The sequence below is a fragment of the Amaranthus tricolor genome, chromosome 13, assembly GCF_026212465.1.
Source record: "Amaranthus tricolor cultivar Red isolate AtriRed21 chromosome 13, ASM2621246v1, whole genome shotgun sequence".
NCBI classification, from domain to species: domain Eukaryota; kingdom Viridiplantae; phylum Streptophyta; class Magnoliopsida; order Caryophyllales; family Amaranthaceae; genus Amaranthus; species Amaranthus tricolor.
Window position 1 is genome coordinate 10,583,966 of NC_080059.1, and position 72,089 is coordinate 10,656,054.

Consider the following 72,089-nt stretch of genomic DNA (forward strand, 5'->3'; position numbering starts at 1 on the left):
TAAAGGGAAAGGGGGACAAACAAATATCTCGTCCATATGAAATGTCTAAAATACCCTTGGTCAAAGGGTCAAAACACATTATCAACATTCAAGTCAACATAGTTAATGTCAAGGTCATAAGTTCACCTCAATCTATTAACCCAGTAGTAACGTCCCACTTCCCTCTACTCATGTCACCTCCTGTGATCACCATCCACCATACATTGTAACCGCTGCCTACTATGTCACTTCTGTGGCCATGTTCTTCATTAGGCAGCCCCATTAAGATAACCAACCAAAAGTTGTAACTCCTATAGCAGAATCATTATAGAAACTTCCTTAATCTACTAAAATCGGGCTACACAATTTTTTTACTCTCATATCGAAACTCTGCTTAATTACTTGCACTTATCCCTTGCATTTACCTTTTCCAATCTGATTTAAGTATCAGAGAGGCTTTTCGGGACATCAACCCCCAACTTAGTCTTTCTTTATGGTTGCAGGTACACCATAGTAGCCGTTAGATCTTCTCACATCCTTTAATTCTTACTTAAATGTCCCCTTCACAAATTCGACTGTTTCCTAGCAGAAACAATGTGCATTTCGAGTTATAAATACTCAAGAATCAAGATGAGAGTAATCTTTGGGCAAAATGGGTTAGAGACGGTCATGTTGGAGAAGACAAAGAAACCTTCATGCCCATGCATAAATTTTAAGAATTGGACATGAAGCTTTAACATTGATACAATTTAGTCTGTCCAATGATCAATGAACTAATGATATTTGTTAAATAATTATTGGCATTGTTTTGTTTTGCCAGTAGTCAAGTAGTATAAGTTATTGATGTATTGCAAATCACTATGCTAGCTTATGATCAATGAACTAATGATATTTGTTTACTTTTTTCCAATAATTCACTCAAAATACGAAATACCAAAATGTTAAAATACACAAACAGATTAATATGAGAAATTGCATAGAACATGTATTAGAATCATTACTCTCTAACAATATCACCTTTTCAGTTTTAACATACTAATATTTTGTATGTGAGTTTTTCTAATTTTTAGGTGTAAGAGTATATAACATATTTTAAAGCTTTAATTGTCAGATTAAACTTTTGATTGAGTTGGTTTTTAACATGATATCAAACAAGGGAATCAACAATAAGACTTGATGAACAAGGATTTAGGTATATTGGAAACAAAACTCACATTTTAGGACACTATTTCAGCAAACTAAACTTTGACATCACAAACATTAATTGGAAAAATTGAAATGAATAAGATAAATTATCAAAAAAATACACAAAATAAGATAAGTTTCAACTTATTTTCAAAAATAAGTGTGTAATTCTCAAACCCGTGGTTTGGGGCTGTTCGCAGTTACTAACTGCGAACAGGTCAAAAAAACAAGCAGTTGTTCGTAGTAACTGTGAACAGGTGTTGACTTTTGTTTGATGAACAGCTAGTTTGCTTTTTTTGACCAGATAATTTTCCTAATTATTGAGTTGTTTTTATTTGATGTATTTGCATTAAAGACATTATCATAAGTTATTACAAGTCAATGTATGTTTCAGGCGGGATAATTCATAGCCAAAAGTCTGAGCATTTGTAAGTCAAAGTTTGGAGGCTATGATAAACTAAATAAACATATATATATATATATATATATATATATATATATATATATATATATATATATATATATATATATATATATATATATATATATATATATATATATATATATACATATATATATATATATACACATATATATATATATATATACATATATATATATATACATACATATATATATATATACATATATATATATACATATATATATATATACATATATATATATATACATATATATATATATATATATACATATATATATATATATATATATATATATATATATATAGTCAATCCAAATACACAAAAACCTAACGCTAACGCTCATCACCCTCATCTACCCTATCCAACTGAGTTGGTCTTCTACGCCTCCTACGGTAGTAAGAGACATTTATGTGTCACTCTGGCAGAGAAGGGGACTGGTACTGTGATGGCTGGGATGGTCCAGCCTGCGAGGTCCCCGCAACGTCAACGGGGTATGAAAGGTCTATTTCCTCCAAATGATAGTCAAAAGCAAGAGATGAGACGTGCGCATCGGTGGTAGCCGGTGATGACTCTGTAGCAACTTCCGGTATGAAGTGCTGGAACTGCGTGCCGCCGAGCATGCCTTGCGCAATCTCCCTCACCGGCTCCTCGTGGCTATACCGCATCACGATTGCCGCACCTTGTGCCTGCAATTAATATTTAGTTAATGTAATATTATATTATGTAATCGGCAATTTAAGCATTTAAATGAAAATGAAGACTTACAAATTGGGTCATCGTAGGCGCAGCAGGAACATAATGTGACGCTATGATGATGCCACGTGGTCTCATCCATCGGCAGTGATGGAGAGGAACCACGGTATGTAGTCAGGTGTAGTAGGTGCGCCATGAACATTGATCGGTGCACCTTGGGCCAACAGCTCAAGTCTATGATCCCAACGAGCGATGTGGCGCCAGTTGATCTCCGTCCAGTTCGCCGTACCCTGATTCTTGCGTGAAATCAGGTGCAACTCGGGTTCATTGTCGCAAGGCGGTGGAATGCTCTGTATCAACCCATATTGACACAGTACGCGCTCCGCTAGATGTACTTCGACAATGTCAAAGCATATGAGTGGCACAGAAGCCCTTCATGCACCTGACTGAATCCCCGAGTGCTTGGGCACAACTACTTAGGCTTCGGCAGGGTACGGGTCCCACAAAAACTATAATATATGTTATGAAAATGTAAATGATGTGTTAATTAAATTGCAATTATGTTAATGAGTACTGAAATATGTACTTGGTTGGGTCGCAGCAGGTCTAACTGATATCGGTAGAATCCTAGACAGGTCTCGGTGTGTTTGCGCGTTCGGCGTGCGAAATTCCACCGTGATGCATGTGCAACATCTGGTGGAGGTTGTTGTGGAGGAGCAACTTCACCACGACCAACGCTTCTGTAAAGTTACCCGACAAGAATATGCTCCCACGCCCACAACTAATGATTGCTAATATAATTAGTATGTAATTCACCAAATGTGGATTAGAATTAAATGTTATTTTTATTACCTGTAATATGACTAATAATCCTACAATCTCTTTGACGTTCTTGTGGGCAACACTACATAGCCTCTTGTACAAGTATCCTAGGGCTGTAATAATGGCACAATCAACTCTACCAGTGTTGTGATAATAGCACGGTCAACTCTACCGTACGCAACGAGGTCAAAGTCATACAACCTCGTGCACTCAAGGTACGGGATGATCCTCTCATCGATCACCCACGGAATGAAATGCCTAGTCCCTAACGTGTTTGTATCAGACACCTATGAAAATAGACATTTAAATAAGTTACTTGTATGTTATCATTAATAAAATGAAAATCATTAGTTACTAAGCGACTTCTTAACTTGTTTTGCAGAAAATTGCCTCTCGTTTTACAGTCCTGATTGCCTTTAAGCAATTCAGTATCTTAACTTGTGGACTTTGCTCAACAATTCTAGCAAACAACTTCTTCAGCTGAACATTACCCATAGCACGATTAAAGTTGCTAAGCAAGTGACATAAGCAAAACCTATGATTGCCACTCCGATTTTTCCATAGTTGCTAAAATACCCGCGTGTATATCAGAAATAATGCCTAAACCCATTCTATGTGTGACATGCTTACAAATACAAGCCATGAACCATGACCATGCACCTATACACTCCTTCTCTACCAAGACAAACGCTAATGGAAAGATTCCCTTATCACCATCTTGGGCAATGGCAGTCAATAAGGTATGACGATACTTACCATACAAATGTGTGTCATCAATGGTGATAAGAGGTTTACAATGATTGAAGCCTTCAATGCAAGGTTTAAAGGGCCAAAAGACACGTTGGAAGGTCTTAATATTAGGTCACACATATACACACTTGTCATTATTTTCCTTAAAAAACCACTCAACTACTAAGCCCGAGTTGGAATGTTGCAAAGCTTTTAAAAAGCGTGGAAGGATTGAGTAAGAACCTTCCCAAGTTCCATATATGGACAACAAGGCTTGTTGCTTAGCACACCACGCTCGCTTATAATTCACTTCTACATCAAAACGATCTTTAATCATCTGCCGTACGACAGATACCTTAATGGATGGGACTTTAGAAACACAATTTCTAATGACATTGTTAATGACACAAGATGTCAAGTGAATGTGTCCAACCGAGACAGTATCACTACCCAAAACACAAGACCCATGCTTACCCTTATACGTAACAATATGCCATGAAGATAAATATGAATTGAGCGTAGCCCTAAGTCTCAACGAACAACCCCTTACACATCAAGGTAAGGACAGTTTGGTTTGAGGTCTTCGTTCTATACTCCACATTTTTACGAATATGATACACTCTAATAGCTTCCAACAACGCTTCCTTACTATCAAACATCATACCCTTATTGAAAGAGTATATACTCGAAAAAAAAAAATAAAAGTTTACCTTTGTGCAAGTTAGAGTATCCCATACTAAATTTGAAGTGCTAAATTGAAAGAGGAATGTAAGAATTGACAGATTGAAGCTAGTCTAGTAGTGGTTTTGTAAGGGGAATTCCGAGTAGTTTAAGATAGGGTTTTGAAATTGGGGAAAATGGGAACGAAGGGAGCTGCTGCTGCGTTTTTGTGGTGCATTCTGTCCGCAGTTAGTAACTGCAAACAAGGTCAAACAAAAGTCAACACTTTTTCGCAGTTATTAACTGCGAACAGCCCCAAACCATAAGTTTGGAAATTACACGCTTATTTTTAAAAAATTAGTTGAAACTTATCTTATTTCGTGCATTTTTTTGATAATTTATCTTATTCATTTCAATTTTTCCATTAATTGTAGAAAGGACATAAAATCATAAATCACAATATTTCCATCCTAAATTACAGTATTCTAGAATCATAGTCCATATTACTTGTTCGGAGGCTTAGAAGCCCGAAAACAGTGTAGGAATCCCTTTGTGTAACTTAGACAACGAACCTAGAGCCATTGTGTCATGTTCTTGGATGTTTTTATGTTTAGGTTTAATTGAGAGTTTTATGGTTGTAAGTTCGCGGTCATTGCAAGATATTACGAACATGAAAACTACGACTCTATTTCAAGATAGCTTATTTCTTGCTATTAAAATGGAGAAAATGAAAGTAACCTCCCACTAAACTTAGTCATTTCTCTTGCTTGAATGTTTGCCAATGAACTGCCTATCTTCCGCATATCTCCAAATTTAGTTGTTTGCTTGCTACTTCTTATTTTTGCTTGATGCAACCAATCAGATGAACTTAACATGACCTAAGAGTTCACCCCATCTAATTTTTGAGCGTTTTAAATTTACTTTGAGCATATACCTTTCGCTCCTCAACGTGATATAATAGTGATAAAGTTGGAACTAATTTTTATATATACTATATATGTTCTCGTGAGTTTGTCATCATTTCTATTTTAATTACACCCTTTTACTTTTTAATAATTCTATTTTGAACAATATTCTTATTATAACAACCCAGTTTACCGTTGACTTGGTACGATAGGTTATCACGGAGTTTACTTATCCAAAAAACTCAAATTTCAAACCATAACTCGTAGGAAGGGTCACGAGGTCCAAAACATAACTGTAACATTTAATCTTAAATCCAAAAATCTAAACCAAGGTCCCAAAATAATCATAAATTAACCATAGGAACCCAAATAGTTAACATAACCATCTACGACGTAATTACAAAAACCCAATACAGACTCTACAACCTCTATACATACTCAAATACAACATGTCTTTCAAGAATACTCTAATCACCTCTGTTATCCCCATTATTCCCGATTGGTACCGATCTGTAAACAATCTAAAAAATGAAAACAATAGGGAGTCAAATGAAACTGAATGAGCAAAAGCAATCCAAAACAAAACAACATGAAATCAAAATATAAGATTTTTAAAAGCAACATCAGTTTTCTAAATCTTTGTGCGCACAGGGAGTTTAGTTTGAGAGGTGCCCCATAACTCTAAGGCTATGTCGCTCTCAAGTGAAGCTAGTCAATATCTGAATGACAATTCGCCTCAAAAACAGAGAGTAGGAGACAATATCCTACCACTCCATCAATAACCAGCTCGTAAGCTCGATCAATTTACCCATATATAACAATATCAACTTAGACAGTCACAACAATATTTAGCTCAACAATTTTCAATTTCAAAAAAGCTATAATAAAATTATTTTCAAAAAATATAGTCTGACGAGATCCTTGACTGCTACAACTCACTTCAACATACACACTCGATTACCAATCATGAATGTCACTAGGTTGATAAAGTTAGCCATCAACTGATGATGCCTCCTGATTTCTTAAAATGAATTACAAATTAACAAACTAAGATGAAACCCAATGGCGTCTTCCCACCAAAGTCCAACCTCAAATCTAAACTAACCCCACATATAATTATTCAAGTGAAAGTTGAGGATGATGATGAATAAAAGTGTCAAAGATGGTGATGCAACGAAAGGCTCAACAACATTCAAATTACCATTTTGTTTTGAATTTGGAATGTGGATAACATAGGTTTTGACTATATAACACTTAGCAGATGCATCAATTTACTCAAGAATCAGATTTTTGATGGCGATGATGAATTCAAATGCTAGTGATAATTGATGATGACAGAGATGATTAAAATATGGTGATGAATGACGAACGATCCAGGTAATGACAATTGATAGCTATGAAAATGATGCTCAAAGGTGGTGAGATTTTTAATTGAAATAACAAATCATGGAATAAGGGAGATATAGATCAAACAAAAGATTAAGAATATCACAAAAGAAAGATTATGTGTTAAGGATTTTGTACCTCCAACAACCCAAAAGAACTGGCGGCCAAAGCAATGAAATGAATAGGAAACCATGAGCTTTGGTGCTTCACCTTAACTCGGAATAATTTGGGTCACGAGCAGCAGAATTTGAAGAGGAGAGTGAGGGCTGTAGAACCGAAACCCAGAGGAGAAGAGAACAAGGTGGCCGTGATGTGTTTGTTCCCGGAAAAGGACAAGGAATCGAAGGTTGTGGCTGCTGCCCCTTCCTCGGCGGGTTCAAGGGAACGATGAGGGTTTGTTCAAGAAATCAGACATACTAAAGAAGAGCCATGTTTGTTATTCCTTCGAATACTCAAGAAAGGATCGAAACTTAAGACCAACAATGGGGAATAGGCTGTTGGTTATTTAAAGGAATGGGGAGGATGGTCGTTGGGTTTAAAAGAGACATCAGGAAAGCAAGGAAGGAGGAAAGAAAATGAGGTTTGTTTGAGAAGACGGTGAATAGTTGTATTTTAAGGGCACAAATCTGATTTTGTCAATTATATTAAAAAAATTTTTGGGATGATGAAAAAAAACTAAAATAAAATTATACTCCTAGTTGGGAAAAGAAAAAAAATACTCCCTCCGTTCTTTTTTGATCTTCCATATTACTATAACGGGTAGTTTCAAAATTTCTCCACTTTAGAATACTTTTTATTTTTAAAAAGTTTTTATCCCACTTTTACCCCTTAAAACCCCTTTTTTTTAATGTACCCCTTTTCTTTTATTTATGATTATTTTCTCTCTCATACTTTCAATACAATTATTACTTCACACTACTATTTAATTAAAATAATACCCACTACAACCTTCCAATACAATCATTACCCAAAGTGAAAGATCAAAAAAATACGGAGGGAGTACTACACAACTAAAGGAGGTATATATTTTAGAGGCTCAAATCTCAATTATTTATTTCGTTATCTTAGCTTTTAATTATCTATTTCACTTAAAATATTTATTTTAAATCATAATCACAATTTTATTTTAATATTTATTTAAAATTTTCAATTCTAAAAAAAAAAATCTCAAATGTTACACTTATCACTTACTTTAATTCGTATCTATATATCTTTTCTTAATTTCTCTTACAATCGTATTAACAATTTAATTGTACTCATTATCTTCATAATCTTTGTGCAATTGTGGGGATGGTTACAAGGGTAAAGAGGGAGTATAGTAGTATAACAATATAAATAAAATCTTGTGTAAGACGGTCTTTTGTTAAACGATATCTATACATAAGCTAAAGAACTCAACTAATACAATAATCAATATATAGATTTCTTATTTTGAGGTCGTATTATTAAGAGACTTTCTCTCACACGATAGCTCAAATAATATACTTTCTTCGTTTTACTATACTTACTACATTTGACTTTTTACGCAATTAAATGTGTAATTTTAATCATTTATATATTGAATTATACTATCTAAAAATTTCTAAAAACTCTCTCTTCGGTCTCCAACCGATTACTTTGCATCTTTCATCACTATTACGTATTTACGTGGGCCTCACTTGAGGACTTCCTAATATTCTAATATTCAAATTTAAAAAATTATAAAAAATGCAATTAAGTATGTGAAAAAAAGATGATTTAAATAAGATTTCACTTGATTATATTTTTTTTATATATTATCCGCAATATATAAAATAAACTTAAACAATAAATAATAATATCAAAAATCGTTACTCCCTCCGTTCTTTTTTTATCTTCCACAAAACTATAACGGGTAGTTTCAAAAGTTCTTTCATTTTAGAATACTTTCTATTTTTAGAAAGTTTTTATCTCACTTTTACCCCTTAAAACTCCTCATTTTCTTTTAATGTACCCTTTTTCTTTTATTTATAATTATTTTCTCTCTTATACTTCTAATGCAATCATTACTTCACACTACTATTTAATTAAAATAATACTCACTACAACCTCATACTTTCAATACAATCATTACTTCACACTACTATTTAATTAAAATAATATCCACTACAATCCAAAAATTTAATCTTCTTAATATGTGTTAAAAACCCAAAATGGAATATCAAAAAAGAACTGAGGAAGTATGTAGTAAGTATTTCAAAATAGATTGAAGACTTCGTAATATTGTAATTCTAATTTCCAACAACTCTCGTCTCCAGTCTCGATCCGATTACTTTGCATCTTTCATCCTATTACGTGGCTAGTGGAATCTTTGAATCACTTGGCTACTTTTTAATTCAAAACTAAAACGAGGATTAACGCAATTCCCTTGTTGTAAACAAACTCCATTGTAGACACCTTAAACCTTACTCACACAGAAATGGCGATGAGTGCTGGTGCCGCTGGGTTTTCACAAGGAAACCATAACGTATTCGTTTATGGCAGTCTTTTATCTGATGAAGTCGTTCATGTTTTACTCAATCGAGTTCCTGCTTCGTCTCCTGCTATCCTTCCTCACTAGTTCGTTTCTCCTCTCTCTACCCCTTTATTCTATTATTCCATTTTTTTTATTTCTTAAATTGCTTTTATTCTTTTTTTTGTGCAATCATTTGTTTCTCGTTTTAATTTTGATGATCTCAACATCAAATTGATGTATTTGCTATATCTGTTTCTCTGATCAGATGAATGTTTCTTAATTGTGAACAACCCACTTCGGGTTTTCTGGGGATTCTAGCATTTTTTAAGTAGTTGTTATACACGTTTTGTTTTGTTTTGTTTTGTTTTGTTTTGTTTTTCTATCTAATGTTTGATTTAGAATAACTATTTGGCAGAATTGAGTATTACAATAATGTTTATTACAATTGTGTTACAAGGTGATAATCTACACTATTTGTAATTTCTTTGTTGATGGCCTTGGACTCTTCTAATCACCAAAGAAACAATGAAGATGTGATTGTGACAATGAATTCTAGTCACTCGGAAACTTATATTTGTAGAAGGCGTTAATGAACTTTTCTATTGTGATACTTCTCTAGATTGATGATGAAATTCACAATGAGATACAATCTACACAATAATTTTTTAGCACAAAGGAGATTGCTATAGTAATGACAAGTATTGTAATGGATAATAACTTTGATGATATTGAAAGCTAATTAGAGGAGTTCTTAAGAAGAAATCAGAAAAGATTAGAGAATGGGATGGAATCTTCCTAGCATACTCTCTCTATTTATAGACAGGAGTATCAACCGATGCCTTACTATGAAACCATGGATTGATTCACCAAAGGCTCATTAATGAATCAATATGTTGTCTCATCACAATTAACTTCTAATCAGAAGTTAATCATCCATTAGCGATTTTTGGAATCAACCAACACTGTCTAATAAACTTAACAAAACCAGCAGCAGGTGACGAGTCGCCAGAAAAGCCAACTCGGCTTTGGGTTCCGTCCCAAAATTTCACTTTAGAATTAAGTGACGACTCGTCGCCTATGGAAGCGATGAGTCGGCGTTTTCTTCCCTCTCCATTCCGCGATTTTACTTTTAAGGCATATTTTTGGACTTGCTATTTATAGCATATTTGTCCCACTACTATTTTAAGTAGTATATATAATCTAGCTCTATATACTCTAAATGTTTAACAATCCTCCCCTATTTAGAGTATAATCGGACCTACTTGTTTTACAAATTAAGTAAATAATCCAAGTTTCATGCATCAACGCTAATGTCCCTACAGATTGAATTAATGCCTAGTATAAAACACTTCACAAGCAATCAAACTAGTATGATGTCCCTACGGATTGAATCAACTAGCCCATCCAACCACTGGAAGGTTAAATACACATAAAACCAATTACACATAGTCATTTACCTGGACACATTATATAGGGCCGTGTCATCTATTCATAAGTTTATCATAGTTGGTATGCCAATCTTTACTACTTGAATTGCACAAAACTTCAAACTTACATAGGTAGGTTCTCATTACGTAAAACATATCCCTGTGACTGGATATCAGCAAGAGCTCTTCAACCCTTGATCTTGAGAATCTTATTAGACGACTACCTTGTCATCACGATCCAAGCAACTATGCGTCATTCATCCTTGTTGCTTTCAAAGTTTAAAAGGATTTTTACCACAAGACACAATGCTACTTGTGTGTGAATTGGACTTTCCTTTTAACTTTACTGACATGCGATTTCAATTGACGCATGTTCAATTGAATTCTTACCCATGGTCTTTGTAAAAAAATCGGCCAAAATGAACTTAGTGCTCACATAGTCTAGAGTTATGACCCCATGCGTGATAAGATCTTGCACTAGACTATGCTTAAGACAATATGATGAGACTTATCATTGTACACTTGACTATAAGCTTTACTCAAAGCCGTTGTGCAATCCGTATGGCAATGTGATATTGGCTTTGGCAACAAATCGCACCTCCCCCCATAAACTATCAAGCATAGCATCCAACAGCATTGCAAATCAACTTAAGTAGTAGTGCTCCTTCATAGATTTCAGCATATGCAGACTTCAGCAGCATCACCAAGTGGCAATCATCAGCAGCAACAGCAAGTGGCTTTACATTAAGACATTAGTATTCTGCTTTCAAGGGACATGTGTCACTATTATTGAACACGTTTTGTCTTAGTTTATTAGAATAGCCGAATAAAGTCTTAGAGTTTGTTAGTTGTTGTAATCGTTTTCTGTTAGAGGTGTAACAACTTGTGTTTCATCTCTATATATATGTGTTGTAAACAATTCTAACATGTATGAAATAATAAGAAAAGCTTTACCTTGGTCTGTTGCCTTTTGTTTCCGTCTTTAATCAAAAAATTAACATAGTATCCACCATGAAGCTCAATCAAGATTCATCAGCCATTTTGTGATTTCCTTTTCTGAAATTAAGACCAAGAAACATAGAACAACTGTAATTCTTACCCTTCTGTGCTTTCTTTCTTTCTTTCTATATCCTTCAAGATTTATCTACATTATTGAAAATTACACAGAAGAAAAGCATGGTCAATCAAAATCACAATTCACAAAATACAGCCACCACATAGACCTAACCTCCAATCCAGCATCTATTTATTTTTTTCACCCAGCAGACAGCAACCAAGAACTTGTGAACGTCGTTTTTTCAGGGTGAGGCTTTGCTAATTGGAAGAGGGTCATGATAATAGCCTTACCCGGGAAGAATAAACTAGGCTTTGTAGATGGTACTTTAGCAAGACCAACTAAATTCAGCAGCCAAGGCATGGGATAGAGTGGATAATATGGTCATGGGGTGGATCATTGATGTTCTAGAAAACTCTATAGCCAATAGCATCCTTTCATACAAAACATCAAAGGACATATGGGATGAACTTGGAAAAAGGTATGGACAAAGTTCCAATGCACAAATGTTATCTTTGCCAGAACAGTTAAATGCACTAACCCAAACACTAGACATGAGTGTTTCAGAGTTTAATTACAAAAATCAAGATCCTTTAGGATGCGTTTGATGGGTTGAATCCTATGCCTACTTGCACTTGTGCAGCAACATCGACATGTACATGTGATGTTTTATAAAATGCAACAAAATTGTAAAGTTATAGATTTCTTGATGAAGCTTGACAAGAAATTCAAGCAGGTTAGGAGCAACATGCTCATGATGCCTGACTTGCCCACTACTGCTGCACAGACCTACAGGATCCCTCCATTGAAGTAGATGCGAAGCTGGAAGAAATAGGCGAAGAGAGGTGCTAATTATTTAGGTTTTATGTTTTCCTTCCCTTGCTTTTGATACCGTGACAGAATTGAGGCAATGTTGTGTTTTTCTCATTGATTCACGCACATTATATACAAAAGTATTAATCTAAAATAAGGAAACTGTTCATACAATTGGAAATTATACTTTGTTGGACATTTAGAGTATATAAGACCTATATAATGTATACTACATACTAAGTATAGTAGTGGGAAAATATGCAATAAATAGCAAGTCCAAAAATATGCCTTGAAAAGGAAATTGCAAAATACAGTTAGCAAGAAGCGATGACTCGTCGCCCCCATAAGCGACGAGTAATCGCTTGATTTCTGTTGTGCAAATTTGGGACATAACCCAAAGCTGAGTTGGCTTTTCTGGCTACGACTTGCCGCCTGCTGCTGTTTAGTTTTTTTGCAGTTTTGTTCGTCTATTTGGTTAGTGTTGCTTGACTTCAATCATCACTAATGGGTTATTAACTTCTATTTAGAGGTTAATTCTGAATGAAACATTTAGCATGTTTCATTATTAGCTTTGGTGTATCAAGATCTTGGTTCATAGGCTTTATTTGATGAAATACACTTGTTTCGTAAGGAGGCATTGGTTGGTATTCCTCCTATAAATAAAGGGAGTATGCAAGGGACATTTTATCCCATAATCTCAAATCAAAATTTTGAATTCTCTTTGAACATTTCTCTTGTTCTTACTTCTTCTATACATGAGATTATAATTGAGAGAGTAATTAACTTTTATTATAATCAAAGTTCATAATTTATTACAACACTTGTCTTTATGCTTGCAATATTCTTTGTGTTAGAATATTGTTGTGTAGGTTGTATCTCATTGTGAAATTTATTATCATCCCAAGTACCCTTGTGGGAGAAATATCAGAATAGGAAAGTGCACTCACGCCTCCTAAAAATATCAAGTTTCCGAATGACTTGAACTCGTTGTCGCAAACAAATCTTCATTGTGTTCTTTTGGTGATTAGAAGAGCTCCAAGGCCAACTTCAAGGAACTACAAGTAGTGTAGAATTCATTCTTGTAACACATTTGTAATACATATTATTTGCAATATACTTTGACCATACGTTTTATGGTCTAACACTAATTTATGTTTAAAAATGCCTTGTTACTAAAGATTTATATTTTTTCGTTTGGGATTATAATTAACTTATTTAAATGACTCACTATATGGGTGTATCTGTTATTTACCTAAAGCTACAAATATGTTTGCTAACAAGGGTATGGAACAACCCTTTTGTTATAACTAACGATGATAGTTTGCATACATGCATTGGCGGATTTTTGTATAGGCTCAAAGGAGCTCAGCCCTCTAAAAATTTTGGATCATTATACAAACCATAATGTTATATTATTGTTACACCAAAAAAGACTTGACTTAATTGTTAAGAATATAACTTTTGAAATAGAGGTCGTAGGTTTGTATCTTTGCCCCTTTTTTTTCGTATAACATTGGCCCTCTAACTTACTGGCGAAGATCTGCCATACATCGATTCTCAAACTCAATTGGCAGCTCCTTGATGACATTGGGTAATGAATGTCTTTATTGATGCATATTTTGTTCTAGACTTATGAGAAAAAATGTGTCTTCTTTGTGTAGCCAAAGATTTAGCATTAAAGGTTGTGTTTACCCTGCAATTCTGCCTTTTGAGAACAGCAAAGTGCTCGGGCGGGTAAGCTTAAATCATGTTTTTTTATCTTTTAGAAATGTTGCTTGATTGTAGTTTTTTTTTTATTTTTTTTAATTTTTTTATAACAAATGCTTATATATAGAAGACTTTGGCTCTTGTTTGGAACTTGGTAATACTCGAAATGGTATTCCTCTATTTTTTTTGGTTTCATACGTACTACTTTTGGATTACCATTTACCTGGACATAAATCTGCTAATTGTTGACAAAAAGACGCTTTTTGTTTGTAAGAAAGAAACAATTTTGAATCTTTTAAGGTTTTTGATTTCACATTCATATTGGTTAGCTACAAAAATGTGTATCGAGTATGTGAAATCAATAAATTACATGGTGTTGTGATTGTGCCATCACGACGTAATTGAAGAACTTGATGAATAAGAGTCCATTTTGAAAATAAGGATTGGGGATTATTTTGTTGGTTTAGACAAACCCACTTTTAGAAACATCTATTATTGAATTATATGTGCCCATAGTAAATTTAGCTCATCGTTTTCTATCCAAGATTTCAGAAATTAAATGTTATTATGCTTGCAAATTTGTCTGATATGCTAGTACATTTTTCCTCAGTTGATTGTTTTCTTACAGGTTTTGACAGGAGTCACTAATCTTGAGTTGGATATACTGGATGATTTTGAAGATGATGAGTATGTGAGAGATTCAGTAGAAGTCACTCTTGTGGTAAATTCCACGATTCATTTTCTAATGTATTTGTAAGCTTTAAAATGCTTCTTCGAGTGGGTCAAAACTAACATGAGTCACATATAATATACATTTCTCCAATGCGTTCATGAAGAGAAACTTACCTGCAAGCCTAAACTTGTTTTTATTTAACAATATCAATCCTCAGTTTCATATTGGACTAGAGATCAAAAATATATTACCACATACCTTTCAACTTGTTTATCCTAATTAAATGCTTTTCACTTTCCAAAAAGACTTATTTTCCAAAAATAAATTACTCTCATCGTTCCTTAATGAAGTTTCCACAAGGAACGTTCATGAGAATCAAGAAAAATATAATCTTTTAGGTATTTGATTTATTATATTATTGAATAATAAATTTGATGGAGAAAAAGTGTCGACCATAAACATTAAAAAAAATATTAAAAGAAAATTAGTGAAAAAAATATAAGACCACAACTAATAAAATAATGTTTTTATAAAGATAGTGGAAAACATGTAGGGACCATAAGGAATATAAAAATTTTAAAATGAAGTTAGCAGAAGATATGTGGGAACCATAATCATTCTTAAAATATTAAAATGAGGATGAATAAGGTTATTTTTGTCCAAAATTTGTGATATAAATAGAAATATTCTTTATGGGAACAACAAATGGAACACCCCAAAATAACAAATGGGAACTTCTTTAAGGAATGGTGGGAGTATTTTACGGTATATGCAAGATATTAATACCCTATTTAAGTGCTAGAAATTTTTCGTAAGTAGGGTATTAATACCCTATTTAACTTAAGTACATGAATTTTTTTTTTCTATTTTATTTTGTATTTTAACATGATATAAATTTTAAAGGGCCCTAAATTACTAGTTTTCCTAGGGCCCCAAAATATTTAGGACCGGGCGTGCTCCAAACCCCCAATTTATATAATGTTTTGGCTAAGTTGACGAGTTTTGACCTACTTGATAAAAGTCTTCGTGTACTTCTTCCGTCCTTTTTTTATTTGCAACATTTCTCCCAAATAGTTTTCACAATTTTGTAAGAAATGTTGTTAGCAAGCAAAGACAAGATTCTTATATGAAGAACTGAGTTTGTATTGATATGCCCTGTGTGTGACAAGATAGTTCAACATTTGTGTTGATAATCCCTATGTGTGATAAAACAGTCTCACGTGTGAGTTGTGACTCCATGGATTTGTTTGCTTGTCCTTAGTTTTTGAGACATGATAAGATGAATGCTTGTTTGTAGGATGACTCGGAGAAAATGCAGGCATATACTTATGTGTGGGATAATAAGGATGATCCATACTTGTGTGGAGATTGGGATTTTGAGGTACCATTACCCTTTTTTTCATTTGAGATTTCTGTTTAAATGATCTATATTGTAGACTTGTTGTGTTTCTGCATATTTAATTACCTATCCCCACATTTTTTTTTTTCTTCCTGTCATTTTTGCCTTTATGTTTTTCTTTTCAAGGGAAATGGTGTTGAGGCTTGGTTGTAACTTGTATCCTTACCTGTTAGTGAGATTTAAACGTTGTTGTAAGATTCTGGAGGCCATTGCTGAACTGTATTGTATGATTTGATCTACTCCAGAGTTATGCTTTTAGGGTCTAGGAATTTGTGTCTATTTTGATAGAATAGCACACTGCAAAATATCATCCACCTAATCGTATTGCGACTGTATTATAAAGGTTTTTAAGCTCATTGCAATTGAAATATTGGCCAAGACAACGCAAGACCATCTGCATTGACCACCAAAGCAGTTGCACATCCATTACCGCGTCCATAGCTGAAACCATATTTTCTTTACTAGCGTCTCTGGGGAACTTGTGTAGATTGATTTACACATGTTGCAGAATGTGGTATATTTCTTGCTGGAGAGTAGGTCTCCAAACATGAAAAGATTTGGGCAACTATGATGCTTTATTCCCCTCACTTTACGCGACTATTTCTTTTTTTACCGTTTCTTTTATTTTAAGATGCAAAACTTCCGTTGAGATCAGCAAAGTTACTTCACCAATTTCTCTAATTGTCCATTAATTCATGGGCAGCAATCGTTTTCCTGTCAATATGAGTAGAGGTCTAATTATATTGTACTGTGTTTTGGGTAAGAGTGCTATAAACATATTCTTATGTATGCCTAGATACAATAAAACTGTGGTCTACCTTGTTCTTTGATATATGCTTCTTTTGTCATATTATAAGTATAACAGCTTATGCCTTTTCCTCCGATTTGAGAATCGATATCTGTAAAATGATCAAAAATGATCTTCCGATCCCTTTTAGTGCGCTGCCTTTAACCAATGAAGCTCTTACATTATATGGTCATAAGTTCCAATATAAAGAACCGGAGAAAGTTGTTGGACATCGACTTTGAATCTTATAACATCCACTGGTTAGATTAGACATAAAAATTTGATATAGTTTTGCAGATATAAATGGAAACACAATTGGGAATGTGTGCTTAATAATCAATGATGCTATGCTATTAGAGTTTGTTTGGGTTTCGTTGGTTGAATTAATCCAATAGGATTCGACTTAAGTTTTGATGCTTATTATGAAATAGTTTCTCGGAAAAGAATGGCGTTTCTACCCTAATTGATTACTCCCACACGCAAACTTGACGAGGGTACACATGTGAGGGGGTGATGGGATATTTTATCCCACATCGATGAATTAAAGATTGTGTGCACACTTTATAAGTCATTGGAGCCCTTCCTCCCATTACCTTATGGTGTTGGGATTGTATCCCCTTAGCTTATAGAATGTGTACACCTTGTATTTTCCTGATCATATGCTGATATTGACAATCAGCCCAGCTAAATTTAACACAAATTGGTAAGGTTCCTTTATCCTTCTGTCTGCGTGAGGAATATTAACAAATTGTAAGTGAATATTTTCAGTATGCAAACTCATTGAAATTTGAAGAAAACATCAATCAAGAAAGCTAAAAAGTTGTTGCTTTTGTTTGTTTATTCACAAAGATGTCTTCTTAACTGATGTACTCCTGTTTTTTGTTCCCTTTGGACATTCCTAGAAATGGAGAGCTGCTCATATGAATGACTTTATTGAGATGACTAAAGAATACGTGGAAGAACTCGAGCAACCTGAATCCAAGTCAAGGGTGGAGACGTATAATTCCTTTTACCGATCCAGCGACGACAAGTCAACCAGTGCCTGATCTGTCTTCTATTCAAGTGTGCTCTGTTATTTCTTCTCAATCTCGTTCACTCTGTACAGTATTCTTTTGGCTGATTTACTGAGACCAACCAACGCCCAAGGGGCGGGGAACTTTCACCTTGAATCATCACACCAATTATTGATGAAAAATTCTCATTTGATGTGAACTTGTTTGATATATAATGCTTTGAATTGAGGGGTATGAATTTCAATTATACTTGTGTGTATTAACCCCAATTTGTTCAAAAGGCCGTTTCATCGTGAGATGATTTCAATAGGATCAGCTCAAACTATTTAAAAAAACTACTTTCTGTACAAGTATGAATTGAAATTTCATTGCTTTTTTATTAATTTTTTTTTAATAGGCTACTTGTATGGGCCCATCTCATAGTAAGACGGTCTCATATAAGACTTGTTGATTATTTCAAATATACTTGTGTGTATTAACCGAATTTGTTCAATGATATTCTGTATCGTCGGTTAGCTGGCTTATACGTTTTGCATCAACCCAAATTTATATGACAGTCGGCTACAAGTTATCAGGGTGGTGGATGATAGGACGGTATAGCAGACTCACCAGCCCACACCACAGTTCTTTGTTGTTGGTCGCCGTACAAGTTGTCGTACACCAAAATAAGGACGAAAAATTGAAATAATTAAGGCTTTTTTTAATAAAAAACTAAAGGTGAAATTTTATATGCTGACTCTGAGTTTTTGGTTGTTTCACAAATATTTTTAAATCTGTGTGGTGATTTTGAACTTTTCATTTTTCTATGTAATAAACAAAATGTTAAGTTTTTGGTTACATTAAGTATTTATTTTGAAATATGTGCTCAATTAGGATGATTACAATGTTTGCTTTTTTGTCTAAAAAAGTTTGAATGACTCAAAATAAGTTGATTACTTTATTTATAATAGTTTATTTTATTTAAATAAATTCTAAATGATCATTAAAAATTTGTATAAGTATAATTTTAAGGCTAGATTAGATTAAAAATTTTAGTAAGAAGTATTATTAGCTAAAGTAAGTATTTTATTAAAATATTTAGTATTTATATACTTTTTTCAAACGAAATAGTATTTTTTTTTTCTTGGGTCATTCTTTAAAAATTTTATTTATACGTATCTCCATACTAAGCTCTATGCATTGCATAGACATTAAAACTAATATGCTAATTATTTGTATTGATTGGGAGACATTAAAACTAATATGCTAATTATTTGTATTGATTGGGTTACTCAATCCATGTACAGGGAACATTTCACGGTGAAACTATCTCATACATGAATGTAGAGCTGTTCATTTGGATCATTGGGTAAATTTCGGATTAAGTATTTCGGGTCGGTTCAAAATGAGTCTTGTGTCCAAATTGGTTTTTACATAATTTTAATTTAATTTTAAATTCAAGTCAAGTCGGAATCGATTACAAGGTCAGATAATATATTAAATCATCGGGTTTGTTTTGAACACTACGAATTTGTGATCTAAATTTGAAGTTCTTTATTACACATTCATTCATTGTATATGGCATGCGTGCACCAATAAACCATGAAATAGAAGCCAGCTAGTATCCTTTTCCATGTCATTTAGCCTAATTTATTTTTGATACGCTATTAAGAAATTAAATATAATGAGATATTTAGAAACAAAAAAATAAAAATAGAGAGCAATAATAGCGAGGCCATATTCAAATACAAAAATAAGATAAATTTATTAGATGAATTAAAATCAGTGGCGGAGCTACCTTAGAGCCTACAGGGTCACGTGCTTGTAAGCATTTTAAAAAAAAATTTCAAAGTAGACTATTCTATTAGTAAGAGTAAAAGTGTAAAATTAATGTTGAAGTTTTTTTATGATAAATACTCCCTCATTTTATTAATTTTTGCTTGTTTATTTATTTCATCTTATTTTTTAATTAGATTAGTTGATTTATTTTGTTTTATTTCCTTTTATGATATGTCGCATTTAAAATTTTAGCAAATAAGAGTAAAATAGTTATTAATTTTACAAATGAAACACTGTCGAAATTTCGTTTATTAGTTAGTGCTCCCTGGGACTCCGAACTTTGATCCACTGATTAAAAATGAACAATGAGGCAAATGTAGTAGGACAAAAAAATAACTAAGTAATACTTGGCTATATATATGTATAACCATACAACTAAAATTTCCTCTCAAATAGAGGAAGATAGAAAGAATAACATGAGTATATTAAGGGCTACTCACATGAAAGGTTTTTCAACTATTTTCATCACTATATTATTATTATTATTATTATTATCATTTTCATTTTCAATAAAAGAAGAAGCTTCAAATGTACAAGAAGTGCCATGTTTTTTCATATTTGGAGATTCACTTGTTGATAATGGTAATAATAATTTATTAGATACCTTCGTTAAATCTAATTACTTGCCCTACGGTATTGACTTTCCTTTTGGACCCACCGGACGATTTAACAATGGTCGAACTGTTGTTGATGTTTTGGGTAAGTATCATTATCATACTCTTTTCCTCTTATTTCCTGTCGAGTTTGTGCCACTGAATTTACATAATTATTTTTTATATTTCCTTAAGATTACTACTGATAGAATTGTCCCTTTTAATAGCAATCTCTTAAGAAAAAAAGTATTATTTTTTGACATAACCTTCTGTTGGATTGTATAACATATCTTGAGGCATTAATCATTAGCTTAAACTTTTAATTGAGTTGGTTCATTGATATGGTATCAAAGGCCAAAATGACAAGAGGTCACAGATTCGAATCTTAATCGCCCCTCGTTCAAAGTAGAATATTCAATGCCATGTATAATGAGAGTTTTTGTTGTACCCACACTTTTATCCTAAAGATTCTCGTGTGAAGGGGTATATTAGAGTATATAACATATTTTGAGACCTTAACCATCAATTTAAATTCTTAATTGAGTTGGTTCTTAATGCTAACCTTTGCCCAAATTATAAATATATCATTTAATTTGATTTTGTCCAAATTTGCAGCTGAATTACTAGGATTTACAAATTTTATTCCACCATTTTCAATTGCAAGTTTTAATGATTCAATAAAGGGTGTCAACTTTGCATCTGGAGCTGCTGGCATTAGAGATGATTCTGGCAGGTTTTTGGTACAAATTTCTTTAATATTTTCATTTACTCCTATTTGTTAATGTGTTACTCTATTAAATTGAGTGATGTATAAACAACTTATATGAGCAATAATCTCAAATAAAGTTTTATAAATTTATTTTTCATTAAATTTTTTTATATTTATTGGCTTAAAAGCCAACCATAATAAAATTATCCGATAAATGAAATAGTTTCACATAATCTAACAACAATTAATGTTCTTAGGGGTGGAGCAAAAACTCATTGTCTTGAGGTCTTGTTTATTTTACTCTCTCCATCCCACAAATTTCTTTTCATTTTTCTTTTTTAGTCGGTCTAATAAATTTTACTATATTTTTATTTTTAGTTATAAATCACACTTTCTCTTTAATTTTCATATACACTTTTATAACACTTTTGTATCGTATTCACACATTTAAATTATATTTTTTTCTTATCCATATATTTCTTCTACTTTCCTATAAATCACACTTTTAACCTACTTTTATCCCTTTTTCTAATTTTCTCAAAATTTTGTCTTGTACATATATTTTTAATATTTGGAGCTGTAACTCAGTTAATCAAACTAAATACTTTTGTGGCCCTTTTGGTAATTAGAACTAAATTGTGAGAATAGAAATGATTTGCAATATAAATTTTCATGAATACATATCATCATGTTATTCTCATGGTAATAAAAGTTTAATTATAAAAAAGTTTTTTCTTATAAATTTTCATTACCACTTAATACCACATTTTCAAATGGTGATACATTTTCTATTAAACTTGTTAAGAGATATTCCTACCAAATTCATACTAACTTATTTCCACCATTTAATATCGATTACCAAACAAGCTATTAAAGTAATTTGAGACCTTATACGATTAAATATCTTATACATGTGGAGAATCATTAAGTATTTATTTTGAAATTGACAAAGGTAATTAATTAAAAAAAAAAAAACCTTGTAGGGAGTAAATATTCCAATGAATGGACAAATAAACAACTTTGCAATAGTAGTTGATAGAATGAGGGAGTATTTTGGTGGGAATTGGAAGAATTTCCAAAATCATATTAGCAAATGTATTGTTTATTCTGGAATGGGAAACAATGACTACCTCAACAACCTTTTGGTTCCTCAGTGGCTCAATTCTTCTTCTTCAACCCAATTTTCTCCTCAACAGTATACTGACATACTCATCCAACAATATTCACGTCAACTTAAGGTTTGTATTTTCATTTTTCATCAATTTAATTATTCCTCATATTTTTGTATTTTCATTTTATTATTATTACTCTCTCACTTTCTTTTTATTTGTCCACTTTAAGTTTTTTCTCTTTAGGAGAGAAAAATAATTTTGATTTTTGAAGTATTTATTGAAGATAAAATATATATTTATGTGAGATCTTATTATATTTGTTTTGGTTCAAAGAATTTTAGTATATAATTTTGACTATTTTTTATGATGCCTAATTAGAGATATTGCAGCTCAAAATTTGCTTTGAAATGCATATATAAAAAGTAAAATGGACAAACAAGAATGAATGAAGGGATAATAATAATAATAATAATAATAATGTTATTATTATTATTATTATTATTATTATTATTATTATTATTGTCGTGCATATTGTAATCCCAATCCCCAACTGCTTGGCAAATCTAAAATCATGGGTGTTTAATTTTAAATTGATCTAATTAACAGAAATCGAGTATAATTCAAGTTGACTCGGAATAACATGTATATTATAAAAATTATATCATATTGTCAAAATATTTGCATATGCACAAGGACAATTAACCTAATTCAAGATATAAGGGGCCAAACTAGTATTTAGAATTGGGGGTCAAATAATCGATTTACTAGCAAAAGATTATATAAAAACTAGTTAAACTATGATAATTTTAAAATCATATAGATTTGAAACGAACTTAAATAATATCAAAAAAATCGTTTTCAACATACTAGTTGAAGCTTTCCGATTATTATTATCTCTTTTGAAAAAATTAACGGTCCGTTTGGTTACTAGTACTAAATGGTGGTAATAAGAATGATTAATAGAGTAAAATTTCATCAAACGTTTCATATCATTCCCATGGTAATGAAACTTATGGTAATGAAACTTTGATCACAAAAAAGTCTTTTTGTTTACAAATTTTCATCATCACCTAATACTAACTCTCTCAATGGTAATGCATTGGAATGAATTTTATGAAGAAAATGAGATGATTGAAGTTGGACAAGTATAGCTATAAAGGTAGCCAATAGATTTTTCAACTAAAATTACACTAGTTTTTCATTCCCATTACCACCGTTTTTTACTACCTACTAAACGGGCCGTAAGTGTTTTGACTCCTTACAAAAAAGAATGGTAGATGTTACTCTTGGTTTTTGCTTTAGTTCAATTACTAGATAATCCCCATGCGATGCACGGTTTTTTCTCATTTTAATGTAAAAAAACAAATAAATTGAATAAGTCCGGCATAATATTACATTAATATAAATTAATTCTTAATGCACATTTTATTACATTCATGAAAAATGAAATTAAAACTTTTTTTATAGTTATCATTATAATAATGATAAAGCAGTGGACCATTATAAATTGTATCGATAATATAATTAGCATTTTAGTGAATTTTTTTAAAGTATATTTAAAAATAATATAATTAATTTGCAAATAAATGAATGTTTTTTTAAATAAATATAGATCAATGGTGCTTTGTGATTTAAATATCAAAGATAATAATTTGTGCATCTTTATTATATACTACAATTTATTACATTGTTTTCAAATTTAATAGTACATATTATAGTCCCAACTAAAGTTTTTAATGATGGTCAAACTAATCATCTTATAATTATCCTTAACATTTAAGATTCCTAGAGTCATCTTTATTCAATGATATCATCTTTGCTTAAAGGAGGGAAAAAAATCTCATGAGAAGATGACAACTCATCAATTTTTTGAGTTGCTTATGTCAGCTGTGTTTTGTTTTAGTATATTATATAGACTAGTTTTAATTTTAGTAGTTTTACCTTGTTTTAGTTCACCGAGGGACTCTTTGACCGCACTCTCCTTTATGGTTATGAGTTGTCATTTTCTCTTCCCAGAACCTTATCATAGTTTTCCTATGAGCGGGATAAATTGGGTATGATGATGATGACGACTTTGTTTTAGTTCAATTACCATGTATAAAATAAAGAGGTTTCAATAATCATTTATCAAAACACAAAGAAAGTCGAGAAAAGAACTGGACTAGATAAAAATCAAACTTATGACCTCGATACTTAGTAGTTAGTTCAAGTAAGAAGGTAGAGTATTATTTTCTACTTATATTCCTTTTAAAATTAAAAATACAATTCAAATTGATATTAAACATAGACTCATTTATCACGCTAGGATAGTCTTGATCTTGAATCATGTGTTTCATGATGTGTTTTAGTTGCGTAAGAAAGTACATAATGTAGGAATATAAAGTTGAAATTTGCAAAAATTATGGACAAACAAAATATTTTTCTATAAAACAACCAAACTAATCTTCAAAACAAAAATTGCGTGATATATATACACATAAGTTCCCGTTCAAAATGTTAAACATCAAATATTATCATTGATTTTAATTAACAATTTTATATATTATATTATTTAATTCTTAAAGTCTAAAAGTCTATCGCTATCGCAATACGAATCAAAATTCAATCAAACGCGAAAATAGGCTTTAACTCGATGTCGGATCCGTATTTGTATACTAACAAATCAGACTCACAGATATCTGAATCTAGATAGGGATCCTCCCTTAAAAACAGATCTAAATTAAGGTCAATTTAGAACCAGTTTAGATTCGGCCCTTTGCCATCCTTAGTTGTAACAAACACATTTTAACATTTAAATAAGAAATAAAATCTTTATTGTTCATAAATTGTACCTATTAAGTTTTTTTTGGATTGGAGGGTAGGGTGAAAAATCCTATAGCCAACAAGGAAAAATAATTAATCTTTCTTTTAGATGGTGAAATTAGAATTATTGTCACGCACTAAGGTGAAAAGAATTAATAGCCCTCAACCATTAGACTAGTACATGATTCTCATAAAATGTTGTTATGAACTTTCTTTTTGTGTTGTCCATATCATTATCATCATTATACTCAGTGTATCCCGCTCATAGAAATCTATGATCTGGGTCTGGGGGAGGGAAAAAAGGCAGCGACTCCCACCCATAAAGAAGAGCGTGTCAAGGAACCAACTCAACCAAAAGCTTAAGTTGATGGTTCAGGCACCAAGATATAGTGTCCAAGCCGATGGTTCGATCAAAAATTGAAAATAGTAGGTCTGATAAGAATGATGTTTCTACCCTAATTGATTACTCCCACATGCGAACTTGATGGGGTTCACATGTGAGGGGGGGTGTTGGGATAGTTTATCCCATATTGACAAATTAAAGATGGTGTGCACACTTTATAAGCTATTAAAGACCTTCCTCCCGTTGCCATATGGTTTTAGGATGATATATATCTCATTGGCATATCTATTATGTGCACCTTGTGTTTCCCGTTAATATTCTGGCATTTACAATAAGTCCAATCTAATTTAACAGAGCGTACCCAAAGAGTACCTTAACTCGAAAAAGATGGTATTATCATTTGTTTTGTCCATCTTCATTAATTATTAATATCATTATCATTTGTTTATTCATTAGATAAATGTTTTCGTTCGACACATACACATGTTTGACTAAAAAATAAATTCATAGGTTTTGTATAGGCTTGGAATTAGAAAGGTGATTGTTACTGCAATTGGACAAATTGGATGCATACCTATCATGAAATATATGAATGGGTCCCACTATTATTGTAATGAGAATCTTAACTATTATGCGAAGATATTTAATTCAGCCTTACGAGGCCTTGTTGATAAATTTAATTATGGTCACCTGCCTGGAGCCAAGTTTGTGTACTTGGATCTTTTTCAAGGGGGCGTAGAATTAATCGAGAATAAATCATTATACGGTATGTATCTTCACGCAATTTTACTTTATTTGTCCATTTAAATTTTACATTATTTAAGCCGCTCGATATATCACTCAACCCCATGCATCAAATCTACCTAAAAATATAGCTTATCCAATATGACGTGTGCAACTTGTTAGTAGGGTGTTTGGCAATTGGCTGTTTTTTAGTTAGCTTATTTGACCAATTAAAAGTGTTGGTTGTTTTTGTTGGCTTTTTAATTAGCTGCAAAGTTAGCTGTTTGTAGAGACGTTTGGTAAATTTAAATATTGGTTGTTGGCTATTTATTAGAGAAAAAGTGGGCCAACAAGCCAACCAACAAGAAAACTTGCTAGAGCAATTTTTTCATTTTGACTTAAAAGTCAGCTTTTCAACTGCTTTAAAAGTCATTTACCAAATACTTTTTTTGTTGTTTGATTAACCAATAAGTCAAAGCCAATCAAAAAGCTAAGTCAAAAGCCATAAACCAAACATTCCCAATTGACTTGGATAAGCTCGAGTTTTACCTGCTTCATGTCTCAGGTAAATGTAAAATCCAATTAACTTGATCACCTTATATTAACTATTTTTTTAAAAGTATAATCAAGTTAAAACGACCACACCTGATATTAACTCGATCCAAATCTAGCTTAGTGTTGACTTGATTTAGATTTGAGCATGAGATGGCAACTAGTAGCGGACTAGTGACTGATGGTTGGCCTTGTCCCACTTTATAATTTATTTTAGCTCTTCGTTTAGTTACTATGTACACTGATTTTATTGTCAACAAAACTTAATTCCTCAATAAAATTATACAGCTCTCACCTAAACACATTTTTTGTAATATTGATATATTGATATGGTAGTTTTCGGCCAGTTGCCCTACTTATTCTCGGGTCAAAACATTAGATGATTTGACACTAATCACCAAATTTGACACCATCTAACTTAAAAAAGAGTTTGATCGAATAAGTATGATATGTGGTAGCTGTGGAGCAAAAATGACTCGACATTAATTATTTTCAGGCTCTAAAATTTCAAAAGATAAAGTATGATATAAGTAGCCGTAGATCAAAACTGCGCAATAATTCTTAAAATTTTACGCCTCAAAATTAAGTAATTAAAGTAAAAAGGGTAATTATAGATAAAACAGACATAAATTAAAATGACCTCTATGTTATTAAACGTACATATAATATTATACGTATATTCCGAGAATGCAAACATGCACCTTACACATGTGGAGAAGGTAAGAATTAATATTATGATGCATGAATTTTCAGGTTTAGAGGTAGTAGATAAAGGATGTTGTGGAGAGGGGACATACCTTTGGAAGTTGACATGCTTTCCATGGCAAACTCCTTGTGCAGATCGGCAAAAGTACTTCTATTGGGATGGATATCACCCAACTGAAGTGGTTCATGCAATAATTGCCAATAAAGCATACACCTCCAATTTGTATTCTTACCCAATTAACATAAAGGATTTAGCAATGCTCTAATAAGTTTTTATTCTTTTTTACTCATTCAGCTTTTACAATGTAATACTTTTCTTGTGGTTTGAAATGTACTCCACAGTGTAATACTTGTATTTTTTTACTCTAACAATATATGCGGATCAAGAAAAAAATGAGTAATATTACGAATAACTCATAAAAAATTATAAATGGGATGTAAATTCTTGCTAATGGTAAGGTTTAATTCTTTGCATCTTGTGTAAAAGATGATTACCTATCTAACTCAATAAAGTTTATTTTCTAGTTTTTTATGCAGTATTATAAAAAAATTTAGTAATTTTAAGTGTCGTGCCTACCCAGACTAGCCATTAGATTCGCCCCTACTTAATAACCAAAATGAAAAGATTTGATTTCATATTAAGGCATGCTTATATTGTGGGTATAAATAAAAGTCAAACTATACAAATAAAGGAAAGCAGAGTGGTTTTTAAAATGGAGAATTTAGAATATAATGGTATGTGAAAGATAAAAAAAAGAAAGATGAACAACCTTATTTTGGGGAGGAGGAAAATATTTCCCCTCCATTCCGATAGGGTAAATATTTACCCCAAAATGAGGAAACTAATGCTTCCATGTCATCTTCACCATCACTTTAGTACTATTTTTTACCTTTGACAATAACATTATTCTTTTAGTTTTTGACTCTAATAACCTTGTTTTTTTAATTTGACTTTTATTTCCTCTATAAATATTTACTCTTAGTACATATATAACAGTATGAGTGTATGACCTAAGTGTCAATTTATCTTACTTATTCATACAATCTTAAAGGCATGTTTATTTGTTGATACTAAATAATGTTGATATTGTAACGTAAATTTAATGTGATTTAATTAGAAAATTGCTTGATAAAATTTAAGATCATATTTATCCCATTATCTATTCTAATTTTTTTCTTCATAAAATATTCCAATATATATTATCACCTGAGCAAGTGATATTAAATGTTTAAGTCAATGACTATATATCACACTTTAGGGATGGATATAGAACTTTTGTCTAAGATACCAAAATGTTCTTTTCTCTTTACTAATAAACAAAGTAGCCTTCAATAAATACATGTAAAATATGACGAGTCTTGTTTATAAACAAGACTATTAACAGTTATAAAAATAATTTGTTCGTTAACATTATCACTAATAAGGAAATAATTGCGTACATCTTTTCCTTAAAACTCTAATTTAGACGGAAATTATTCTATTGTTGTATATAACCAAGAGGTTCCATGTTGAGACTATAATTCAAATGAAGATATCTTATGACATTTGAATATTGTAGTGTGTAATACTAATAGCTAATAAAATTAATAATTGATTGATATTAGAAAAAATTACCCAGAATAATTTAACATTTTATTAATTTTTTTATAAAAATTTCAATTTTTGATTGACCATGAATAATCTTAATTATTGGATTAGTTACCCAAGAATATTATTGCTCAAATAGTAACCTATTTTTATAGGTTAACTTATAAAAAAATAATTAAATGAAATAATATTAGAAAAATATCAAGAATTAAGAGGAAAAAAAATCAAAAAAGCAAAAATTATCCCTCTCATTTCCAGCCCACTCTGATTACTCAGTGCCACCCCACATCGACCACCCATTGCAACTCCAGCTCGACCAGTGACCCTTTTCAGGCGAATTCCCATCTAACAAGTAGTTCAATTCATCCAAATTCATCTCTAACAAAGTAAAAGATGTTATGTTCACTAGTCACTAGTCAAAGAAACTAATGTAACATTTATGATTTATATGATAACAAAAAAAGTTACTATTGATAATAAATTAGATTTTGGCAAATAAGGCTAAATATTTGGAATAGAGGGAGTATAATTTAAAATATTTTTCCCTTACAAAACTTACTCTTGTTTTATGACCTAATTTATTGATATAGTTTTCTATAATGTTGCAATATTAGAAATTAGAATTCTAACGTTTATCATTGAGTTTATTCCCAGAATATTGCCTGAAAAAAAAAAAAATTCCCACTTTACATAATTTGGGAAAGTATTTCCCACAATACCGTTCACGTGGAAAAGTGTTTTTTTTTATTTTTTCAGACAAAGCCGCCACTTGAGATGGCGGTTTGCCTTAAGCAGAAAAACGCCACATGAAGTGGCGGTTTGGTCAAGGCAAACCGCCATCTCATGTGGCGGTTTGGTCCCTGGTAAACCACCACTTCATGTGGCGGTTTGCTTATGGCATTTTATTTATTTTTTTTCTTTCATTTTAAAATAGTGAATGCAACATGCATTAAAGTAGTTCAATGCCATCTATTCCATAATAATCAATTACGAACCGACTTGTTTTGGAAAAAATAATTATGAAAATAATACAAAGATATATTACAATTATGGAAACTCATACAAGAAGTTCAAGTCATATAAGAATATACAAAGTTTGTTAAACTACAACCCCCGGCCCCTTTTGTTTTGCGCACCGATGGATGATGATGGTGTGAACTCGTCAACCTCCGCAATGACATTAAGAGCAGGAGCTTGTCGTTGACTAGCACGCTGATATGTGATAATCCTTTGCGAAGGCGATGGATGTGGCGGAGGAGTGTTGATGGAAGACGGGGTACTGATGGATCAACTGGGCCCGGCATCGCCATGATCGCTGTTACATACATAAGTGTTATAATAATCATATAAATATTATCAGATTCAACATATTATTACAAAAATTTTTAAAAAAAAACATACTTTCCTGACCTTCGAGGGCATGTTTTCTTATTATGCCCACTAAATCCACAAAAGCTACACGTGTTTCGAGGACACGTCAACGGTGCATCCATTTCGTTCCGTAAACGAGTTGACCGCGGACGACCCTTTCCACGCTTCGTTGAGGGATCTGGAACAACTGTAGGACCATTCCAAGGATCGCAAGTGAACATGTCTGGAACGGGCATGAAAGACTTCTTATATGTCGATACGTATTTGCACGTGCGAAATGAAGGGTCCACAAAAGCATCGTACGATATGTTACGAGCACGACAGACTGCAAGAACATGTGAGCACGGTAACTTGAAGATGGTTGGTTTCTGACATGTGCATGATGTTGCTGTGAGGTCAACCATGTAGGATTTTCCACCTTTTCCTGCTATCCTATTGCCACAACCACTGGTGACCTCAAATATCCCACGCACTGTGTCATATATCCTAACATCATGAAAGCGTGCTTTTTCAGCATTCTTATCAATCGTATCACTTGGTTTCTTCGCATACACATGTCCATTGTCTAATCTGTTTCTCCCTAAATCCCTCCTTGTGGCAAAGTATTCGTTTACCCGGAAGAATGTCATCCTAACTAATGAAGTGATTGGGAGTGACCTGGCCCCTTTCATAACGCCGTTGAACGCTTCAGACATGTTTGTAGTTCTCACTTCATATCGATGCCCACCGTCATGAATCAAAGTCCATTGGCGCTCAGGAATAGAACCATCCACTAAGTACTTGTACGCGTCCTCATTAAGCTCTTTAAGGCGATTCATGTAGAAATTATACTTCCGAATCTTTGTCTGTTCAGAAGCTTTTCCAAATAAGTTCTTAACCGCTATGTTTTTAAACTTCTTATGCACGTTTGAAGCTAGATGACGTTTACAAAATCGATGGAATGCATATGGTTCTTCCCAACCTTTTCCAACTCTGTTCATTGCATGCAAAATTCCCTTGTGACGATCAGATATAACACATAAGCCGTCCCTTTTAGTAACATGATGCCTTATACAATCCATGAACCAACTCCATGTGTCGTTGCTCTCTCCCTCCACAACGGCAAAGGCAAGTGGGAACAATTGAGAATTTGCATCTATCGACATAGCAATCATAAGTGTGCCTCGTGGTCTAAAGAGTCAACCTCGTTCGCATTAAGCCTACCCAAGTGACTCGTGGAAAAGGTGTTCATTACACCACCACCAATGCCACGTGAATGAGTTGGAGAGGTAAACTCATCCAAGTGCTCACTAACGTAATTCGGGTTACTTAACAATTCTGTGAATGTATCATGGCGTACACTAGGACCTGATTCTGGAAGTTCCATGCTAGTCATGACTTCCCTCGCATTATCCAAATTTGCAACCAATTCAACATAAACCTCCATTGCCGTTCCAGGGGCTTGTGATGCCGCATAAGCAAGAGCACTTATGCTTTCATCATTCTTAATCGGGACTAACACATTTTTCCCAGTCACCGGGTATTTCATCTCCATTTTTAACATATAAGAGTTGCGATCACAACCAATTACATCATAGACTTTGCTAAAAACCACCTCAAAAGTCGTATTTTAACTATGGATAAACATCACTGTATTTAATCCTCCATTATACCCAACATCGGATCCAGTATAACTTACTTCCCCACCCCAATACACTATAACGGGATAATGATCCATATTCTGCAAGTACAAACATATTTTTCATTTGATTTCACATACACTTAATTGTTGAATGTGAGTAAGGGAAGTGTAAATTTGAATACAAGAATTTGTCATATTAAGGTATTACAACACTTATTAGAAAGTTCATTTCACCCCTAGTAGCTAAAAATACCATGAATATATACAAAAACCATTAAACTAACCCTACAAAGTAATAAACTTTCATTGAAGCATTTCATCAAACACTTTATATGCATACAAAACAAATCCTAAAATTCAACTACAAATGTGTAAAACGTAAGCTTAAATCATAAAAACAATAGAATGTAACAAACAATTAACGTTTTTATAACTTCAATTCAAACAATAATGAACAAAAAAAACAATTTGCATATTGAACAAAAATTAGGGTTTTATTCATACCTTAAATGAGGATGAAAATGAACTAGTACACAAGGAGAAGATGGGAATGTAGTTGATTAGCTTAGTTGAATGAGAGGAATTGTAAATTTGAAGTAAATGAGAGTGAAGAATTTTTTTTTTTAGCAAAACCGGCAGCAATTAAGAATGGAATGGAATGAATGAAAACTCACGACATTCTGGCTGCTTTGTACTGCTACCAAACCGCCAAGTGGCGGTTTACTTAACATATTTATTTTATTTTATTTTTTTTTTTTAAAAAAATTCCCATTACCAAACCGCCATCTCAGATGGCGTTTTACTCCAGATGCCTGAATAAAACCGCTACTTCATGTAGCGGTTATATTTAAAAAAAAAAAAAAATTTCTCAAAGCTATCCTACGTGGACGGTAATGTGGGAATTAGTTTTCCATTTCAAGCAAAATGGGAAATACTTTATACAATTGCATTATTTAGGGAAATGATCCTTTATCATTTGATAAATTAAATTAGTAATAAATTTGCTCAAATTATTTGCCAAATTAATAATAATTTGATGAATTAAAATTAATTATAAAACTTCCATTTGTTTTTAATTGAAAATCGGTTCAGATTTACAATAGTTCGGTTAAAAATCGAATTGGATTTACAAAAGTTTGACAAAAAATCGATTTGGATTGAGTCGGTTTTAGTCGGATCGAGTTCAATTTCACACATAATTTGGGTTGGGTATGAGTCGATGTGGTTACTATTAGGTTCAGGATAATCTCGGTTAATAGTTATACCTCGATTATATAAAATCGTTCGTAGTTTAGATTTAATTTTTTCAATTTGCGGTTATCAATTTTATTTTATTTTATTTTATTTATTTATTTATTTATTTTTTTTTAAAAAAACTGAAACTAAAACCCTAAACTCAGTGACTCCCTGACTCACTACAATCTCGCCTACATCCTCCTCCCTGACTCAGTGACTCCCAAGTCCCAAAACTTCCTCCTGATCTCCTTCTACCTCCGCAGGCTGCTAGGCTCCGGTCATCGCATCGAGTTCATCTTTACAGTGATAAGCTTTACTGCCTCATTCTACCAAGCCTTTATTCGGTCTGTTTCAGAGTTCTTTGTCTTTTTCTAATATTTTTTTATTCTCCACATTTTTGTGATATTTTTGTGTTGTCCAATTTGTTCGTTTAGGATATTTACTTCTTGTCAACTTGTATTTTTAGTCATATTGTTCCAGTATACTATTGGAATTGTCATTTTTTGTGATAAATCTTGAACTATTGAGGAAATGTGGTGATTTTCTGCATTGCGGTTCTTAGTTGTTAAAACAAGCAATTAAACTTCGTTCATTTAATTGAAAATTATGTTAGGTAGATTAATTGAATCATCAATTTGAAACAATGAGTTGTCTATTTTTCAGTTTTTAATTTGATTTAGCTGTAAAACAGGGTAGGTATTTGTGAATTAATGGTGAATTTTTAATAAACTTGAATGCTTAATAGTTTTATGGTGGATTAAATTATCAATTGATATATTGTACGTCACTTTCAAAATATGAAAATGGACATGGAAAATTAGCATAAATAAATTCTTAAAGGTAATTTTTATGTTTGAATTGTGGACATCTCTTGAATTTTTTCTAGGTACTACTCTCTTACTCAATGGGGAAGAAACAGAAGCAAAATCAGAAAGTTATACGAGCGCCAGAACTCCCTCCTGAAGTACCCGATGAAGATATCGAAATTTCTGATGAAGATGTCAAATTTGTTGCTAAAAATCGTGCTTATGCTGGTTTTGTTTCTACTTTGGACACTCAATCCATCACCAAGTATGTTTTACAATTACTCTTTTTTTTTAAAAAATTTTGTTAGTAGTAGTTAATTCATTATTTTGTTGAAGTTATTATTTATTTCAACAATTTGTAGAACATGTTCAGACATCGATTCTTTTGATTTTCTATTGTTGAATGACTCTATTGAAGGTTATTGTGTTTGGATATTGAATAATTGTTTGTGCTTTTTAGTGTGCATTTATTGTTCAATTATTTTTGGAATGAATTTTTGGAGGGATTGATTGTTTAGGCATGTGACTCGTATTGCGAATGCAAAAGAAGATGATCTAGAAGAATTATATGAGAGGAGATCACGGAAGAAACCTCGTGAGGATGAGGAAGAGAAAGGTATTGTGGTTGATCGTGTGGACGCGCTTCCGGTTAAGACCTTGGATGGCAAGCTTGTTTATAGGACAGGTTTGTAATACTAATATGCATTTCTTTGTTTAGGGGTGTCATTTTTGCTGTTATTATAATCAATGACCTTAATCATCACAGTACCTAAACCAGTAAAAAATGATGAAAGTTCTGATAAAGAAGATGAGAGTGATGGAGATAAAGGGGCTTTTAAATTAACGAAGGCAGAAAGGAGGGCAAAGTTGAAGAAAAAGAAGAAAGAGGAAAAGAAGCAGGCAAAAGAAGTTGTCCCGACTGAGGAAGTGCCTCAAAACTCTCAAGTTCAGGTTTTGGTAAGCATTTTCTTTTAATTTGAATTGATTTAAATTGCAATTTTTTTTTGTTGTGATAAAGATAAAGGAGAATGCATATTAGTTTTCTCTTTCGATTAATTTTTATTGACCCTATGTAGACTGTAGTGCTTCGCTCAAAATCCATCTTAGACGAGAACACACATATGTTAGAATGACAGTTGACACTGCAAACTATGTATAGACATGAGTGTAATTTCTGTAATGTGTGATGTTCCAACATGTGTAGCTACATCAAGTATCATATTTTGTTCTGTCATTCATTCATAATGGAGTAGTGCTTATTCATTTTTTTACTCCAACCAATTTACTTCACTTCTCCCCTCTTTTCTTATTGGTCTAGATTTCTGAAATTCTTAGCTATAAATTGTTGTTTAGGTCATATAACTGAAACCTGACTGTATTGAAAGGGATATGTTGAAATCCTCATGGGAGAATAGACTTGGATATGTACTCTTTTAGGGAAGTTGAAATCCTTATTATAAATTACAAAATGAACTAAAAATGAGTTTTTTTAAGTGTGTTTATTATGTAGAAATGAATTTTTTTCCCTCCACATTACTTGTTTTCTACTAATATACTTGTTGGCTATAGGCTGAGGTGAAAGCAGATCTTAGTGCTGAAGAAGTAGCAGAAAATAAGAAAGTTCGAATTGCTGAGTTGGGTACTGAATTGCTTGCAGATCCCGAGTCAAACATTAAGTCTTTGAAAGAGTTGCTAAGTTTCTGTAAAGATGCTGATAAGGATATTGCAAAAATGGGATTGAAATCTTCTTTGGTTGTTTTCAGAGATATAATTCCTGGGTATGAATGACATTCAGGATCTCTTCTTTGGCATCTCAACATGAATTTGGTGCTTTAGATATATATGTATTTGTTGTATGTTCCAGTTATCGCATTAGGCTTCCAACTGAAAAGGAGCTCGAGATGAAAATTTCCAAGGCTGTGAAGAAGACACGATTTTTCGAAGCAACACTTTTGTCCTCATATAAGGTTTGTTCTTGTATCGGGAGTTATTCTGCTATCACTGTTAACATAATGAGAATTAAGATAAAGAATAAGTGATTGCTTTCTTTTTTTTTTCTCCCTTATCCATGAAAGAAATCAATGTTCATTCTATTTGAAAGTCAATTTCACTGGTACTAAATAAATGCTTACAACTGGTTCACGGCTTCAAATGGCGTATCAGTGTTTGACCCCGGTAGGTTAAAAACACGGCTTATGTAATATTATTTTTCTTAATCACGAGACCATTATTATAGGAGTCAGTTTGTTCATTATGAAGACGTGATCCTAGAAGCTTTTGTTCCAAACATCCAACCTACAAGATGTCCATTTTCCAACTTACATTATTGCGTAGAAGGGCTGAACATAAACTGTCTTGCACTTGAATTCTTGTGAGTTGCGAAAAATAGATAAATAATAAATTTCATGTAGTTGTATGTTATTAGGAAACCAGCCTGGTAAGGTTTGTAATAGCTTCACTTCTCTCTTTTTGTAATTGTTTTAATTGGAACCCTTTATATACTAAGATCAAATTTGGCTGGCCGTTCGAAATTACTTTACTCAGCAAAGTTTTTAAATGATTGAGGTTCAGATTTGTTAATCTTGTATCTGCAAATCAGACCAGGGTGTTTGTTCCACTAAGGGTAAATTGTGGCCGTATTATTGCAACTATATGACAGAGGATGGGACAATTTGACATTTCATAGTTCCATATATATTTTCTATTTTAACATTTTTTTGGCAGTTTTTCCTTTTGTCCACGGGGTTTGCACCATTTTGCTTTTTAGTCCGTCCATTGATTTTGCTCCATTTCTATTTTTGGTCATGATTCAAACTTTCTTTAATTCTCATCTACACATTTAATTTATCTTTTCATCTTATCCATACATTTCTTCCACTTCCTCATAAAGACTTTTTACCTTGCTCTCATTCTTTTCTTGATTCGCACTAGAAATTTCATTACAAAAAGGTGTAAAATAACATAAGGATATAGAAAAGTATCAGCACCAGCTTCTCCTATCTTTTTGGAACGATTGAGTAAGACCCTTCATATGCTATAAGCTTCTCTTAATGACAAAGCATTTAGAACAAAGAAGTTGAACCACTTAATCTTGTTGGCATAATCTGATTTGCAGACAGCTTCTGCATTTGGAATAAACTAGAATCTTGTGAATCCACAATTCATGCACAGCTTAAGTAAAAGCAGCAGCAAATAGTGTAGTCTTCCTTTATTTCTTCTTCGTCATAATAGCCTTCCCCACTTCATGATCATGATTCTTCATAGAAAATTCATTAATGTTGTGTTTGGGAACAAATATTTCATTTCAAATTATGGATTTCAATTATGAAATCATAAATGAAAGAATTTGAGAATGATAAGGTTCAGAAAGTCATTCTCAAATTCTCAACTAGTACTTTTAACAATAATTGTGGAATTTATCCAAATCCCAAATCTAAATTTTAAAATTTTAAATTTGCCAAACAATAAATTTGAGCAAATTTCAAATTTTCAAATAAAATCAACGTTTCCAAACATGACATAAAGTATTTTCTCAGCACCGTGTTCCAAACTTCAGCAGCATATAGACATCTGTATAACTTATTATTAATTCTCTCCTTGACCCCATCATACATATGACACTTAGTTTCACTTCTTGGTGTCCAATTTCTTATTCTGTCGTTAGTTTCTTCCAGAAGACGTTGGCTCTCAAAAACTTTAGTAAGCTTGTTTCTTCTAGAGCATTCTAACTGACTTTTGGTGATTCTGTTTTAAGAGCATTCTCTTGTACTTATAATCCTTTTTCGAATTAATAATCCACTTTTTCTCCTTCTCTTGTTAATTAACATATAATCCTTTTGATTTAAATCAAGCTGCTTGATACAATAATTATTTAATCCTTGAATATTTCTATATTCTAAATGGTGCAGTTCTTTCATGGCTTTTTCAACACTTGCAATTCCTGCCAAGTAATTATGGTGCAGTTCTTTCATGGCTTTTTTAAAAACATAAAAAAGTCTACCTTCAGTTTAGGCTTATCAGAAAGTTTGACCCAGATTGGTTGCAAGTATTGTGAGTGCACCTGACAATAATGATATATTAGTTCTTATCCAAATTCTGCTCTTGCCCCTCTGACCCTTACTATCCAGAATAATACCTTATTCTTTGAAGTTAAGTAAACCCTTGATTTTCAACAAATTTCATGATCAGTAATTAGTTTCCTTTTGTCCTACTAATCTCCCAAGCATAGTAAAGGAATAGTGCAATATATTTACAAGAGATCAAAGTGTCCCACAAATATCCTCCACATTGTGCAAACCATATATGACGGATAGAAAAATTGCATTATTGAATAGATGATTCACTTTACATTGAATGATTTGGTCATTTTTATTAAATACATCAACAGTACAAATATTGACATTCCATTCAAGCCAAATTCGTCCCTTGTGATGAAGGGCATAATATGACTGAAGACCGACCAACTCCTTATTTCTATATAATTTTATACAATAATTTACATCAATAAAACACTTTAATATTCCGTTCAAGCCAAATCCTGCCCTTATAATGAAAGGCATAATCAGATTTCTTAGACGTATTAACACCATAATTCATATTAATATTATCACTATTATAAATCTAACTCTAGTTTCAAGAAGCCTTAATAGGAATTTCATGGTTATTTAAAACTTCTTTATGCTTTTGAGGATCCTTTAATCCTCTTATGTTCAGTTAATCATTCACAATAACTGGGTTTTAAATTAGGGACACTTGGTCCTGGAATACCCATATATTTACTAGCTCCTGTAGCTTTTAGATCTGGTTCATGATTAGTCTTTCCATTTGCTTGTGCTTGAACTATGGCTCTAGGCATCCTAGTAACAACTCCATTCAGTGTCATTACCACCTACCTGAAAATTTGCTTTGGAGTTACGAGTCTAGTAATTAGCATTTCATAGTGGAACTTGTAACGCGCATCACTTCTGGTTGCTCAAGGTCTATTATGTAATCTTCTGAGCACTTTTGTGCCTCTGAGCGTGAGTTGGGTCCTGTAACTCGCCTTTGTTCCACTCTTGGTCTAAGTGTGCGTAACTGGTGCAGTGGGAGGTCTACAGTGGGCATTGTCCCTTACTGCTTAAGGAGATGTTCTATAGCAGTCATTACCTGCCGTGTCACATTTGAGACAATGTATAGGTTTGGAGTCATAATATATATTGGGCCACCATTTGGAACTTCAATAAACATTAACTCAGGAAGAAGAGAGTAGCATCTATTTCTACTGATAGTCTAGCATAAGGAATCTTTTTTTGCTTCATAGTAGCTTCATCAGCAAACCTAGGAGCTACTAGTATATTTACAATTCTGCTCAAGGAATCTGCTGTCCAGCAGTTTAATGGTAAGTTAGGTAGTTTGACCCCTAAAGGAATTACCCTGAGAACCTCTTCATTAAAGTTGAAACCTGGGGTGCAGGTCTTAACTATTAATGGTCTGCTATTAAACATTTAGGACCCTCATATGAGAATTAATTTATATTATCTTCAGAAATAAAGTTGATCGAAAATTATCCAGCATCATGTAAAAAAAGGTCAAAAAAAGAGTAGTCACTTGGTGCCAGATTTCCTATTCAGACGTTACATAATTGCTTTCTGTTTTCAAAAGTTCCGATTCAGTGGCAAGGCTTTTTAACCTATCAGTAAACATGTCAATGGTTTTCTTTTCAGAATACTTCATCTATATGTTACTTGGAAGCTGACATTCACATTTTTTATCTCTTCAGGCATACCTACAGATGGTAATTCCCTTACAGCATCGCCCAGAGTTCAGTAGGGTAGCCATTCATTGTCTCTGCACATTGCTAGAGGCCCACCCTCATTTTAACTTTCGTGAGAACTTGATACCAGCTGTTGTGAAGAATCTGGCTTCTGATGATGATGTTGTGAGGTCTGTTGTACTTTAGGTTTTGTTTATTTAATTCAGTTTGCACTGCTACTTTGAGTTTTGTTTACTTTATTCTGTGGGCAATGTTCATGTGCCGTTACTTTGAGTTTTAGTTTTCTTGTTTTGTTCTTTTAGTTTTTCTTTTCATCAATTTTTCTGCTAGTTCTTTAATCTTTTTTTTTTTTTTTTCTGAATTCTTTTTTAATAACAATTAGACTCGGACCAATTAGGCTTAATGCCTTATAATGTGGTTGAGGTACCCCATTGTGCCATGTTAACACTATAGCGGCTTAGGCAATGATACCAAATGTTTTGAATCTTTTGTGCAATAATTATATGAATCACATATCGTTTTAATTATCAAATATCATATTGTCTTAATCACCTACTGAAAGCTCGCGCTTTCGCCTATGTCTTACGCTCAGGCTGAATCACTCTTTTGCTTCTCCATGCGCCTTGCCTTTTCAAACTAAGGTGCTGCAGCTCCGTCATGTCTTTTCTAATTCAGTTTATTTCTCAATTGATTTACATTTTGTTTAAAAATACTTTCTCAAAAGTTATTGGTGGGTTTTGTACAAGTTGAGGACACCCTGAATTACCGGTGGGATCACATACCAAGAGGTGATCTAAGTGGGTTATTTGTGAAAGTGCAATGTAGATTTTTTGGTCTGGAAGGGCAGTGTCTAGAATGCTTTGGGGTTTGTTGAAGGGAGCTTAAAGGGTTTGATGTAGTAATTATAAGCTATATAGAAAGTCATCTCTTCATTGGGAACATAAACATTTTTCCCTTGAGTTGAGAGTAGGTTTTAGATCTGTGAGCCAGAGCACACAAGTTGGATGGTTGATATGTCGTGGAATGAAGTTTGAAAAGCAGTGCCATAAAAGTCTTTTAGGTAAAAGTTGCATGTTATAGCATTCGTTTGGAGTATCCCATTTTCAAAATTTCCAGAGCGAATAAATTTCTAATCTTAAATTTTTCAAATTGTTTTTCAAATTGATTTCCGCTATGTTATTTCTTTAGTTTCTTTTTCTTTCTAGTGACTTGTTGTCCAACATTTTCATTGCGAAACTTTTTCATCAGACCCACTTTTTCTATGTTATTAATCTTGTTATTTAATGCACCAAGTCAAAGTGTATTCTTCCCTTTACTATTGTTTACCTATGTTCTTTAAATATAAAATGTGATTTCTGAAGAATTTTAAACTCTAACAATATTTCATGACAACATACCATTAACTTGCTCACACCTAAGTGCATTGGGTCAAAAGTACGCAAGCTTACTTTATTAGTGATAAGAAAGAGGTTGTTTACAATTGACACTTGGAAGCAAACATCATCTGCCATGATCCTAGTTTTTAAAAGCATTGCCTCAACTGCACCCAGGCATGCCTCAAAGGTAGCCTCCACCTCCACTTGGTACCTTATTCCTCTCTTCCATCTTCTATCTTTTTGTTTCTTCATTTTTTCTTTTCTTCTATATTTTCTATCTTTCCTTTTTGTTGTTTTGACCTCTTCAATCTTCGATCTTGTACTCTTTCTTATTTCAATTTTTTCTTTTCACTTTTCAGTCTAATTCATTTTATTGCTATTTTTCTTTAAATTCCTCTTTTTTCTTTTAGTTTTCCTCTTCCATAAATCATATACTTTTTTCTAGATTCTTCAATTTTTATTTTCTTCAGAATTCATCTCCTCTACTTTGATAACAATTAGACATAATGTTTTAGAATGTAGGTTTAGGTTCCCATCAATGCCATTTTGTGTTATATTAGTAGCTTAGCACAATCATAATGATTGTTGTAGATCTTTACTGCAACCATAGTGTGAAATTTATATTGTTTTGCATATCAAATATGCTCCAGAATTGTTTTGTAAGAAACCTGTGCCTCGCCTAAACAAAGCTCACACTTTTCCTTGTGCCTTGCGCCTAGGCTATTGAATCTTTTTGCATCTCGGTGCGCGCCTTTATAAACTAAAAAATTAATGAGTCATTTTACTATAGTCCACTAAAATCTAAAACCAAAGAAATACAAATCTTTGACCCATTAGACAACGACAAACTTAAAACGCAATAACCCAAAAAGCATTAAAAGAACTTGACTCATATTCAAAACAAAAACATATCCACAACTCAAGCTGCTAAAATATAAAACCGAAGAAATAAAAACTTAAAAACCTAAAACCATAACTGAGGAACTGACATTCATCTTTTTCAAACTAATTTGGAAGGTTCACTCTTTCCTTTTATCATTGCGTTGATAGTAGTTTTCATATGGTTCACAATTTTGTAAGGAAAAATTATATTTTAGATAGTATCTTTGCTGCAATACTTTTTCATGATTTTATAATCTTACCTTATGACTAAATTTTCAGGTCATACTTCAAACTTTAACTTTTGTATGTAACCAGAATAATGCCAAAGCCTCATTTTCAAATTCCACTAGATGGGGTTTGCTATAAAATTTCTATATGTAAATGACTTTAAATTTTTGACAGGAAGCTTTGTTCTACAACAATTCAGTCTCTTTTCAAAGATGAGGGGAAACATGGAGGAGAGGCAACTGTTGAGGCTGTACAATTGATTGCAGAGCTTGTTAAAATTCATGATTGTCACTTGCACCCTGACTCTATTGAAGTAAGTTTCATTGCACTTCTATTTTATGCTTGTTGAATTCTTGGATTTCCTTTATATGGATACATTTGTCTTATAATTTGTTGGATGGTTTGTCAATGCTTTTTTCACCTTTTTATTTATTTGGCATTAACTGAACTATTTTTGCTTTAGGTGTTCTTGGCTTTATCATTTGATGAAGATCTTGCAAGGTCTGAAAAAATGGATGATAACAAGGGTAAATACAAGAAGAATAAGAAAAGAAAGAATGCTGATGAACAAAATCAACCTGCAATTAATGATAAGAAGAGGCTTAAGCAAGAACTGCTATCAAAGACAAGAGAGGAGGTATTTGCTCATATGACGTGCAATTTGTTGTTCAGGGAAATTTTTTGTCTCCCAATTTTCTAAAACCAACATTTGAACAGGTAAATGCTGATTTCAAGGCTACTTCGTTTGCCCAAGATGAGACGGAGCGAAAAAGAATACAAGCTCAGACATTATCTGCCATGTTTAATACGTACTTTCGAATTTTGAAGCACACTGTACAGCTAGATAGGTGAGGTTTTTCTTCTGCATCCTTAACTTCCCAAAAAAAAGGTCCATGCTTGTGAGAAAAGTAATATGCTAGGTTTGTCATATCTGCATGCAAATACAGATAGATATTAGATAGTTTTTTTTATGTTTTGGCTACCCCCTAATAAAAAAGCTTCTTATTTGCAACCAAACTTCCAGTGCTTTTTTTTCTTAAAAAAAAAATTCCTTGTACTATGTGCGATTAAATGGAAGTCATTCAAAAGTTAATGAGATGGTATGCTTTAGAGGATAGGGTAAATATTTTATTCCCTTTGTCTTAATAATTTTTACAACTCAATTATCTAGGGCAACATTTAGGTGGATCATATGATATGGTAGGTCTTCTGTTATAATGGAAAGATGATTGCAATAAAGCCGAATGTTGAACGATTGGAATGGGTTGATAGTGAAAATAAAAGTACAAGAAAGTAGTGTCATGGACTGATAAGGGGAGTAAAATTATTTTGGGGCTTCTGGAGCTAATGTGTGTGTGATAGACTGAGGAGCAGAGAGGAAGGTCCTGACCATACCAATTTCAGGGATATACCCTTAACCAAGTGTTTATCTTACAATCTTATCCCTATTGTGTACTGACCTCTTTGTTCCCCTTGTTATGTAAGACTATTTTCAGAAGACCTTAGTAGGTTCAGCACTAGGTCGATCCCGTTCTTTCCTTGTCCTGTGGAGTAGACTAAAATGATACTAGTTGGCAGAGGTGGAATTGGGATTTTGTTTTATTTTGAAAATAGTTGCTCATCTTTCTATTGCAAAAAGACGATCGCTTAGTCTAAGTTTATGATTGACAACTGATTTCTGTTGGGTTGAAAGGCTTTCAAAGAAGGAAGTTATTTCTAAATTTATGAATTATTTAATTAGCTACTATTTTTAGTTACAGAGCTATTTTAAAATTATTATTCATATTTATGAAATTACTTTGTAGCTGCAATTGATAAAGAAAAAGAAACTGAGGAAATTGGTAATGGAAGAATAAAATATAAATCGATGATTCGAGAAGAATTTTCCATTTTGTAGCATTTGGAAGTCTACCGAGAGGGAGATAAAACTAATTTTTTAATACCATATCTGTGTGGATGGAGACTTCAGAAACAAGGATGCCAGATCGTTAAGTAATCTAAATTTTATTATAACTTGAAAGTGGATCGCAATCGTATTAGTAAATGTTTAAATCAATTGCTTGAGCTAGTGTATTATAATCTTTTGCAACTATATGATATATGATAATATGGCCTATGTTTTCCGTCAGGTCCCAGGTCAATGCTTCTTCAACAGGTGTTTCGCTTCCACTACTAAGCTCATGCTTGAAGGGAGTGGGGTTGTTTGCGCACTTCATTGACTTAGATTTTATGTCTGATCTAATGAAGCATCTCAAGATTCTTGCTTCTGGCAAAAGTATTGGAAATTCTGAAAATCTTCTGACAGTCTCTGAACGGATAGAATGTTGCATTGTGGCCTTCAAAGTGATGAGGAAGAATCTAGATGCCTTGAATGTGGACTTACAGGATTTTTTCATCCAACTCTATAATTTAATTCTTGAGTATAGACCAGGAAGGTTAGTACTTTACATGCTAGTGCACTAAACTCTTAGGATTTGTTGTCTCAATTTTATTTTATCTATGGAGGCAATGGGAGAATCTGTGTTGTTTATATTAGTTTATTTTGTGTACCTTCCATTAGATTCAGCTGATTTTTGTGCAGTATGCATGTTTAATGGAGTCTAAGAGATTTATTATGGAGTACAACAAGTTTAAACTCTGGTCTGGATGAAATGAAGTGATTTGGTGTTATTTGTTTTTGCTATTAATGTCTTATGGTTCTCTTGGAAAATTTGATTTTGTAAGTGTAATATGGGTACACGCATTTTATCTCTAGGTGCAAGTTTCTATGAATCCTTTGGTATAGCTTCTCTCCTTTGTGATATATTGATTTCCAGATATTCTCCAAAAGACCTCTTGTGCAAGTTATAAGGCACCAATTTCTACTGTTATACTTCATATCCAAATTGTTCTGGTGTAAATAGTAATTAGTTAGTAGTCTGCTGTAATGTTCTACTGTATCTTTTAGCGTCTGTCTAGCTTCATGGAATCAAAAGATATGTACCTTAAAGATAGGGTGCATTAAAAGACAAATCATATGATTGATTATATTATAGGTTCAAATAAAACCACACTTACAGTTACATTTTAAAAACTGTTTGTCTTTGACCATCTGTCTGCCTTTTACAAATTGAGCAATAAGTTTGGACCCCCTCATCGTCTGAACTCTATGCTACCAAATGTTGCCACTTGTTAAAAAGGTGGATGTTCGTGTTCAAAATAAGTAGTAATTCCTCAGCCTACCAGCCTTTGTCGTGCCACTTTGCTGGTCTACCAGCCACTAGACAGTAAATGGAACTTTGATTGAATTTTATAAGTGTTGGTGTCTTATGGACAGATTTTTGTTTCTTTTGCGCCAAAAGGATTGTGATACTTTGAATTTCAGAGCATGTTGGTGACAATTACTAGGAACATGCTATTGTGAACAAGCTATGGCAGTAATTGATGTTTAAAAATTTCACTCAAGTGAGATACACCTCAGTGGGATCTGAATAACGAGGATTTAATCTGAATATTGGTTATGTATACCCGGAACATGCTTATGAGAGTGTTGATAACTTGATATAGAGTAACAATGAATTTTTCTATTGAATACCTTTCAGGGATGAAGGTGAAATTTTTGCAGAGGCTTTGAAGATAATGTTGTGTGATGATAGGCAGCATGATATGCAAAGAGCTGCTGCTTTCATTAAACGATTGGCGTCTTCTTCCCTCTGTTTTGGATCTGCAGAATCCATGGCAGGTTTGTTACCCCTTCAACTATTTTGTTACTGCAAGTCAATGATTTGTCGGTAAAAATTTGACTTTCATGTCTTCCAGCACTTGTCACTGTCAAAAATCTCCTGCAAAAGAATATGAAGTGCCGATACATGTTAGAAAATGATGTGGGTGGTGGCTCTGTATCAGGATCAGTTGCGGTATGTGTATTCTAACCTTTCTCCAATAGCTATTTTTCTGGCGAAATGTATACACTTTCAAGTAAAGGTTATTCAAGCACCAATTTTCAATTGAATACAAACTTCCAATGTTACCGATTTCTCCCGTTTCTCAATGAGGGTGGAATGGTTTTCTTAGCTGATGCACCTCTTATGTGTGCGCATTTGTGCTCATTTTACAAGTATATTTTAACTTTATTAACCAAAAAGATAGTATGATGCATGACTTAAATGATTTTTTTCTAGCATATTTGTAAAAAGTAACTAATTTTTTTAAGAAATTAACTGCAATTCTATGAGCGATATGTACTTGGTATTAGAGGTATTCAAAACAGTCCCGACGACGCGACTTTTACTTGACCTTGTTACCGAACCCGACATCAAAATGAATTTACAATTATGTAAGAACTATTGTGCACACAAGACCTGGTTTTGAACTAATAAAAGCTGCATTTGTTTGTGGTTGTTTGTGGATATGTGAATATGTTATACGCCTGTTTTATTAACATTGACGTTGATACTTTCTTTCAGAAATATCAGCCATATTCTAGCGATCCTCACTTGAGTGGTGCGCTTGCTTCCGTTCTCTGGGAACTTAATCTGTTGTCGAAGCATTATCATCCCGCCATTCAAACTATGGCTTCAAATATTTCTAAGATCAACACTGCTTCTAACCAAGTTTATATGCCTACCGTTTCTCCTCAGCAAGCTTATAGCGAACTGCTCTTGGAAAGAGAACAGTTTAACCTGAGTTGTAACACAAAGAAGTTGAGTCACAAGCGAAAAAGAGAACCTACATTGTCAGGAGACGACAAACCTTCATCAAATGTAGATGAAGATGGATTGAGGAAAAAATTTGCTGATCATTTCACTGTCGTACACGATATTGTCGAGAATGAGAAACTAAGAAAAGAGCTAAGCCTTACGACAGCTTCTCTTCAGCTGTATCAAGTGTATAAAAAGCGTTGAAGCTTGAACTAAGGATCAGAGAAATTGAAGAAAAAAAATTATTTTCTTGTTACATTTTCTTAAAAAGTAGATTATTGGTGTGGTTGGAAAGTAAAAATTGAAAATTGTGACTCAGAAATAGAAATTTTGAGAGGCAGGAAATAGTAATTTGGTTGAGTAAAAATACAAGTGCTAGTATATAATGCTCTTTCGTTATCTTTTTAAGTTAATGTTTGTGGAGACTCTGGAGAGTTCATACAATTTCTTGGTTACCACTTCAAAGACGCAATACTTTCTTCACATCTTCATGCTATACAAATCCAATGAAATTCAATTACTTTTTACGTTCCATTTAGTTGGTATTAAACGAAAGGAATGATAATCAAAACGTAGTGTATTTTTGGTATGAAAATCTCTTGATAAAATAGTCATGTTTATTGCACTTTAATTTTTTAATTTTCTTCAGTATTCATTCTAATCTATTACTATTTGAAAATGTATTGGAAAGTAATGAAATATTATAGAAGAAAAAACTTTTATGTGATTAGAGGAACTTTACAATTTGAGTACAACGATACATTTTATAAAAAATTACGCTATAAATTGTCAGGTGAGGATCGAACTTAAGACCATACTTAGAGGTGTTCATTCGGGTGATCAGGTCGGTTTCAGATGGGTGTCATTCGATTCAGTTGTATTTTGGATCGATTATTTTTCGAATGCGTGTTACGGCGGGTAACACTCGGGTCAGGTCGGTTAGTCACGGTTTGGTTGAAGATTAGTTATTTGAGCTATCGGGTTAGCATTGGTTCGATGTCGGTTGAAGTTCGTGTCGAGTAGTCATTTGTTCTTGGACTGTCACCGGTTAATAATTGGTTCGGTTTTACCGGGTACAGATCGGGTTCGAGTATTATTTTCCAGTAGAATTCGGCTACTAATTACTATAGATCGAGTCAATATCAGATTAAGTTAGACATTTTTTAATTGATGATAAGATTCCCCTTAGTTAAAGCAAAATAGTTAAAATGCAAATCAGTTAGTGATACTTTGTTATTTTTACTTGTTTGACTGTAAATTAAAATTAAAGTTTTATCATTTTTCATCTAAATTGATTAAAAATAATTAAATAAACATTGACCAATCATTATTAACTCTAAATATATTAAACCATGTATGTATAAAATTTAATTTATTAAAATTTCTATTACTTTATTAGATTAACTAATAAGATGATCGAATATGAGTCGATTATAACTCTATGTTAAAAATTGGTTCAGGTTTACAACATTTCGATTAAAAATTCGTTCGGGTTAAGTCGATTTAGCCGGATCAAGTTCGGGTTTGAGCATGATTTGGGTCGGGTACGACTCAGGTCGATCACTATTAGGTTCGGGTAATCTTGGTTAACGGTTATATGTCGGTTTTAAAAATCGGTCGCAGTTCGGGTTCGATTTTATGATTTTCGGTTGTAAATCGATTCGGGCGCAACTTCTGTTCGGATAATGTCGGTTCGATCAACCTAAAAAAGAAACATGTTTTCGTGTCGGTTAACTTTCGATATCGGTTCGGATTTTCGGGTTGGGTGACATTTGAACAGCTCTAACCATACCCGAAGAGAACTGATACTTATAGCAACTGAAACAAAACCTAATTCTCAGTTGTCATGTGCTCTGTTGCTTAATACTTCTATTGATTAAACTATAATGTGCAGTATGGTGCACAGTGGTAGATGATCTAATTTATGATTAAACTGATCTGAAGTCAAACAGAAGCGTGTAAATTTGTTTATGTTTTTCAAATATCAAAGTATGTGCATCAGTGCATGTGCATTAATAAAGAGAACATGGTTATGGTTTATAATATGTATACTTAGTTTGATGCATTATGTTTTATGTTTATTATATTAATCCTGTTGACATCATTTTACTCTGATATCTCATGTTATACTCCCATTGTACGGTACACTTTCTAATTAAATGCAGCATTTTTTTTACTACTTTTAGATTGGCCAACTGCAACAACATAACCCTCATTTTTTTGTTTTTGTTTGTTTTTAACGAAATATATGGAAAGTTATTATTTTTGTTTGTTTTTAAGCGTAATAAATTAGGTATAAAATGATTAGTGATTTGGAACGTGTGCAAAAAGAAAATAATAAAAATTATTTTCAAATAAAGAAATGTGGTAAATAAGTGTAACTGTTCTAAATAAAAAAAATGAGGCGAATTGAAAGGTAAAAAAGTATATTGCTCTTGACACCTATGTAAACCATGCTGTGCAGGAAGTTGTACACAAATGGAAGGATTTCAAGTTAGTTTGGCTCTAAATTTGACTTGTAGAAGTTCATTCAGTTTGATGGTTTCCATTTGTAATATCAACTTTATAATCATAACAGCTTAAAAATTTTGAATTAACTAATAACTAGGCGTATTAAGTACAAGTAAATTGTGACAATATATATATGTTAGAGTATATAACATATTTAGGGTCTCAACCACCAACTTAAGTTTTTGGTTGAGTTGGATCCAAAATTAGAATCGAGATTCTATCTAGGATTGTTGAGGGAGTGAGATCGAAATCGATAGTCTCGGATCGTAAGATCTTGTGATCCTACAAATTAATGTGCTTTGAATTATTGACTATCAATTATATTTATTCTTTTACTTAGTTTTAAAGTTTATATAAAAACTTATTTGACTTCATCTATTAAGTTTTGAAAAAAAAAATACTTTTAACAATTATTTTTTAATTACGAATCAAGAAAATTTTGAGTTTCATAGTGATATTGAATATATATATATATATATATATATATATATATATATATATATATATATATATATATATATATATATATATATATATATATATATATATATATATATATATATATATACATATATATATGAAAAATTTGGATTATATGATCGAAACTTTTCTTATAGGATCGGTTCGATGAACTATAAGATAGTAGAATTGCGTTTAATCCAACCACCTAAATTATTGAGATGAATTGAAATGCACAATTCTACTAACATTGCGATCCTAAATACGATCCGAATATATCGGTCGCCTATTTTTGATTTAAAAGATCGTGGAATAGTAGATCATGATCGGAATTCTAGTAAGCAAGTTTGGATCCTTAACATGGTATCAAAAGCCAACGTGATAGAAGAGTCACGAATTTGAATCTCAACTACCCCTCAAATTCAATTGGGAAATTTCGACATGTATTAGGATTACTTGTGCTACATCCACATTTCTAGCCCAATGGCTATTGAGTGAGGGGCGTGTTAGAGTATATAATATATTTTGAGGCTTCAATAGCTTAAACTTTTGATTGAGTTGGTTTCTTGACAATACGTAGAGCCTATTGCAAACTACAGACACAACTGATGTATTGAGCTAGTGACAATACATGTGTAGCGTATTGCCAAGAAACCAATCACATTCATTGATTCAATCTATTTCGTCGACATCGAAACTTGTATGCACCCTACAATAATAAACATTTCAAAGATTTTCGTATTAGATCGCATTGTAGGAGCAGAACAAAAATTCTCGAGAAGTTCACAAGATCGATCTAGTGACTTCGGTTATGGTAACTCATAAGTCATAACTATACCTATTAAGCTATTACAATGATGTCTTAAACTTGTCAAATTACATGATTCTTTACTTTATAGATGTTATTATTAGTCATACTTTAGGTAAATCTAGAGTAAGATAGAATTACACCAAATTTATCTGCACATTGGCCTAGGGGGATGGTTAGATTGAGTGATACATTGTGTTTCTGATGAACCACAAACACTACCATCATTTACACTAAACTTAACCTCGGGTTTAGCATGTGGATTACTCTTTCCCTCGACCATCTTCATGATGTGTTCGAACACATCCACCTCGCAAGGAATCCTTAGAACGCCTTCCTGCTGAAAACCGAACTCTTCCTCTGCTTCTTTTAGTAGCACACTGAATGCTTGGTGACTCAAGTAATTTGTCGGGATCACAAATCGCTTCCTCGTCTCACCAACATCGACTGCTAGGAAGCCTTTTGGGACAGCCCCATTGCTCGAAACTGTAGGGCCCGCTGAAAGATCAGTAAAGGATAGTGTCCTTTTCAAAAAGGTTATGCCTTTGATGCTATTGCTCCTGCTTAACGAACCCTTTTTCGTGTTGTTGCTGCTCGTGTTGCTGCTGCTCGAGTTGGTGTTATTCGCAGTTTTAGCATCGTGTGCTTGTTTCCTCCATTTTTTGAGCATTTGTTTGAGTCTCACAATGTCACTGATTTTGTTGGACTGTTTGGATGAGTCCATTGTGGTTTGGTTTCCAAAAGTAGAAAACTGACTGATCTCTTAACAGAAGTGGTTACTATTTTGGTATGTTACAAGCTAAGGTTGACATTTGGTTTGCTAATAATGCCTATTTATTGAGGGTACTTAGCTAGATAATTAGTACTTTTAACAATTGTTTAATATAATAATTATTCTTAGTTAGTTATTTATTCTCTTTGTTTTTGATTTGAGAAGCTGGCCTTTTCTTGGTTTTAGTAATAATTCATGTACTTAATCACAACTCTGATTTCAGTCTGATATTCACATTTCTTTCTAGTCATATCCTCCACATTGTCCTCCTAATTTCAAGCTTACAACTCACATGGATGGATTGATTGAAATGAGTAATTCTAGGACTTCAATAAAGTCCCCAAAAATGGGCAAATGCAAGTATGTAGTTCCCGGGGCCTTAAATATTAAATGATGCTTTTCAAGTCCAGTTTCGAGCAACATTTTTTAGGTGTTTTGTTTGTAAACTTTTTTTATATTTGAAGTAATATAATGTTAATACACTTTGTCTTGAATTATATTTTCTTGAAGTGGAATATTTTTTATCTTTTAATAGAAGGGCCCAATTTAAAAAAAAAATCGCAAAAAGAATTAGGGCCTCTAAAATCTTTGCTCCGCCCCCAATCTCCACATTGGTTGTGTATGCAACTGGTATGGGGTTTACAGGGAAATAAGCCGTCTTACCCATCAAGTTAATCTTTTGAGTGACCTCTCCTTTTTGTCTAACAAAGTATTTGTATGTGAGGAAAACAAATAGAAATTTAACCTTACGGTTTCGATTGTTATTCATTTTAGATATGCCCCTTGAGATACCAATAAATGATCATGCTACATGAAACATAAGTTTTGAATCGTATTAAAAGGTCCATAGAAGCATCAACAAGATGTGGGTTGCCATGGGAAACTTGTGATTGATAAATTTGTTATTAGGCTGCATAAAAAGAGAGTTGATTGCGCACATGTCCTATTAGATTTCATTCGAAAATCAATTGGTAACAGGAGGAATAGTTTATCAAACTTATATATTAGTCAAAGTCTCTTTTATTCTTCGATATTAGGGCATATGTGATTTATTTTTCCAACATAGAAGTCGGAGGAACCAATGACTCGACTTGTGATAAGACTTCAAAACAACAAGCGCAATGATTGTGCAACAACTTGTTGTACATTGGTTGGTGGTAGAGATGTTCAAAGCAGATCTGATGACTTGAAATTTGCCCCACCTCGTAACCTAATCTGATTTGACCCGACTTCAAAAATGATTTACAATTATGTAAAAAACAATATGGACATAAAACCCGATTTCAAACCGACTCGAAACTCTTAAACTAAAATCAACCCGATGATCCGAATGAACACCTCCGGTAAGATAACACTCCTCTTGCAACCACGATTAATTAGCTTAATCATGAAATATACTTCCTCCGTTCCATTGAATGAAGCATTTTTCATTTTGATTTGTCCTACTTAATTTGCACTATTTCTATTTTTGGACAATGGCCCACTATTTTCTTTTAATCTCATCTATACACGTTTAACTCTCTTTTAATTTCATTCATACAATTTATTTTTTCTGTTCATTTGTTGCCACTTTCTTAAAAATCCTCATCTTTCTCTTTAATTCAATCCTATTAGAACAGATGAGTAGACTAAACTGTCAAGATCCATGTGGGATGTGGCCTGTCGTCTGTCGTACTTTACTATCCCAATTCTACGTTCTTATTGGATCTCAAAATTTTATTGCCAATTGGGTTTTAATCACTTAAGTTGCGCAAGTTTCAAAGAGAGTGTACGGACAGGGCAAGATTAGTATAGAACGTGGTTTTCAATGCAATCAGCTGCTATTTTAAAAACTTTTAATCAACCAAGTCGAGCAGCAGCATAATAATTCATAATTGTGGCAGGGTTTTCTTTGACTAGTCAAGACAACATAACTTTTATTAGTATTTGATTTTGAGTTATAATGACTTATAGTAAAATGATCCATTAAATCATGCGCATTTATGTGAATTTATATAGGAAAAATTATCGTGAATAATATAATTTTTTGTTAATTTTCCTACAATATACTCCCTCTGTTCTTTTTTGATCTTCCACTTTGGATTTTTCACACATATTAAGGAAGATAGAATCTTTGGGTTGTAGTAGATATTATTTTAATTAAATAGTAGTGTGAAATAATGATTATATTGGAAGTATGAGGTTGTAGTGGATATTATTTTAATTAAATAGTAGTGTGAAATAATGATTGTATTGAAAGTATGAGAGAGAAAATAATTATAAATAAAGGAAAATGGGTACATTAAATGAAAAGAAAGGGGGGTTTAAGAGGTAAAAGTGGGATAAAAACTTTCTAAAAATAGAAAGTATTCTAAAGTGGAAGAACTTTTGAAACTACCCGTTATAGTAATGTGTAAGATCAAAAAAGAACGGAGGGAGTACCAACTATTAATTAACTATGAATAATACCAACTTAGATGGTATTTTCCTAGAATAATATCAATTTTAGTTTATTAACTAATTTTACCAACTTTTTTGTCTTATAATCACCTATAGTTTGATTTTTAACATGTTATGGATTTCTAGGAAAACACTCCTTTAAGTTGGTAATATTCATAGTTAATCAATAGTTGGTATTATTGTAGGAAAATTAACAAAATAATGCATTATTCACGGTAATTTTTCCATTTACATATGATGTTTGCTACTAAAGATCAGTTAGAAATGACCTCTTTATTAGTGTTATTACTAACAAGGATAAGATTTCATATGACATTGAGATAATGTAATATTGTTGTTGGATGTAAATTTTAAAAGGGTGATATTTGGACAGAAGGGAACTAAAATCTCTTTTACGTGGGAGTTACTTAATGACATTTGAGGTAATATAATGTTGTTGTTGGATATAAATTTTAAAAGAGTGATGTTTGGACGGAAGGGACTTAAATGCCCTATTATGTAACACATTATAAATTTTAGAAGGGTGAGATTAAGCCCATTCATTTTGTTGATCAGGATATTTCTCCAAATTAAAAGTTAAAATATTTAAAAGGAAATGAAAAATATCATTTCTCTTTTTTACCCTTACTTTCTCTCCTAAACAAACAAAGATGACTATCCTTACTATTCTCTCTCCTTTTCCTTTTCCTCCATTTCCTGTTCCTTCCCTAAACAAAATGTTATATTAATTAAATCAACACAAATTCTCTAATGAGAAGGTCTCATGGTATGTAAGACTATTTTAAATGGGGTAACCAAATGTACATTTATTGTCTTAAACTAATCACTTATGTTGGATAAAATTCACATTACAAATTTAATTATTGGTGAAAAACAAATTATGCATTACTATTGAAATTTAATGGTGAAACTAAATTTATACTTTGCTATTAAAAGGTTGTGGTAAGTTTTTATAGGCTAAACTTAGGTGGTAAACATTCCTATAAATTGAGTTTTAGTTTTCATTTCCAATGTATCCCAGAGTAAGAATCTTTAGAAAGAAAAAAGAGTTCTTCGAGAGAATTATTATTTAGAGAGAAAAATTCTTAGGTGAAATTGGGATGTGTGGGTTGTGATTTATTATTGCAGTTTGGTATAAATAGTCATTTTGTTTATATTATTATTTCTCCCTCAAAGTTGATTCAATAGAAAATTTGCATTATTTTCTTAACAATTGGTATTAGAGCTTGGTTGACAATTAGTTCACATTATGATTGAAAAAAACGATCCTAAAAGAAAAGGTCAAATTTGAGTGGGAGAAATGGCTGCAAACAAAGGAGAAGTTAAACTTGAAAATTTTGATGATAAAAATTTCAAATTTTGGAAAATGTAGATTGAAGATTATTTATACCAGAAAATACTCTATCAACCTCTGAAAGAGACAAAGCCAGAGGGCATGCAAGAAGCAGAATGGAAGCCTTTTGATAGACAAGCTCTCGGAGTTATTCGATTGACGTTATCACGCAATGTGGCGTTTAACATTGCAAAGGAAACCACAACGGCAGGTCTCATGAAAGCTCTCTCTAATATGTATGAGAAGCCATCAGCCACCAATAAAGTTCATTTAATGAGGCGGTTATTTAGTTTGAGGATGTCGGAAGGTGGATCGGTAGCTCAACACCTTAATGAACTCAAATCTGTCACAACCCAATTGAGTTCTGTTGAAATCAAATTTGATGATGAAGTATTAGCGTTAATATATTTATCTTCCCTGCCAGATAGTAGGAATGGTACAATCACAGCTGTGAGTAGCTCATCGGGAAGTAACAAGTTGAAGTTTGACGACGTTCGTGATCTGGTTCTCAGTGAGGAGATTCGACGAAGAGAATCGAGTGAATCTTCATCCTCTTCAGTATTGCATACAGAGTCAAGAGGAAGAAATTTAATCAGAAGGAATGAACGCGGAAGATCAAACTATCGAGGACAATCCAGAGATAGGAGGTCAAAATCTAGGAATCCAAATAATTTCAAAAATTCAAAGGCTGTTGAGTGTTGAAATTATGAAAAGATTGGACACTATAAAAATCAGTGCAAGGGAGCACCAAAAGGCAAAGAAGTGAAGGCAGAGGCAAATGTCACTTCTACCGGAGAAGGTGATGATGCGTTGATATGCTCATTAGAGAGCACAAAAGAGTCTTGGTTATTAGACTCTGGAGCATCATTGCATGCTACTTCAAATAAAAACTTTTTTGAGAGGTATGTCTATAGAAACCTTGGACAAGTATACCTTGGTGATGACTAACCATGTGATATCGTTGGTCAAGGTAATGTTAAGATTAAGTAGCTAAAGGATGTCAAACATGTTCCCGTCCTAAGGAAAAACTTGATCTCTGTTGGGTAGTTTGCTCGTGAAGGTTACACTATAATCTTTTAGAATGATGATTGGAAGATCTGAAAGGGAGCAATGACAGTAGCTCATGGTAAAAAGAATGGTGCTCTTTATTTGACAGTTAAAGCGTGTTATTCGATTGCAGTTGCAACAGAGAATGAAAACTCCAAGTTATGGCACCAAAGACTTGGTCACATGAGTGAGAAAGGAATGAAGATTATGCATTCATTAGGGAAACTTCTAGGTCTAAAATTTGTGAATTTAGACATGTGTGAAGAATGCATACTTGGAAAGCAGAAGAGGGTAAGCTTTCAGACATATAGAAGAACTCTAATGAAAGTAAAATTGGAGCTTGTTCATTCTGATGTTTGGGGACCAACAACTACCCAGTCAATTAGTGGAAAACAATACTTTGTGACTTTTATTGATTATCACTCTAGGAAAGTATGGGTTTACTTTCTAAATTAAAAGTCCGAAGTGTTAGAAGCTTTCAGGAGATGGAAAGCTAGGGTTGAAAATGAAACAAGTTTGAAGATCAAAGGCTCAGGTCTGACAATGGTGGAGAATACGAGGACACCAATTTCAAGAAGTTTTACTACGAGCATGGTATCAAGATAGAAAGAACTGTGCCAAGTACACCTCAGCATAATGGCATAGCTGAGCGGATGAACCGTGCATTGACAAAAAAGGCCAAAAGCATTCGTATACAGTCAGGTCTACCAAAACAATTTTAGGAAGAAGTAGTCAATACAATAGCTTACTTGATCAATGGAGGACCATCAACCCCATTAGAATACAAATTACCAGAGGAGGTATGGAGCGGCAAAGAGATCAAATTGTCGCACTTAAAGGTATTTGGTTGTGTAGCTTATGTGCACTTTAGTGATCAAGGCAGAAAGAAGCTTGATCCTAAATCAAAAGTTTTCACTTTCATTGGTTATGGAAAAGATGAATTCGGATACCTCATTTGGGATGATGAAAGCAAAAAGATTATATGTGCAAGAGATGTAATTTTCACTAAGAGAGTCATGTACAAAGATAGACATAAAATTGAGAATTATAACACAAATCAAAAATAATCTACATTCATTGATGAAGATTATGTCCCAGACAATACGATTCAAGAGTACACTATTATAGGTACTCTGCAACAAGAAGAACAAATTGTACAGGGCAGTACATCGCAATCAAATTACATACAACAACCTTCTAGTCCAACTCCTTCACTAAGAAGTAAGAAGGAGTACTCGACCACATGTCTCTAATAAAAAATATATGAATTATTTGTTGTTAACTGATGAAGGAGAGCCATAAGATTATCATGAAGCATCCCATACCATAGATGCTAGCAAGTGGGAGCTTGCAATGAAAGATGAAATGCAACCCCTGATTTCAAACCATACATGGGAACTAACTGAGTTACCCATAGGTAAGAAGGCCCTTCATAACAAATGGATATATCGAGTAAAAAAGGAGCACGATGATTCCAAGAGTTATAAGGCTCGACTAGTTGTCAAAGGTTTTCAACAGAAAGAAGGAGTTGATTATAATGAAATATTCGCTCCCGTTATGAAACTCAATACCATTAGAACAGTGTTGAGTATTGTTGCAATTGAAGATCTTCATCTCGAGCAGTTAGATGTGAAGACTGCATTTCTTCATGGAGATCTTGATGAAGAAATATACATGCACCAAAGTGGGAAAGAACAGATGGTATGCAAACTTAAGAAAAGTTTGTACGACTAAAACAAGCCCCCAGATAGTGATGCAAAAAATTTGATAACTTCATGCGCAAGGAAGATTTTCAGAAGTGCAACGCTAACCACTGTTGCTACTTGAAGAGATATCAGTCTAGTTACATCATCCTATTACTTTATGTTGATGAGATGTTAATAGCAGGTTCTGATATGAGTGATATCATAAAGTTGAAGCATCAATTGTCAAAGGAATTTGACATGAAGGACTTAGGTCCAGCAAAGAAGATTTTAGGAATCCAAATCATAAGAGATAAGCAGAGAGGCACTTTGCAGTTATCTCAATCAGAGTACATCAAACATGTTCTTCAGAGATTTAATATGGGTGATGCTAAGCCTGTTAGTACACTGTTGACGAGTCATTTTCGTCTATCAAAGGAATAGTCCCCTCAGACAGATGAAGATAAAGAATATATGGCCAAGGTTCCTTATGCCTCAGCTATTAGAAGTTTGATGTATGAAATGGTTTTCACAAGACCAGATATTGGACATGCAGTGGGTGTTTTAAGCAGATATATGTCCAATCAAGGAAAATTCCATTGGGAAGCTGTTAAATGGATTTTGAGGTATCTACGAGGTACCATGGATAAGTGTTTGTACTTTGGCAAAGGTAAATTGAAAGTACAAGATTACGTTGACGCCGACTTTGGTGGTGAAGTCGATAACAGAAAGTGCAACAACAAGTTATATATTTATAGTTGGAAACACCGTAGTAAGTTGGATGTCCTAACTACAAAAGATTATTGCTTTGTCCACTACAGAAGTCGAGTATGTGGTAATGACTAAAGCTAGTAAAGAGATGATATGGCTTCAAGGTTTGTTAGATGAGCTGGGGTTCAAACAAGAGAATAATGTTTTATATATCGATAGTCAGAGTGCTATACATTTAGCAAAGAATTTAGTGTTTCACTGAAGAACAAAGCACATTGGTATTCGTTATCACTTTATCAGGTTTCTTTTAGAAGATAAAGTGTTAACTCTCAGAAAGATTCTTGGCAGTAAGGATCCAACAGAAATGTTAATGAATACAGTGACGATTGACAAATTGAAGTTGTGCTCAACATCAATTGGTCTTAAAATGATAGAAGACTAGTTGAGGTTCTACTCCTTGGTGTGAAGACAGATTAAAATCGGTCTTCAAGTGGGAGATTGTTGGATGAAATTCACATTACCAATTTAATTATTGGTGAAAAGCAAAATATGCATTACCATTGAAAGTTAATGGTGAAACTAAATTTATACTTTGCTATTAAAAGGTAATGGTAAGTTTTTATAGGCTAATCTTAGATGGTAAATATTCCCATAAATTGAGTTTTATTTTTCATTTCAAATGTATCCTAGAGTAAATATTGCTATTAAAAGAGTTCTTTGAGAGAATTATTATTTAGAGAGAAAAATTCTCAGGTGAAATTGGGATGTGTGGGTTGTGATTTATTATTGCAGTTTGGTATAAATAGTTATTTTTTTTATATTATTATTTCTCCCTCAAAGTTGATTCAATAGAAAATTTGCATTATTTTCTTAATAACTTATAACCTTAAAGTAATTATTTACAATTTTAAAGTGTTTCTATGAGCGGAATACACTGCGTATGATGATCATGATGAGGATGATGATTACAATATTAAAGTAATAACTTTTTATAGTCTTAAATTGATTACTTATAACCTCAAAGTGATCATTTACAATCTTAAAGTGATCAATTATATAAATATACTAATTAAATAAATATATAATTATATAGTCTTAAACAGTATATAATACGTAGTTTAGTAAGGATTAAACACATGCGTCTAAGTTTAGAAAGAATCAACTTTAATAAAAAATGGAACAAGTTGGAGCTTTATTTATTTTGTACACCAATTTTCCTTCCGGTTGAGTTGAAGTAACGTGGTATACTTTTTTGCGATCAACAAATGCACACAAACCAATTGAATTATTTAAGTCAAAACCTTCATTTGCATTTATGTAATCTTTCTTCACCAAGTACGTTGCATGTGTAATCAAGTTTTTTTCAGTGCAAATTGCATAACTGCAATCTGCATTAAAGAGGAATCTCATCTTAATTACTTCATCTACAATGGAGTATTGCATTACCATTTTGTTGGTTTTGCGGAGATAGTTACTTGTAGTGGCGGATTCAGATATTATGTTAACTGGGTTAAAAAATTCATAGTCAAAAATGTAAAGATAATGTCGTGTAATAAAAAGTTATGCATATTTGATGTACGCATAGTTACAGTTTTATTGGGCTGGGCCATGTAGCTCAGTCGAACCCCATGAGGGTTTTCTTTACTTTTTTCCAAAATTTAGAAGAGACTGCATCATATTGAGGCAGTACGATTGGGCCAGCCTAAAACCCAAATATTAAAAAATTAATATTTAATTTTAACCTAAAAGATATCAATTCTGACATTAAAATATCAATTACAACTTAAAGTAAACCTTAAATAGATCAATTAAAATAAAAATTTTAATTTTGACCTGAAAGTGATGAATTTATATTGGCATTATAGTGATCAATTTCTACTTACAAGTTTATAACCTTAAATAGATCAATTATTTTAAAGTCTTTGATTTCGCAGTTAAGATGATCAATTCAGAATTAAAAGGGATCAATTATATATAAAATGATTAATTAAATCAATGTTAACCTTAAAAATATTAATTATGACACTAAATTAATCAATTACTAATCGCGTATTGTAAAAAATTATAATTCAGCCAATTAGGCGATTGATTTTAATATGAACGGTCGTTCCAGACTTTTTTTTTTTTGGCCAAGGAAGCTTTTTGGATACATGGACTTCAAGCATGTTATTGTTTCCTTTCATCTTTAGTGCATCTTAACTTAAAACCATATTTTTATGCTTAAGACCATATTTTTTGAGTATCTTAACTTAGTGTTGACTTGCCTTTTATGCTTAGGACCATATTTTTAGAGTATCTTAACTAAGTAGTGAAAGTGACTTATAACTTATATAATCTCAAGATCATACACTATCTTTCATCTTTCACTCTTCTCTTTAGTTTTTAGATCTTCTTTATCTTCTTTTAAATTAACTTCAATCTTTTGATTCATTACAAACCCATTTCATCATATACCTTAAAATTATATTCCACCTTTCTTGTAATCTTTTTACCATTAACAACATACCAGTTCAATTGGTAATTAAAATCTTATTGGTTATTAAAGTTTCGAGTTATCTACAAGGTTTTGTTTGGGTTCATTTATGCTTAATTTATTTATTCTAATAAAGATAAAGAATATACAATTCTAACATTAAAGCATGACATATGAGGCATTAAAGTAAAAGACATTGGTCTATAGACTATAATAAAATAGCTATGGCTCGGATCTGTGTAGGGTCCAAACCAAAGAGTCTAAAAAACTAGAAACTTGATTCAGATCGATTCATTAAGTCTGATGGGTTTATGGTTTAAATTCGGATTCAAAATATGTTTTTGGTTTTGCAAAATATAATTAGATATAAAATCAATAAGTCTTTGGGTTTATGGGTTTATGGTCTAAATCTGGATCCATAAAATTTGTCAAATCACTTTTTTATGCTGATGCCATAGTTGAATTCATTAAGTCTTTTGATTTTCAAGGAACAAACAATACCTAATTCATCAAATCTTTCAACGATTTTTGGAAGTAAAACACATATATTTTTGTGAGCAACATGCATTGAGTTGTATTTTTTATGTTCAATATAGGGTGCAAGGGTGGAATTTGGGTCTACAAAACTAGACCCCGTTATGAGACAAATCCTTTGGGTTCAACAAAAAAGGACTCAGACCCTCAAATTAGGGTGGAATTCCGTTATGATACAAACTTATAGGGTTCTAAAAAAAAGGACTCAGACTCTCAAATTAGGGTGGAATTCAGGTCTACAAACCAGTATCCATTCATAGCTTATAATTATAAATCATTAACAATAAGTTGCACTAACAAGCATGGTTAATAGAATCTTGATTCTGATCTGCGATTTTACGATTTATAAACAGGCGAGCGATCCAGATCTTAGATAGGATCTTATGAATGATAGGATCATACGATTCTACCAAGAAGAATATGAATTATATGATCATAATACGATTTTACGATTCTACAATTCAATCCTATAAAGATAATCTTAATCATTAAAAACTTCTTATATTTTACCTTTTAGTTATATATAATCACAAATTCTTGTGAGACAGTCTCTTTGAGAGACCGTTTCTAATTGGGCAACCCCATTATATATTTTTCAAAAATTTGTAAATAGGCATTAAAAATGATGTAAGTAGACATTTAAGATATTGAAAGTAGGCATTAAGTATGTAGTAAGTAAGCATTAAGGATAATGTAAATAGACATTAAAAATACAGTAAGTAGATATTAATCTTTAATGGGCTGGACTTGAAATACGTCTCACAAAGAGACGGTCTCTCAAGAGACCAGCTGATATATAATTATATGTTAAAAATACATTGTCATTACAATTACTCCCTATGTTCCTTTTTGTTCACTTTAAATTTTGTCCACTTTATGAGAGAAAAATTTAAATTTTATTTTTAAAGTATATATTCAGACAAAATATATTCATGTGAGATTTTGTTAGATTCGTTGTTGGACCTCTTGAGTTTTGATGATGACTACACTTTAGCAAATATGTGTTTAGAGATTTTGTGCAGGTCGATATCCGATTAATTGTGATCGTTGATAGTACCTATGGCTTAGTTCATGGGAATATACATGTCAAAAGGTTTCAAGAGATGCTAGAAGAGTATATCACGTGGGATGTAAAATAGAGACAGGAAGTCTACTGTTCCCAGGTTTGATGTTCTAGCAAGTTGGAATTTGGAGACAGCGCAGTGTTCCCAAACTGAAGTCAATTTGCGTTAGCTAATAAATTCTATCTTTTATTTTTTAGTTAATGTATTTAAATTAATTGGTTGCATTAGTTTATTAAAGTTAATTGGCAAAAAGAATTTCTAAAATTCCTCACGTGTGGGTTTCAAGATTAATTCCTTATTTTTAGGAGATAAACTTGGATCTACTAAAAAGTAGGAACAACAGTTAGGTCTCAATTATTTTTGGATTTTCTGAAATATAATAAAAATAATCTTTTCCTAAAAATAGTAAAAATAACCATTTTCTAAGAATTAGTCAAAAGATAACCGTTTTTAGAATTAGTCAAAAGATAACCGTTTTACCAAAACCGTTTTCTAAATATAGCATGAAGTTCCAGCCATTAATTTGGGGAACAGGAATTACTACTGAAGAAACTGCTACTTTAGGGAACAGCGGTTATTAAGGAACAGTGGTTATCAGGGTATAGCGGTTACTGATTGCCTTAACCGTTTGTTTGATTTATTCAAAGGCTGAAGTATTAACCGTTTTGTGATTCATTCAGCATCATTCATTGATCCATGACTAAGGATAATGGATTGGAATATTCCTTATTCTGAGGGATTTTAGCACTATAAATAGTGGACTCGGTTATTCTTCAAAACTCGCCTTAGTATGAGCCATTAAATCATACGTAATTTTGGGAGAATTTTTACAAGAAAATTTTGTTTTTAAAATGCCAATTAATTTATAATATTTTCTTGTGCAACTCATTGATTTTATTTTTAGAGAATTTTTATCCTTTGTAAGGGTTTTTGAGAAAATTTGTAATTAGACTCGGGTGAGTCTAAGGGGGAAATTAGATAGCTTTTAATGAAGCTAGAGAAGAGATTAGCTTTGAGTAAAGCTAAGGAGAAAGCTTCTAGTGAAGCTAGTGGTGAGAATTAGCTTTTAGTGAAGCTAAGTTTGTTGCTTTGAGTAAAGCAATTAGAGAGTGAAGAGTTGGCCTAGTTGTTTCGCTTCGAGTGAAGTAAGGTGTTTATTGTAATTGTGACTAATTGCCTTAAACATAGTGAAGTTGTTAGAAATCCCAAGTGGTCGTGGTTTTTCCTTTTGTTTAGGCCCAAAAGGTTATATTGATGTAAAGAATTTATTTTTAAATTTTATTTAAATTTAAAGTATATATTCAGACAAAATATATTCATGTGAGATTTTGTTAGATTCGTCTTGATGTAAAGAATTTTAATATATAATTTTTACAATTTTTTATTATGCGTACTATAAGATATCGAGGTTCAAAATTTACATTGAAATACGTAAAAAAGTAAAATGGACAAACAAAAAGAAATGAAAAGTCAGTATGAAAATTCATGCATTTACTGATTCACAGTTAAAAAAAATATTAAAAGTATTTATTTGAATCAATTAAAAAAAAATCATATAAATCTTTGTTCATAGTTTAGAATTTTAAAAATAAACCAAAATAAAAAATTGATTGATAATCCTATGAACCTTTAATAACAAATGACCTTAAATAAGAATTTCTAAATTCAATTTTTTTCCTATAATAAAACCAGGAGGTAAAAAATTTAATTATAGCTCTAAGAGCTCATGAAGTCACTAGTAGTCCTATTAGACCATTTCCAATGCAGGTCATCTTGACACCAAATGCCAACAACTGATCAAGCATTGCATGGTAAATAAAAAATCATTCAATGGTTATTTTCTCTTCTACGTAAATCAAGATAAATATGATATTTACTATTTTTTCTAGATTCAACACATTTCTATTGCAGCGTTTGACCAAGTAATATATATATATATATATATATATATATATATATATATATATATATATATATATATATATATATATATATATATATATATATATATATATATATACTAGTAAATAAAAGAGGCGACAGTTGGCGACGGAAAGCGGGTCGCTAAGCAGGCTGGTAGGCAGGCGACGACACAGCTACGACATGGTGGTCGCCCGGAGGCGACTAAATAGCTAGAAGATGGTGGTCGCTAGTTTGGCGACGAGATTCGGGTCGCAAATTGGTCGCTAAGAAAAGGCGAGGAAATGGCGTCCATTTTGAGATTAGCGACGAAAGGAATAGCGACCACCTCATGTTTCGTTGCCAGCCCGTTGATTGGTAGTATTTAGGGAGGCATATATAATATGGTGTACCTAAGAAATGAAATGAAAAAGTGGGCAAATAATAAGACGAGTTCCACTTATTGATGTATGTTGATGTGGTAATCTAGTAGGTAATGCACTTGTTTACTTTCATACCTTTTTTCATCATCCTTATTGAAATTGCACATCTTATTTAATGAAGTCTACATACATTCTCTTTCTAATGATATATATATGCATTAAGTTTTATACAAATTTCCCCACTTAAACCCATTGGAATAATAAGTATAGCAAAAACATTATTGCAAACAATTAAAGTACAAATTAAAAGATGGAATGGAGAAAATGTTATTTAGATTTGGTGTTAGTTCCTTCAGGTTTGTTGATTATTACAGTATATCATGTATGGCTTTTGCACAAGGTTCGTACCCAACCTTTCTCCACCATCATTGGTATTAATTCTAATGCAAGGCGATATTGGGTTAATTCTATAATGAAGGTACGTAATAATAATACTCGATATTCGTGCTATTCTATCCGATATAACTTGCTATTAGGTCTATTATTGTTAGTGATGTGTATTCGGATGTTCGAACTGGTTTCGAATATGATATTTTAAGTGTGGTTAAAATCAGCTTTTGTGTGTATGTAAACATCTTTATAATTTAAATAATTTTATATGCGGATTAATAATACTTAAAATCATGATTGCATGTTCATGATAAATTTTAATGAATATGAATGCCTAATCATAATTGGGTGGACATTCCCTCAATCATTTATTTATGCATGTTTGGAGTGTAAGTTGGGCTTTTCAGTTCTCAAGTGAATTGAACTGAGAATTCATTTATTCATGTATGTAGATACTTGAACTAACAAACAGTTGACCTAAATTTTGAGTTAGTCCAAAGTATGTAAGCTCCTTCTTTCATAATTTCCCATGTGAGATAATGTCTTTACTATTGGTATATTAGTACAAAAGCCCGTTCAAGGCAGGGATTGTGTTAGTTCGGTGATTTATATAACTTACATAATAAAGCGTTGTAAGTATTTATATTTCAAAATAAAATGACAATGATAACGTAATTAACAATTTAGTAATTTTAGATACTCAATATTGAATTAATTGCATTATATATCATTTTTCTGACTGAATATAATATTTATGCTATGTTTATTATGTTTATCGAATACATTGCACTACATACCTCGTGTAAACCCCTCCTTATGTGTATATTTTGTGGTTAAACATGACAATTTAGTAACATGATATATCATTCTATAGATTGTTATGTATAATCATAAAATATGATTCATTTATTTTTCTTATATTTTTTAGTTGATTGCATATATTATAAATAGTATCCGATCTATTCATAGATTCGGATAAAAAGATATTTGTTTTGTTTAAGAAAAATATGTAATTATTACTTAATCTTCTAAGATTCTCAATTATGTATATAATTATTAAGAATTGATGTAATAAAATTATTTAAATAATACTTGACATTATTTAAATATTATTCATTCTTTCTCCTTATGCTTCTTTGTTGGTCTATATCTGATTGTAAGAAATAATGAGTGTATTTCACAAAAAGTTTTCCTTACAAACAATGTTAAGCAAATACAAATGCTGCATGACTCATCTAATTTAACATATCCAACTTTATTATTGTTTGACAACTTCTCCAAACTCCACATAATTAAGACTATTTAAATATTTGTTATATATGCATACATAATTAAAATCTTACTCCACAAACTTAAGTATTTGTTTGATTTTCTTTTCGAATAAATGGCCATATACCTTGTGTGACCTAACAATATGATACTTTAATATCTTCATGATATTCCTTGAATCTTCCATAAATTAAAATGGTATTGATTATTTCTAACTTCTAATCCAACTTCAAATTTCAAATTGAGATACTTTTTATATTGATTATGTAGTAATAATTCTTAATATATGTGAAAAATTAATATTTTAGAAGATATTTGCAATGTATATAATCTTTTTTTAAATTAATAAAAATCAATGGCTCAAATTTTAATGATTGACTTATGGATGTGGTAACCAACCACTTAGAATTACACACAAACCACTCTATGGTAGTTCTACCACAACCATGTAATTTATGCGTTGATTTTTCTTTTGTGAAATATGAATTGTTGGTTTTTCTTAGTATTTCAAAATTTATATTTGACACACACCACTTATAAATGTTTTTAAGTAAATGGTAATAACATTAACCCGTTTATTAGTAGTTTTTAAATGATAGGAATGATAATAGAAAATTAATGTAATTTTGACAGAAAAATATCTTGACAAGTTAAATGGTTATGCGTATTCTTATTAAATTATCTCATTTTCTTTACAAATTTCATTTCAATATATTACCATATGAAATGTAGTATTATATGGTAATAAAAAATTGAGAACAAAAAATTTTTTTATCACCAAAGTTTCATGAAAATTTATGCTACAAGTCATTTTCATTACTATCATTTGGTACCAACAACCTAACTGTTCGTAAGTATAATATCAGATTAATAAAAAATGTATTTTATAAAATTCCAAGTGTCGTCTTCTAAAGAAGCATGATAAATGGAAAAATATCATTAATTAAATTATATTTATTAAGTAATAGTACAACTAAAAATGGAAAATGGATATATTAAAGCATATAACAATAATTAAGGAAGTATATATAGTAAAATTTTTGACCTAATACATGTTTTGTCTTAGGATGGTAAATAAAATCAAAATATTATATAAAGTAAATAATAGTTGTATACATGAAAATATATCTCTAATTTAGAAACTAATATTTATTTAAAATTAGAGTTAAATTAGGGAAAGTATTTGTACGATTTAATATAGTTATTCTATACTAGAATGATATAAATATGCATCATTTGTGGATGCAGGACAATGAGAAGAAGAATATCCTAGCCGTCCAAACAATAAGAAACACAATCATGGGATCAACCCTAATGGCCACAACCTCCATCCTTCTTTGTTCTGGTTTAGCAGCCATACTAAGCAGCACATACAGCATCAAAAAGCCTCTAAACGACGCCGTTTATGGCGGCCATGGGGAGTTCATGATGGCCCTAAAATACGTGCTACTACTCCTCATATTTCTATTCTCCTTTGTTTGCCATTCTTTATCAATCAGATTCATAAACCAAGTGAATTTCTTAATAAACACCCCACAGCAAGATCTGGTTCTTGCTAAGATATCACCTTCTTATGTTTGTGAGTTATTGGAAAAAGGGTTTATTTTGAATAGTGTAGGAAATAGGCTTTTTTATGGTGCTCTTCCACTTTTACTTTGGATTTTTGGACCTGTTCTTGTTTTTATTTGTTGTGTTGTTTTAGTTCCTGTGCTTTATAGTCTTGATCTTGTCTTTCATTTTGATCATTTTCGCAAAGGGGATAATGAGGTCTCTAATGGGGATTTCTTGTCTGTTCCTTGATCATAAGCGCAGAGGCGGAGTAAAAATTGATAAACTTTTAAAGGTCCTGTGCAATTTCAAAAATTGTAATATTTTTCTAGCAATTTTGTATCTTTACATACTTATAATGTGTTACATAATTTAATATTGAGGCCCCATGATTTTTAGGGGCCATGTACGGTCGAATATGTTGAACATACTTATAACCTTCCATGTATTTGGAATTTTGATTTGTAGTTTTAATTTGTACGTACTTTTGATCTATATTTGGAAATGATAATCAGATTGATCCAAGTTAGTGTTATATAATTTGTCAGCTAATTGTTTTTGAAATTTATAATTTGCCAAAATGCGTCAAGATTCAACGAAAATTGACCATAATTTTTTCGGCTCGTCTTGTATTAGACCGTTTTATGAGACGGATCTATATAATTAGTTTTACTTCTGTAATTGATTACTTTAAAATTATAACTGATCACTTTAATTAACATATTAATCCGCATAAACCAACCTAGCAATAAAGATGGTTTTACCATGAGATCATCTCATTTATTAAAAAATTATGTAATTTTTTTTCTTCATTTTGCGAATTGTGAGGAGATTGGTGAATTCTATGAAACTAATCAAATTTGTAATATTCATGCAAAATATATATAAATATGTTTACATAGTTCATTAATTTGGTAGTAAATTTATTATTATTTATTATTAATAATATCATTTTATTATGGGAGCATACAAATATGAATTTAGTCCCCTTCACAGTTTTAGTTTCAGAATATAATGAGTTATATTCAAATCATTTATTTAAATAAGTGTATTTTTTATTTAGGTAAAGTTATAAATGATAATTACTACAAAAGGTCAATTTAAAATAACTTTAATCTTGTTATTACTAATAAGGATAATGTTATATTGTTATGTACATCTGATTGCAAATCTCCTATGTGGAAACCACTTAAAGACGAGATAATAAAATATTATATATTAAGATAATTTTTCCTACGAAAACAATCACAACAATGACATAAAGAGATTACAATCAACGAATAAATTTAGTGATTACACAATACAATAATTATTACATCATGATGTCAAATTAAAACTTATTAAAGCTAAAAACATTAGCGTATTGGTGCGTCATGAATTAATCATATACAATCATACTCCCTCCAACTCACCACTTACATCTTATTTGCTTTTTGACACTATTTATCTATTACTCTTAATTTGTATTTTATTATTAATCTTTAAGTTTAAACATAGTCATGTGTGATCTTGCTTGATTCGTCTCAATATAAAGATTATTCATATTAACTTTTCATAATTTTTAATAATACACAATTAGAGATATTAAAAATTCAATAAATGCATTGAATAAAGTGCATAAAGTAAATAGGACATTAGTAGTGAATTTTAGAGAGTATAATTTAGTAAACCTTTTAAATGATAAGTAAACATGAAAAGAAAAAAAGAGGGTTTGTCGTTAACTCTTGTGAGAGACGTTTCTTAGAAGTCACAAGCACAACCAATTATTTTAAACAGAGGGTTTCTCTACTCATGATAAAACAATTTCCTCCAATACATTTAATTTTAAAAAAAATATTAATGTTTAAATTTGATAATTTTAAATTTCAAAATCAATTCAAACAAAATAAAAATAAAAATGTAGGTATAATATTTTTGATTGCTTTTGAATATTTTTATTAATATTTATTTAAATTCTGATAATTATTTTCTTCAATTTAACGAGTTAAAACTATTGATAATTTGATGATTAAATTTAACAATAAAAACAACATTGTTAAAGAAAATAATAAGACGATTATCTTCATGTATTACTTTACATAATAAAAACCCTACTTTATATAACATAAACTCCTACTTCAAATATTATAGACACTAACTTCGTATTCCATAAACATCTATTTTGCACATGATAATCACCTACTTTACATAACAGATAACCCTACTTCACATACTAAAAATCCCTTCACACATACCATAAACTCATACTTTACATATATTACATCTACTTCACATATTAAAAACGTCATACTAAAAACTCTTTACTCTACATATATAATCATAAACATCTACTTCTCATACCATAAATGTCAACTTCGGATAATAAAAACTCTGACTTCTCATATTAAAAATTTTTTTACTTCACATATCATAAACATTTACTTCAGATATAACAAATACCTATTACACATACCAAGGCCTATTTCAAATATTAAAAGTTCAACTTCACATATTAAAAATTCCTATTTTACATATCATAAATACCTATTTCAGATTTCAAAACCATCTAATTTACAAACAAAAATCCTCTAATTGACATATCACAAACTCCTACTGCACATACTAAAAACCTCTACTTAATTTATATACCAAAAATACATACTGCACAAATTAAAAATACCTAACCACATACACCTATTTCACTTATCATCACTATAACCAAATTAACTTTTTACAGCATAGGATTTAGTGACATTGAATAAAATGTCATTAATTTACATTTTTGGTTAATTATCATTGGTTTTTATTTTAAGTTCCACCATAAAGTGAGTTAGTGACACTTTATTTGACCTTTAGTGACATGTGTAATTGTTACTCTGGTCTATAGTGATACTTATGTAAAATGTCACTAGATCCTATATCGCAAAAAACTATAGTATGTATGATTTTTTTTATGCTGCTAAAGGGTCTACTAAATGTCACTAAATTCACTATATATACTATTAGAAATTCAAAGTAGTGAAAGAGATAATCTCTTTGGAGAATTTTTAGTTGCCCTCTTTTTATTACACAATTGGCTTCTTCCCAATCACTTTTTTTGCAAATCTGAATGCAAACTTAAAAATTATAATTTTTATTATGAGTTTTTAAAAATTCTAAATAGTTGATATTTAGAAAGTATATATTTAGATGAATCTAATAAGATATCAGATGAATATGTTTTTTTTATAGGTCGATGAAAAATCGTAGTTAAAGTTTGACACTAAAATTCATAAATTTTATTTTAAAAACACATATAAAAATGGAGGGAGAATTTTATATAGTCAAAATTTACCCAAGGAGTATTAAAGCTTGAATAATTGAGGAGTCCTTTAGGTTCGATCGAAAGATCTAGACGTCTTTTGGGCAATGAAATATACGTTATTGGTCCATCTCAGAATGCACATACAATCATAGACATATACCATGCAATATAACATCATCTCTTTTCTTTATTAAACTTTTTTACGTTAAAGCCGATAAGTTGATGTATTGCCATACGAGCAGCCACGAGTCTTGCGCTTTCCTCAATTCCTGGCTTTATACACTAATAATGTGACGATGATATGTTAAAACCATATGTTTGTCTAGCAACGTCCAAAATGCATGTCACTTTAGGAACAGTATCGTGTTTTGTTGTGTTATATTTTGCCATTTAAATATGAAGCCTATACACGACTTAAGTCCATAAGCGTACTTGTT

At 32.0% G+C, this 72,089-nt stretch overlaps 5 protein-coding genes and 1 long non-coding RNA gene across 10 annotated transcripts; 4 read left to right on the forward strand and 2 right to left on the reverse strand.

Annotated features, from left to right (window-relative positions):
* Nucleotides 1-1,919: 1,919 nt before the first annotated feature.
* LOC130797778 (uncharacterized) lies at nucleotides 1,920-7,430 on the reverse strand. 4 transcript variants are annotated; one of them, XR_009038947.1, is made up of 4 exons: nucleotides 6,944-7,430; nucleotides 3,497-5,940; nucleotides 2,376-3,412; nucleotides 1,920-2,296 (listed from the first exon to the last, which is right to left on the reverse strand). It is a non-coding gene; the product is annotated as an uncharacterized LOC130797778 (long non-coding RNA). The 4 variants fall into 4 exon arrangements; XR_009038946.1 differs by having other exon boundaries at nucleotides 2,376-3,084; nucleotides 3,156-5,940; XR_009038945.1 differs by having other exon boundaries at nucleotides 2,376-2,812; nucleotides 2,890-5,940.
* A 1,607-nt stretch (nucleotides 7,431-9,037) lies between these two features.
* LOC130797777 (AIG2-like protein D) lies at nucleotides 9,038-18,859 on the forward strand. The gene is made up of 5 exons (XM_057660523.1): nucleotides 9,038-9,382; nucleotides 14,234-14,306; nucleotides 14,908-15,000; nucleotides 16,250-16,333; nucleotides 18,041-18,859. Exons 1-5 carry the CDS (start codon nucleotides 9,243-9,245, stop codon nucleotides 18,182-18,184), a joined length of 534 nt encoding a protein of 177 aa, XP_057516506.1. The 5' UTR covers nucleotides 9,038-9,242; the 3' UTR covers nucleotides 18,185-18,859.
* Nucleotides 18,860-20,385: 1,526 nt separating this feature from the next.
* LOC130798807 (GDSL esterase/lipase At1g33811-like) lies at nucleotides 20,386-27,897 on the forward strand. The gene is made up of 5 exons (XM_057661901.1): nucleotides 20,386-20,668; nucleotides 21,178-21,302; nucleotides 22,255-22,509; nucleotides 26,039-26,294; nucleotides 27,557-27,897. The coding sequence occupies exons 1-5, from the start codon at nucleotides 20,386-20,388 to the stop codon at nucleotides 27,772-27,774; spliced, it is 1,137 nt and encodes a 378-aa protein (XP_057517884.1). The 3' UTR covers nucleotides 27,775-27,897.
* A 5,580-nt stretch (nucleotides 27,898-33,477) lies between these two features.
* Nucleotides 33,478-47,455, forward strand: LOC130797779 (nucleolar complex-associated protein 3). Of its 2 annotated transcripts, none has more exons than XM_057660525.1 (14): nucleotides 33,478-33,668; nucleotides 34,211-34,395; nucleotides 34,649-34,815; nucleotides 34,897-35,087; nucleotides 35,700-35,908; nucleotides 35,995-36,097; nucleotides 39,889-40,052; nucleotides 42,543-42,681; nucleotides 42,832-43,005; nucleotides 43,086-43,216; nucleotides 44,498-44,803; nucleotides 45,950-46,089; nucleotides 46,167-46,264; nucleotides 46,814-47,455. In XM_057660525.1, the coding sequence occupies exons 2-14, from the start codon at nucleotides 34,229-34,231 to the stop codon at nucleotides 47,249-47,251; spliced, it is 2,427 nt and encodes an 808-aa protein (XP_057516508.1). In that variant the 5' UTR covers nucleotides 33,478-33,668; nucleotides 34,211-34,228; the 3' UTR covers nucleotides 47,252-47,455. The 2 variants fall into 2 exon arrangements, with proteins under 2 accessions (XP_057516508.1, XP_057516509.1); XM_057660526.1 differs by having other exon boundaries at nucleotides 33,484-33,668; nucleotides 34,909-35,087.
* A 3,410-nt stretch (nucleotides 47,456-50,865) lies between these two features.
* On the reverse strand, nucleotides 50,866-51,609 carry LOC130797780 (protein SMALL AUXIN UP-REGULATED RNA 9-like). The gene has a single exon (XM_057660527.1). The coding sequence runs from the start codon at nucleotides 51,547-51,549 to the stop codon at nucleotides 50,974-50,976; it is 576 nt and encodes a 191-aa protein (XP_057516510.1). The 5' UTR covers nucleotides 51,550-51,609; the 3' UTR covers nucleotides 50,866-50,973.
* Nucleotides 51,610-65,264: 13,655 nt separating this feature from the next.
* Nucleotides 65,265-68,887, forward strand: LOC130797781 (uncharacterized). The gene is made up of 2 exons (XM_057660528.1): nucleotides 65,265-65,640; nucleotides 68,070-68,887. Exons 1-2 carry the CDS (start codon nucleotides 65,473-65,475, stop codon nucleotides 68,619-68,621), a joined length of 720 nt encoding a protein of 239 aa, XP_057516511.1. The 5' UTR covers nucleotides 65,265-65,472; the 3' UTR covers nucleotides 68,622-68,887.
* The last annotated feature ends 3,202 nt before the right edge of the window (nucleotides 68,888-72,089 follow it).

Coding starts and splice junctions, on each gene's coding strand:
- LOC130798807 (XM_057661901.1), top strand. CDS start 20,386: ATGAGTATATTAAGGGCTACTCACATGAAAGGTTTTTCAACTATTTTC. Junction 20,669..21,177: donor AACTGTTGTTGATGTTTTGG/GTAAGTATCATT, acceptor CCAAATTTGCAG/CTGAATTACTAGGATTTACA. Junction 22,510..26,038: donor AATATTCACGTCAACTTAAG/GTTTGTATTTTC, acceptor ATAAATTCATAG/GTTTTGTATAGGCTTGGAAT.
- LOC130797779 (XM_057660525.1), top strand. CDS start 34,229: ATGGGGAAGAAACAGAAGCAAAATCAGAAAGTTATACGAGCGCCAGAA. Junction 43,217..44,497: donor CACACTGTACAGCTAGATAG/GTGAGGTTTTTC, acceptor GTTTTCCGTCAG/GTCCCAGGTCAATGCTTCTT. Junction 46,090..46,166: donor ATCTGCAGAATCCATGGCAG/GTTTGTTACCCC, acceptor CATGTCTTCCAG/CACTTGTCACTGTCAAAAAT.
- LOC130797780 (XM_057660527.1), bottom strand. CDS start 51,549: ATGGACTCATCCAAACAGTCCAACAAAATCAGTGACATTGTGAGACTC.
- LOC130797777 (XM_057660523.1), top strand. CDS start 9,243: ATGGCGATGAGTGCTGGTGCCGCTGGGTTTTCACAAGGAAACCATAAC. Junction 9,383..14,233: donor CCTGCTATCCTTCCTCACTA/GTTCGTTTCTCC, acceptor TTCTTTGTGTAG/CCAAAGATTTAGCATTAAAG. Junction 15,001..16,249: donor CAGTAGAAGTCACTCTTGTG/GTAAATTCCACG, acceptor GCTTGTTTGTAG/GATGACTCGGAGAAAATGCA.
- LOC130797781 (XM_057660528.1), top strand. CDS start 65,473: ATGGAATGGAGAAAATGTTATTTAGATTTGGTGTTAGTTCCTTCAGGT. Junction 65,641..68,069: donor GGGTTAATTCTATAATGAAG/GTACGTAATAAT, acceptor TTGTGGATGCAG/GACAATGAGAAGAAGAATAT.